This window comes from Porites lutea, chromosome 3, assembly GCF_958299795.1.
Source record: "Porites lutea chromosome 3, jaPorLute2.1, whole genome shotgun sequence".
NCBI classification, from domain to species: Eukaryota; Metazoa; Cnidaria; class Anthozoa; order Scleractinia; family Poritidae; genus Porites; species Porites lutea.
The window spans coordinates 30915145-30986162 of record NC_133203.1 but is presented as its reverse complement, the minus strand read 5'-3'; the positions used below and the strand labels follow the sequence as shown (position 1 = coordinate 30986162).

The following is a 71018-nucleotide window of genomic DNA, read 5'->3' as shown; positions in this document are numbered from 1 at the left end:
TGTTTTGTACATTTCATTCTCGTTTTTGCACGACTAGGACGTGAAAATGCTTAATTTCGCGTTTTATGGAGGACCGTAAACTGGCAACGAGGAAATTGTATTTTTCTCTCTTAGCTCTGATATTGTCACTTGAAATTCAGCTTCAGGAGAGTTTGGGGGGGCGGAGGGGTACTCGACCAATATTTGGGTATGGGTGAGCCGCTGAGGGTTTCAAACCCTAACCCTGTTTAGGACAAAAAAATCTAAAATACATACCCTCAAAAATACATCCTCAATTTTAGTACCCTGTTTAGGACAACCCCCTCGATTTTATTACTAGAACAGACTCGCGCAAATCATGCACACTGTTTAGGACAGATTTGCGCGAAATTATAGACCCTGTTTAGGACAGAGAGGACCTGTCCAGCGGCACATCCCCGTATAGGCCATATAAGGGACATTTGTCAAAGTGATTGAGTAAGAATAATCGCTATAAAGACTGAAAGAACGCAAATTCAGTTTTTACGCGAAGTTCTCGTTGCCCTACCCTGCTAGCAGAGCCGCTTCGATCGAACGAGACTGTGTTCGCAGAGTACGTTGCCCTCGCGTCGTTCGATCTTAAAGTGCCTATTAAATGTCTCAGGAAAGTCGTTAATTTGCAGTTTGTTCTGTTTGTTACTAAAGTTAGAGCGGAAGTTGTTTGAGATATCTCGAGATAAGCTCGAGTTGTCTACATAGTCCGGCATAGGTTATCTGGGAAAGAAAGAAATCCTATTTTTGGCTCCCACGCGGGGTTTGTCTCTTTGCTTCGTAAGTTAAGGGAGACGAGATTGTAGCCAAACAAGTCAAAGATCGGTGATTTGTGGGTTTAATTTTTATAACTTTTAGGAACTGCAAGTTAATGTTTCGCGAGGGATATATTTCCATTTGCTTTTAGAAAAGTGAGTGAAACTGGAAGTGGAGTTTCTGTGAAACGTGATTTTGCACAAATTGTTTTTTCATAGGAGTAAATACATTTAGCAATACAAATTTGGACATGTTAGTTCTTTTAAAAGGAAAAAGCGTTCATTTCGTGTTTACGTACGTAGCCCACAAATGTTTTGTTTCTCATTGCAGCTGTGGTGAGAAGAGATGATAAGCAGAGGATTTAAATCGACCAATCAGAGATAGGCAATTTGAAGGGTTTTTTCCCCGAGAGAATTATATCTGAATTTGCTCGTTGTGTGATTTTATTTTTTGATAGGTAGGCCGAAATTGATAAGCCAGGTAGGAAAGAGTTGGATGTTTTAATCCGAGTGATTTGGAAACTAGGGAGGAAATTCGCTTCTATTTTAATAAGAAGAGGAAGGCGTGAATATTTTGTTAAAATACGAATGTTGTGTTATATGACTCCTTCACATAGGAATACACACCCTGTTCGCGGTAGGCCCAAAGCAAAAATGGAAATAAGGTGTTTTCGGAAAGGGCTAGTCCACGAACTTAAAGTTAATGAAAGGAAATTGTTGGGACAGTTAAACTGAGACATTATGTTTAAAAAATGGACGACATCAGTTTGTAGAAAGTGAAGATTACGCAAGTTACATGGAGAAACGTTTTGTGAAAGGAATATGTATAACGTTTAAGAGTGAAGAGATTTGGACAATTGAAGAAGATTACAGCAACAGTAATTAGAAAGAGAAAGACGAGCAGTCGTTTGCGTTGTGTGTAGACCAACTGACAGATTATCAACAAGCTAGAGGAAGAAAAACACTGTTATGGTCGTTTCGCATAGGTTGTAATAGGAAGAACTATCATTGTTCTTCTGTTGGTTTTGTTTGGAAAGGTAAGTGTTTTCATGCTTGTTTTTGTATAGCGTGTAATTATTTTGCACGTAATAATTTATGTTGCGGTGTTCTACATGAATTATCCTCAGTGTGGAGATTGTGCATTATCAGCAAGTTTTGTAAAGGAGTGTTCTGATGTTAGTTACGTTGCTGGAGAACGTGTGGAGTTAACGGTAAGGAAACTATTGTTGTCAGGAAATAAAGGAAGTTGAACTGAGATCTCGTTATGCGCAATTTATTTATGACGGAAATGTTGATCGAATTCGCTTACAGTGACGCAGAAATGCACCAAGCAGACTTCCGGTGAAGACGTTAAGACGTCTCTCACACAAAAAGAGAGAGATAAGAGCATTTGTATGGAAGGGTATCCGGCAAAATACCCCAGTGTCGTCTAAAATTCATTGTTATGTAAAATGTGCAAATTCTCGTTTAAAGAGGAATAAAGGAAAGAGGGAGTAAGAAAAGGTTGAGTAAGAATTAACTGGAATGAAATATGGAAATAAGATTTTAAGGAAGTATTTGCTCCTGAGTACACGTAATTTTCCGCCAAGTGACTATATAAGTTTAAGCCAGAGGGTCAATTGTAACAAATTAAAGTTTTGTTATGATATCGAAGAGAATCCAGGACCTTCTTTCGTTAATGTTGATACCGCAAAAGCAATTAGTGCACCATATTGTCAAGGGAATTTTGCAATATTTGGGCGAAATGCTGGACAGCAATGTATTACAATGAGTTTGACCCCTTTAATTTTTAGTAAGATACTAAAGGTTAATTCAGGTAATCATCTGGTTCAAATAATGAATGTTGAAAAAGAATTGTATTCTAGTTCATCGATGCTAGCGAGACACGCTTTATTAATGTTTACAGAGTTACCAGATATAGTTACAGTGTTTGAACGTACTTTCCAGCTCTAATACAGTGAAAACGAGACGAGAAAAAGGGTGACAGAGGTCTAAAGCGACAAATAAAAAACAAAGGTAATATTTTTTGTTGGAAGAACAACATGAAAATGTTGTTGTAGCGGCGGTGACAAAATGGGAAATGCTAGCGGCCACCAATGCAAGGTGAAAATGAGCGGCAGTGAAAAAAAGTGAACGAGAACACGTACCACGACATTTCCTCCATAAAAAGTGTAACTAAGAAGTTTCTGGAAGTTTCACGTTGTAGTCGTGCAAAACAACGGCAAAGAAATGTACAAAAAAAGTGTGCTACACGTGCAAAGTTGCTTTTTTTGCTAATTAGACCTATTGTTGTTTTTCAACATTCTCCGGCGTTGCCTTCGCCGCTTAATATTACACGATTTAATATTTTGTTTGAACAAACTATTAGCATAATCGAGAGCTTCGCTTTTAGCCCTGGCTAAATCTATATATTACAGTTTTTTATGTACTTATCAATGCCTCCGCATTAAGAACTCATTCCACACCCACGACGCCGAAGTGTACGCTTCAACGGCGAATTCTTGTTCTGGTCTCATTTCGTGAAATAGCCGAAACAAGCCGAAAAGTAACGAACTTGCGCGCCCAATCTTGTCCCGAAACTAGTGCATCGTTTCATAGCTAGTTTTCATATCCCAAACTACCTTGGGTAGCAGTGGCGCAATCGGCTAATACCTCAACTTCGAGTCTCTTCTCATCTGACGGGTCACACAGGTGAGTCGGTTCAAACCCCGGGAAAGCCAAAATAATAATTCTCTCAAACTCAAATAAGTGAAAGAATAAAAAAAATTAAAAAAATCGAACTGATCTCGAGATATCTCGAATCAATTCGGCTCTCACTTCGTCAAACAGCCGAATAAAACCGAAAACATACAAAAAGCAACTCTGGGACACTCCTGAGCGTCGCGAATCCTTTACTTCGAGCTCCGCCGAAGTAAAAACTTAACATAGACGACCGGGTAGAAATAACTGAGATAGTACGCGTGATCTGATTGTTCAAACTGAAACCTATGGTTTATTATACCGGTAAACCCATAAAAAAGGCATCCGGACCACATGCCATAAACAAAACCGGCTATTGATCTGCAAACAACGATTTTAGAAAGGCTAGAAAACGGAACAAGTTACTTACACAGAGCTTCTTAATATTAAAAAGCGTTGGTTTCCACATTTTACTACTGAACTTCACAATTCGCTACTACCATAGCTTTAAAAGTTATAAAGTACAAAGCTGGAAAGCAGTTTACATTTCAAGACGATGCCAAATCGCAGAGAAAGACAAAACAGTGTGAATTTCTGCAACCTCAGTTCCCAGGGCTTTTCTCTCAAAAAATGGGTGGGGCGGGAAAAGGCCCTGGCATCGGCTGGTCACGTGTCCTCATTAAATATTTATATGAACGCTAATGTATGAATTCCTGTGGTCAATTCTGCTTCCTCAGTGGTTGAGGGCTTTTCATAAAAAATACATTAGAAATTGATTTGTTATTAATTTTTCAGGGAGGTAGAGGAAATCTCCACACGGAACTCGCCATAGTTGGCTGCGTAGAAAGAGCAAAATTTTGAAATTTGCGGGTATTTATGGAGGAATCAACTCCTAAAAAGGTTCATCCTCGAAATTTAATTTTCCGGCTTTGTTGTGATGCATTTGAGAGCCATCACCAACCTTGCTCCCAGGGCTTTATTTTTGAGGGAAAAACCCTGGGAACAAGGTTGGAATTTCTGGTGTACAAAGTCTCTAGGAAAATTTAACCATGAGCCAACCAGCAACAAAACGGATAATTTTAGCATTCTTCATTTATTTTATGTCAAAATTAAATTTCTGAATGAAAGAAATTGTTCCAAAAAGAGATATCTGAAGTAGTATAGGGCGCATCGGTTACTTCGGTTTTTTGCTGGGGAATCTCACTATCTTGGGGGGAATACATTAACGCCAATGACGTCATATCCATTTGTCTTTATCCCATGTTTAAAATGCGCAGGAATCTCATAAAGATAGGGTCATGTGCTATTTTTAATTGTTTTAGGTTTTTTAGTCACTTTAAGGTCGATAAACGTCTTCGTTTTCGATTGGATAGTTAGAAGATAAGAAACGTTTTCATTGGTTAACTTGTCTGTGACTTAAAATCAATGAGACATAACGTAATTATGCAAGCATTTGCTGCTGCTGTGATCGTCCTAGTTCCGGTTCACTGATTTTTGGCGGGCAAATCGTGCATTTCAATAAGCTCAAAGGCAAACTAGCTCTTTTTTACACCGCAAACAATGTTTTACTTACCCCTCTCCTTTTCATTTTTTATTTTCCTTGCTCAATTTCTTTTATTTTCTTCCCCACAATTTCACAATTTTTATTATTTTCCCTCGTCAATCAGGATTTCCCTCCTCCTCCGCAATTTTATTATTTTCCCTCCTCCACCTCCACCTCCTCATTTATTCTATATATTTTACCATCCACAAATACATCGACCTCCTATCGACCTCACATCGACCCCATAATCGACACTACATCGACCCTACTGGATTGCGAGTACTAGTTTAGTAATTTTTTCCGGAATTGTCCGCTTCACTTTCATAACGACGACTTTAACTTTAGGTTGTAGTTCCGCCTCTTGTAAATACTGTCTTCGCTGTATGTGGTCTAACTGATGACCATCCGCGAGATGGTAAGCTAATCTGACAAGGCACAGTTTCTCCAAACTCTCCTGTAAACCATGTTCAAAAAACTGTTGACAGTTCGATGGCTGAACACAAATGACGTCTATTTCGCAAATAGTCAGGTTATATAGAGTATCAGAAAAGCCAAACACAGGCCGGAAAGGCCATAACCAGGCCAGAAAGACCAAAACCAGGCCAAAAGGGACAAAAAGGAGACAAACGGGCCATTTTCAGTCATGTGTCTCTTTTTTCTTGTACACACGCGTGGGTGTCGCGCGTCCCTAGTCACGCAACAGCTTTCAGTATTGGAATCGTAATCTTTGTTAAGAGTAATCACAAATAACAGTCCCTAATTAAAGATTACCGATCTCCCTGAAGCACAACAGGTATGAGAAACAACCTTTGACGATTGAATGGATATCTTGAAGGTAAAAGCTCACATTATTCAGTGTTATTCATTGATATGTGGATCACGGTACGAAAGCGGACTTCAAACTGAACAAATCTACTTGCGACACGAAATTTATCTTTTATTTTCAAGGGCACAACGGGCACCAAGGGCATAAAGGGCAGAATTTGAGTGTTTTTTTTTATAATTCTCTGACTTCAGGCGCGAGTGCGTTCCCACGCATAACTTTCCCGCGCGACCTTCTCGCGTGTGCCTGAGAAAAAAAAAACAACCCTCATATTCTGCCCTTTATGCCTTTTGTGCCCGCTGTGCCCTCCAAAATATACGATAAATTTGGTTTTCGTTTTCTTATTTCTATTGAAGCTGATTGAAGATAACAATGGCATCAGGTTCTCTTTCTTCAACATCATCGTCCACAGCTGGTGTAAGCTTTGACGTCCTCTGCGGTGGAAATGTAAAAGATTTTTCTTTTAATGTCATTGAGTTAAAAAATAAGACATTTTAAGAAAGGAAAAATTTACTCATTCAACGCTTAGAGGAAACATTAGAACAGTTAGAATTGCAGTCCGACAAGATTGTTAAAAAATTTATTATTGGGAAAACTTACGAGCAAGCAAAAACAGACAAGAGATTTGATCCTATTAATGTGATTGGTTGTTGTTACGGATAGCCGCGTAACTTATTTCTTATTGATACATATATCGCTGTACAAGGATCAAGATCGCCGCTTAGCAAACGCTTCTCCCGGCGAGGTTTTCTAAACAGAAATTAGTAGAAAAATAACAATGAGGAAAACGTACTTATGAAGAAAAAAGGCGCTAGGAAGTACAAATCTTACCGATTGTGTAGCAATGCGGCCAAAGACACATGGCAAAGGCAGAACGCTTGGATGCTGCACCGGCGAGACGCAATAACAACTGACATTAACGACGCCAAGCATAAAATTAGCAATGAAAATATACAAATTCTACAGGCTCTCAAGGGAACCATAACCTGACCATAAGTTATGAAAAGGCTTTGATTGGAAAAGTCCCGAGAGAACGATAACTGTCGTTAACAGTTGTATTGGGTGCTGTAAACAGGGGTATGCTCAAAAACAAAAATAAGTGCAGTGAGAATTGGAACCAGGAGTCTCATTCCTTGGCCCTTGATAGTGCGTTGATCTCCTACTATGCTTTCGAAAGATTTGATCTTTGGTTGGCAAACGCTTCTTTTCACACAGGAAGGGGACAAGGCTGTACTTCTGCAGGGTATGTAATTTATCTTGCTTTCAAGTACCAGAAAACCCACGTAAGTTAGCCCAGAGTGTAGGCGTCCAAGAAAGCCGTCCCTGTGAAAAAATGAGAAAGGATAACCAAGAAGGCTGAAGATAAGCATAGATTAAAACAGAAAATAATGAGTTGTAATTTACACCTTTTGGGTAGTTATTACCATTTCTAGTTGCTCTTAGTTTCCCACATTTTGGCGCTCAAGCAATTTCAAGTTTTTTTCGTATAACTGTAAACCGGCCACTAAAGATTCAAATCTCAAAGAACACGTAAGAATCCTTGTAGCCCCTTGCCCTAAAAACGTTTGTAATAGGCAATTTCCTAGTTATATATACCCCGAGCCTCTGTTTCAAAGCGGGGCTCAGTGCAAAGCTATTCATATGAAAATGATTTCTTATTCACTCGCGAACAAAACACATTTTTACAAGAAAGGTTTTGCGCTTAGCCCAGTAGCTTAGCCCAGTATTGAAAGTGAGAGTTTTTGGAACTCGAAAATGGCTTCATATTAGCAACATTTGTATGTAAGACTTCCTTTTTCTATGATGTTCCACTGCTCTGCATCTGTTCGCGGCATTATACTCGCTTTTTTAATCTCTAGTTTACGTTTCCTTTTGCCAAATAGCCTACGAATAAAATTACCGAATAACGCCTGACCAGTTATCCCATAAGCTTTTAACTTAAGTAGAAGACGCTGATGTGAGACAATGTCAAAAGCTTTTTGAAAATCTAAGAAAATTAGGTTCACTTCCTTCCAATTCTCTAAAATTGTGTTGATGTAAAAGATTCGAGAGGCCTGACTTGCCGTGGACAAAGCCGTGTTGGCACGCGCTGAGGCTGCTCACGCACATGGGTGTTAAGATGCCGGATGAGCAATTTCTCAAATACTTTACATAAGATGCATGTTAGAGATGTAGGCCTGCAATTACTAGGGTCGTTAAGTGGGCCTTTCTTATGTAAGGCAGTGACTATTGCGCAACTCCAAGAATTGCGGATGCAGCATGTAGTTAAGACTGCTTGTAAGAGATCTATGACAGCGTTGACAAAGCAACAGGTCGGTCAGCTCCGGCATAAACTACCTTTCTATTTTCAAAAATTCTCGTTTGTAGTAGAGAAATGATCAAAATTGTGATAGAAACGTAAATGGAATCCTTCGGCAGAGTTGGAAAATTCTTTAGATTGAAAAATGTCGTTTAATTATTATTTTATTGCCTTTTTTAAAAGGTTTTATTCTTTCTTCTTTAAAATAAAAAACGAAGTTCACACTTCACGTTAAAACTACATCTTGTAGTGCAAGCACCACGTCCGACATGCATGGGCAATCAAAATCAGGAAAGAATCCTTATCTTTAAAATTCTTTGAATCTTCGACCAGCGAGTGTGGCGTGCAGTGTCGTGGAATGCGTTGGAACAAATCACTTGATTGTGACGTCACAAAAGAAAAGAGCGGTATTGCGCATGCCTTGATTCAGACATCCATTGTAAAAATCGAAAAGCAATTATTGTTTTTGTCTTGTTAGATATTATACACAATTTTAAATAAACATGTTTCATTGAAACCAAGGCAGTACTCTTTTGCCTATCAGGTACACTTAGTATAATCAGAACTGAGCTGTTCACAAATACTGGAATACCTTATACAGCTTGCTTGGTTTATTGCTCGACTTGGTTGAATGTTAACTAAGTTTTGTGACGTCACGTAATTAAAAAAAATATATATATAAGTAAAATACAACCGAGATCATGACTCGTGCAAACTAGATTTTGTTGTTTTTGCTAAATTGACCATTTGATTTGGAAACACAAACGAGGCGAAGGTTTATCACTGAACAGCGGTAATGGCGGCTGCAGATGCCTTTGGTCGCGTTATGTTAGAACCAATGGAACATGTGCTGTCGAGCTCATCGGAGAGCCGATCTCAAGAAAACATTGAAAAAATTCTACCAATGTTCAGAACCAGGACTCCTCTGTTTTACAACCTCAGTACAGGTAAGAACTTTACTGTAAGAGCGTTTTCAGCAAATAACACACGGCAGTGAGAGTGAGAATTTAGGTATGACCACTTAGCATTTTCTCTCTCTCCATAAAGGGTGGATTCAGTAGTCCAGTAGTCTTTACTCCTGTACGATTCCATTATGTCCTTAATGCAAAGATAATGTTGTAGAGAAAAACGAAATTAAGATCTAATTTAAAAATATATAACATTTTTCTTTATTTATGGATTACAATGTTAACTTCTGTGAACGTAATTTCTTCCCAATTTCCGAGTTTGTTTATTTATTTATTTATTTATTTTATTTTATGTTTAGTTTATTTTAGTTTTTCCTTTACCGTCTCGTTGTGAAACAACACCGGTATACCGTAAACTGTTCTTCAACAAGGAAGGCCTAGGATGAAGGCGTCTCGTGATCTAGAACTTGTCTGAGGATACTGACTTATGCTGTGAGCCCCCAGGCACTCAGTACGCCAATCTTTGGGTCTCCTAACTGTAATTCCATGGGTGTCCTGTTGCTATTTATGCCTTACAATCTGGATTTATGTTTGTCACGATGATTTTTAGCAAGTATGTCAAGCGGTGTTATCATAACGTACTTTGAAATTGTCATTTGCGTCATTCTAATTGCGCCAAGTTTCTTGCTTTGTGGCAAGCCACAACAAGTTTAAAATTAGTTTTGAATGACTGTAAACTGACCTAAACTGGCTAACGAAGAACCAAATCACAAGAACACGTGATTGTAGTACCCCTTGTGGTTTAAATGATTCAATAAAAGTGTCAGTGGGGGAAGTTAGCAAAATGTTGAATGTCAGTAATTACTTGTGTCTTGACGTTTTACTGCCTGGCGTCTGCTTGCATCGGTACGCAATTTATAATCCGTAGTTTGTTATTACTTTTTTCAATTGGCTAGGTTGAGAGCCGCTACTCTCGTGTAACCCAGTGGTTAGCATCCAAACCAGAAAGAGCTCTGATTTGTATTCTTGGGGTCGTTCGAGCATTGGCTCGATAAGCGAAAGGGTACCGAAAGCCGAGTCCCGCACGTAGATCTTCACTTCAGTCATCGTTATTCTTCCTCCTATTACTCTAGTAAAATCCTACCAACTAACAAGCGGAAAAGTTGTGGGGATATGGACATGTTTGCGTTAAGATAAAAACAAGGCATACTCAGTGTGGGCAGTGTTTCGGTATCACGAAAGTTCACGGTTGCGTTCGGAAAGAAACTAAAAAGCAATGAAAAAATATAAACGCTGGATAAGACGCCAAAACAGGAACTTTAACGGAACTATTAATTTAAGGTCTACTCTTACTTCCCAACAAGACCACCTGTGAAAAAAATCATTTTTGTTTTCAAGTACGAGTGAAGTCAAAATATCATAACAGGAAAAGTAAACCCATCGGGGCAAAATACTGACTGACCTTGACTCACTCAATGGAACAGAGAAGGACTGTAAAGATAAGACAGATTTTAAAAATAACTTTGTCAGAATACTTCACAAAATTTCAGCAAATAACGATATTAGAGTTCTCTGTTCTAGCGATAATGGTCACTTTTTTTTATTTCAAAGATATATTGGTGGACATTGCAAAAAATGCCAACCTAAGAAAAATTAAGAGAGACCATGTGATAGTGTGGCAGGGTCAGGAAGGAAGGCAGTAAGTATTGAAATTGCAGAACATTAATTTTACAATACTTTAGTACATAACCCCAGGGAAGAGGGGGGAGATCCCAAAAACTGTGGTATCTGCCCCTGAACAGGATTTGGTTTTCCACAGCGCCTTGAGTGTTAAACAGGGTATACACTTTCACTATTTAGCGTCTTGAACAGAGTACCATTTTCTAACCGAAGCCTTCAAAAGAGAGTGAAGGGTGGCGATAAGCGGTCTACATTTGGTCATTTCCATCTTCCCTAACAGAATCTAATTCCGTAACGGAAAAAAGTGAAGGTGTCCCAAAACCTTTTGGCCAGGTTTGTAGGTAGCGAAATGAACAATTTTTATCTTAATCAGAGTTAGGATTTGAAAGCCTTGGCGGCACACTTCTACGCAAACTTCGCTTGATCAGTGCCCCCACCCCCGAGCGGTCTTAATCATAAAAAAAACCCTGACTTTCCAAAAATATAACCTGAATACCAAATACATGCAGCTGTGAGATCAAAGTAACAGTGAGGCTTCAAACATTCCATCTTTTACATATAGTTACACAGGCATCTAAATCCCTAGTTTCCTGTCTAAAAGGCTAAAATTGCCTTCACTTCTGTGGGCCATACCATAATTTATGAAAGTCAACATGATCTTCGCACAGTTTGAACAACTTATAATAAGCGGTTGACAAAGAACCTAAAAAAAATTCAGGCTTGACCGGGATCATGATATGAATGTATAAAATGAATATATTTAATTAATCATATACCGTAAAATTCCGAAAATAAGCCCCGGGGCTTTTATTTTTCAAAGGCCCTTTTTGAGGGGCTTATTTTTGGAGGGGCTTATCTACGGAGGGAAATTTGCGTTTCAACATCGATTGGGCTAGCCTTATAGTTGGAAGTAAATTTACTGTTTTTGCTTTGTTTTACTTTGTATTTGAGGGCCATTTTCCAAGTACATGCCCCCGGGGGGCTTATATTTGGAGGGGTGATTTAACGGAGGGTTTTTGGAAAATCGGATTGGGGAGGCTTATATTTGGAGGGGCTTATACATGGAGGGGCTTATTTTCGGAATCTTACGGTATTTAGATTCATATTGATTTTGATTTAATTTAATTCAGGATAAATTAATGAAGGTGTATCAGCATTCAGTGATCAGAAATATTTTGATCAGAAAATGGAGATTTTTGAGACTTGCCTTTGTTTAAATTTCAGTTTTGGTATTATAATTAAAGGCTCAGCATCAATACACGCAAGAAAAGACCTGCCACGAGGACCACAACAAGATTCTGGTCCAATCCCACGCAGTAACAAAGAACGCAGTGCTTTAGTCGGGCCAAACCTCGGTAGGCTGTCGGCAGGGAGTAGCTTTGGAGAGATGGTTATGACGTCAGATCATCAAAGCAGATACAATTCTACAATCATAGCGGAGGAGCTTAGTCAGATCCTGCTCATAGATAAGGAGCTGTACTTGAGATCGTTTGGAGTGAATAATCTGGAGTGGCAACGCAAAACGCAATTTGTTAACCAGTCACCTTTATTTCAAAGCTTGACGCCAGCGATTAAAAACTTGCTAATGGAAAGTTTGAAACTGATCGAGATTCAATTCGGGGATCGCTTTGTGAAGCAAGGAAACGTCTGCAATAGTCTGTATTTTATTTGTCAGGGTTGGGGTAAAGTGGTAGCTGAGGTTCGTACGAGCATGATACAGTACGAGGCGATGATTGCGAGCAAGAAAGCCACAGATAAATCGTCAGGTCGAAGAACAGTTTGTTCTGAAAGAGTTGGCCATTCCTGTAAAAAGCTCGATCCAAGTCGCCCTCTCTCAGTCATTGAAAGGCGTCGGCACAGACAGCAGTATGGCTATGTTGCAATAGAAACGTTATTTAGACAGCGAGAAACTCACGTGACCACGATTGGGCCAAATGATGTTATAGGAGACATTGAGATTTTCTTGGATCTACCAACGTATTGTACCACTGTAGAGTGCCTGGAGAACTTACAAGTTTATGAGCTGAGTAAATACAATTTTTTTCAAATTATAACTCAAAGATGCGCAAAAACATGCAATATTCTGCAAAGAGGAGTTCAGACTAAGCTACGCTTTCGATCGCAGCGCCTCAAAGACATTCCTCTGTACAGTCTGCTCTACGAAAGGTCTTTGATGTTTCCTAAAGACAGAAAGAAGATTCAAGGAATAAGCGCTCCGCCCTTTCAAATTATTACGAAGAGAAATGCGGCCTCGGTGTGGACAAAAAACGCCTTAGGTTCAAATAAATTGGGGAAAATTACAGGAGTTCTAGTGAAACAGACGACGACGTCGGCTGAAACTGCAGATGATAACAAAAAAACTGCTTTCAGGTAGGCTGGGAAATTCGTGTGCATTATAAACTCATTGACACGAGAAAACGTTGCAATTCATTGTTGTATTATGGATCAGGCAGGCAAAACGCACGCCTATAACTTTTAATACTATTAAACAGTCATTTTTTAATAAAACCTGAGACGTTTGTCGAAGGAAACTCTCGAAATAAGTGAATTCCGGGGAGCGGAGGAGCCCAGACAAGTGGAAGAGAAAAAAAGCCCGTACCACTGTGCGGGGGATTTTGTACCGGGTCTTGCAGTACCTTTTCAATGTGTGAAGAACATATTGTGTGCTAATGCCTTTGACTATTAGGCTTTGTAGAACACACCACACAAAGCGGTTACAATTAGAAAAATGAACGCCTTTCTAAGAGTTTAATTAATTTTATAATAAGAACAATAAGATAATACAGAATTCGCCGCACGACAATCCTTCTAGATCGGAGATGTGGATTCCACTAAAATATCCCCAAGTTATTTTTATTAAGCCACTTTTTATAATACAATTTCAGTTAGGGGCGTAGATTTGTTTATTGATTACCGGCCTTTCTTACTATTTTATTTTTTTAGTATTCCTGGTAAGAGCGATGAGAAACAGCCCGAGACAAAGGTGAGTTTGTTCGCTGATCGAAGATGCATAGTTAAGTGTTTGAATTAGGACAGACAGTATTTTACGACATTCGTATTTTCAGTCTTCGTAAGTCTTCGTAAGGGATGAAGACAACACTTCTTCCGGCTATCATGGGTGTTGGTGGTCGATTAAGAGGGATGAAGCCTCTTTTCTGGTTGACTATTTGCTTCAACCTGACCTCGGCCTTGTTAGAATCAAGGATGTTTTGATGACTCAGTAGCCGTTAGTTATAACTTCGTAATTTACTATTAAAAAAAAAAGAAAGAAACCCGAAAAACGATATTCGGGATATAGCGACAACGAAAGTTCGGGATGCGGGATTCTCGTGACAAATGAATGCGGGAATACGGTACTCAACCCCCCTCCCCCCCCCCCCCCCAGCTCCCCTTCCACTTCCCTACTTAGCATAAACAAATGTTTCCTTTGCCATGTAAACGAGGAGTGCATGTTTCGATTTTTCTTAAACATCGGCTGTCAGATTAAGGCCATCCCAATAAAGTGTTTCGTTTCCCATTGCCCGACAGACCCATTTTTTTCGAAAAGTAAAAAAAAAAATTCCAGATTAACTACAGTGTAGTCAAAGAAACTAGTCGTAGAAGCAAGTACAAGCACACGATCTTGTCTTGTTAACAACAATTGGTATGATGTGATGTCCTTGTCTTTAATTAACATCGATACTACGTTTTTAAAGGCTGTTTAGACATTTGATAGTCGAAAAGACCACGTTTTGTGCTGACTTTGTAGCCAGGCTTTCTTACTTAGCATCTCAGCATTCTCTGGAACCTAGACTCCTTCAAGTGTTCATTCTTTTTTTTTTTGCGACCCACCATCACAAGAGACAGGGCGATGGGAAACGAAACATTTTATTGGGATGGCCTAAGCAAATAAAAGCACTTACAGACCATTTCTCAACCTAAATTTCACTGGCCGATTCACTTTGTAAACTCACTTGATAGAACAAGTCAAAAACAAGCTCATATTCAAAACATCATTCCATCAGACCTGCACCGATGTGTCGTTGCTCTATATTTCATTTTCAAGTACGGAAACTTCCCTCTTCCTTTCAGGGTTCAAAGCAGTATACGGTGGAAGAGTTCCAAGCTTTGAAGAAAAAGATGCAGGCTCAGGGAAAATGTGCTCTGCGATCTTGGGACTAATGAAGATTGACTGGAGGCCTAAAGACTCGCTAGACATGCTCTTCTGTTCGTTAAAAAGATGAATAAAGGAGAAGAAAACGACGTTTCACAGTATTTAAACAGACGGGGTGTGAGATTGCCCTGTCCACAAGATAAAAATGGTCAATTGTTCCAAAAGATTCCAAATCGACCGCCGGTCGGAAGAAAGTGAGATAAAAACATAAGCGTCAGCATCAACGTCACTGAAATAGCAGTCATCGTGCAATGGGATCACCATCATCACTATTAAGAACGAAAAAAGTAGGTAAACAGTTTGCGTTCTCTTGAGCAGAAGACACACTTTGTCTCCACTGTACTAGACAGAAGATGAGTCTTTTCTTCCTATATATGGATTGATAAGCCCAGGCTAGCCTGGGGATTTCTGGCAAAATGGATGGTAGCATCTTAAAATACTGTTTACGTTTCCATTTTAATGAGTGACTGAAGTACCGTCAGAAACATGTCCTACTGAATGTTGTCTAGTGGCGTTTAGAGGAAGGACCTTCCAGCTTTCTTTTTGAGTCTCTCCTTCTTTAATTTCTGACGGCATTTGAGAAACATCAGCTAGCGACAGCTTTAAAGTCGTATTGAAGCTCTGATTTTTCCATGGACTTTCTTAAAAACGGTTGATAGGTAGTCTTTAAAGGATAGCTCATTGTCCATCTAACATCAATACTTGAGAAAGTCGTATATTTCGATAGCCGAGTTGCGACCGGTTACCCATAAACACTACATAGGTTTTGAGCAAAAAAGTTGATTACATCTTAATGCAATTATTTTCCTAGCCCTAGCTGCTGTTGCACAGAAATACACAATGTCATTATCAGGATATACAGAAATAAAGAAAAACTGTGTGGTAACATATAAGTCTTGGCATCCATTTCCTGATCTCGTGCCAATTGGTCTCACGCTGAGTATCAAACAATAGAGATACAATAGAGATACCATGTAGGAAATTTAAGGGCGTAGGGAGAGCAACAGGCACTTAATTCGAGTGTCAATGTATATTCAGTATATTTAGCACGAAAGTACTAATTTATAAGGATACTATTTTCACATCTCCTAATGGAGAAGGCGTGTCCATTTTACGTGGTCATTCGAGCTGCGTAAAGGTGTGGACCTGAAGCACTCGACTGAGCTTTAATCCGTGCTGCAGTTAACGACGACGCACGCAAATCAAACAACTGGCTTGACCAATGGCTGAATGGCAAATTGGGCAGCGGAAGTCGAGTTTAGTCCTTTCCGCTAGCTCTTCCGTCGTCAAATGACGTTCCCGTTTTGTTGCTAAATCTGCCTAATAGAACTGTGTTGCCGGGGGGGGGGATGGGGAGGGGGAGAGAGAATTAATATGAAAGAAAATCACCACAGTTATAGACGCAACTTCCGCAGGGTTCATAACGAACCAATTCAACGACCTTATCTTATAGATATGAGCTAAATCACCTCATGTCCAGTTTTTGCTGCATCTCGTTGTTTTGCTACTTTCCAAAAGCCAATTCCTAACAACCTACGCGCGACTTTTTGAAGAATGGTGTACCAGCTATTATATATTTGAGCCTAAAACGAGGAAGATAGAGGAAGAGTAAGCATTATCCCTTGACTTGAAAATACAGTAAAATTAAAATAAGCTTGTTAGTATGGAGTCTTTTAAGTACAGAATCCGTTTTAGTTTTGAAAATCGGTTGAGTGAGAACCACTATCCCTTTCACTTTGAAAACTTTTGGTATGAGTTGTGTTCGGAAATGGCGCTTCTCGAGCAAGCGACCTATTGTCTTAGGCCCATGAATGAATAACAATGGTTGTCAAGACTAATATAATGTCTATTCAAGAAAACCAATCAGTTGTAAAATAGTGTGCCTCGAAAGTTAAAGTAGTTTTCTGGAACCAAAGGCCACGAAAACTAGGAACCTGACTAGTTGAATAGAGTAATTATGGAGAATGTAATATGACTCGAAGAAATAATTAGCGAAGAGCGCCTCATCGTTTTGCTGATGACATTGATGGCCTGGCAGGCCCAGGAGGAACTAGCCTCCCCGGTGGATCGCCTAGAAAAGACCTCTGCAGCCTTTGGCAAATTAGTGCAGAGAAGACCAAAATGATGACCAACAACGCAAATGGTATCAGCATGGACATCAGAATCAACAGTGAAAAATTGGATGAGGTTAAAAGCTTTAAGTATCTGAGCGCAGTCGTCACAGATAAGGGTTCCAAGCATGAAGTACTGTCCAGAATTACACAGACAATAGCAGCACTAGCAAGACTGAAGACCATCTGGAACGATAAGTATATCTCTCTAAGATCAGACTAATGCGCTCCCTGAATTAACTCTCGGCACTATTGTACGCCTGCGAAACCTGGACATTGAGAGCGGACATCCTGAAGAAATTGCAGGCTACTGAGATGAGATGCTTTAGGAAACTGCTTGACATCTCATACAGAGACCACATCACTAACGATGCAGTCAGAGACAGAATCGGGCAAGTCATCGGGCCCTATGATGATATTTCAACCACGGTAAACTAAACGCAAGTTAAAGTGGTTTAGGCAATCCATGTATCAAGATCAGCAGGACTTGCCAAGACAATTTTACAAGGAACAGCGCAAGGAGGGAGAAGAAGGGGCCGACAAAAGAAGCGTTGGGAGAATAATATCTCTGAGTGGACAGGGTTGAAGTTTTGCAACGCCCTAAGAGAAGTTGAAGACAAAATCAAATGGAGGAAAAGGGAAATGTGGTGCAAAAAAAGTGCAAACTACGGTTAAATCAAGGGCAAAGATGGTAAATACTGCATTTGCCCACAAATTTACAACCCGATATAAACTGGTGTGCAAATGTGGTATTTACCACACCTCAAGGGTTATAGGCTCCTGCCACACCTTTAATTACCTCCCCGTTTACACTTTTTTGCACCCTATTTGCTCCGAGCAAATTTGTGTAAATCTAATTTTTCGTGCAGTGATGAGAGGGCGCGGAACGATGCTAGAAATCGTTATCTACACTGATTTCTGATTGGGTGAGAGTAAGAATAGAAGAAATATTGGGTAGAAGGGAGAAAAAATTCTTTAATCAAGCTTTCGGGTTTTACAATGATGTTCTTCTTCTTTTTTTTCGTACTCTCTCTTTCTCCCTGTGGTTTCCTTGATGCTTTTGTGAAGATTGTGAGAATCTTCCAAAAGAAAAATTGTCAAAGGCGATATCAGCGCACATCTTTCTTTTCGTGTCACTGTGGACGATACGTCCAAATGCAGTCTTGGTGTGGCAGTATCACAGAGTGGTTCCACAGCAGCGTTTGTCAAACTTAATTTCGACTTTTCCTTGCTTAGAAGTTCATATTGAATGTCACTTATATTTTTGAGCTGCTTTTGAAAAACATCGCGGTCGATGATCGTCCTGAGTGATGTTTTTTGTGATGGTGAAGATCTGTGAAAAAGAGATATTGATGGACTTGAGTAACTTGTTGAGATTAAAGAAAAGAAAGAAGTTGACGTTTATCGTAGTACTGAGAGTTGATTATATTTCTCAAGATAAGCCCAGTGACTCATTCAGATTTTCAAATAATTAGATATAATTGGGGGCCTGAAAAAAATCTTTTAAAAAAGGTAAAAGTTGAGAGAGCGAGAAGAATCGAAAGAGGAAAAAAAAAAAAAAAAAGAAAGAGAAGTCTTTTCTTCACTGTTATCACTTCGTTTCATAAATCAAGCTTTTTTTGATATACAATATATTATAAAATGATGAAATTATGTCCTTACTTACTTGACGGGTTTAGGTTTTTCTCTTGATATGGGGTGCGGTTCGGGTGTGGCTCCAATCATTCGGACAAGAAAAGCACAGACAGCTAAAGCCAGTAACAAAGATAAGTAGAAAGCAGAAGATACGAACATATGTGCCAGGGTGAAGTGAGATGAAAAACCTGTTAAAAGAACGACGAGATTGTTAATCTAACATGAAGACAGTTTTGGATTATGGAATGCATACTGTGGATTCCGGATTCCTGAGTTGATCACTGGATTCCAAATCCCTGGATTCCGGATCCAACAAGCAAAAATTTTCCGGATTCTGGTTTATGCACGCGTTAAATTGCTAGTACTAAAGAAATGGACGCTTTACGTGGTATCAAGTGTGGAAAATCTATTTTTTTTCTAATAGTCCTTAGGTATCTCCCAAAGGAGAGCTTTATCGATTGTAATTAGAATATCCAAGAGCCCACCAGGTTTGTTTTCCTTCTTTTATTCAGATCTTTTGATAAAGATGTTATGATTACGGAGCGATTAGTGATACTCACGCTTACGTCACTCATTATTACTGTGCCTACTAAAAGCGTACCGGTTGTTGTAACAAAAGATCTTTTTGTTTCACTCGTTATGACTTGAATAATAAAAACAATGTTTGTAAACAATGATGTATCCTATTGGGTAACACAAGGGGTCAGTCAACCATGTATCGTAACTATAACAAAATTTGTAATATTTTAAGTTTTTTAAATAGCCCAGTTTCGAGTTCGCTATGACCGCTGAATTAAAGAAGTGAAAAAGCATTTTCTACAGGCTTAGCCTCCATCTGAAGTAATAAATTCACCAATTCCAACGAGAAAAAGACCTGTTTATAACTCTGTCTATTGTTTATATTCAAATTTCAAACACTTACTTGCCGGAATTTCTGAATATTTCACTTTATGTCGAGGTTAACCCTGTATGAATGTGTCGTCAATGTTTGTATTCAGCGGTAATTTTTAATTCGAAACTGAACTATTGAGTCCAGTAAAATATTCTGAGAGTATTTTGGAAGAAGTGAAAAAACAAACAAACTAACAAAGAAAAGCATTCAAGTGCGCGCGCCGATTGGCGCGTATTGTTCAGTTACCTAGGAATGACGCGTACTGTCCTATTGCATTGTCCTATTAATTAAATGCGGCAATCAGGGCAGTTGATAGCCAATCAGATTTGAAAATGTTCCTGTATAGTTATGATTAAGAAATTCAGTCTCGCGATTGTCTAAGGTTAGTGGTGCCTTTGCCCGTTGGAATTCGCGGTTGCCCATAGTCAGCGAACACTTATTTGACGTAATACTGAACGTGGCACAAGTAAATGATTTGAATTATGGATCGTTGACCAAGCTCGAGCTTCATTGTAACGTTAAGCTAATCAGTGTATCTAGGGAATCAGAGAAAAGGAGGAAATACATACCAGCAGAAAAAGATACTTGCGAAAGCTTCTGTCGCAAGTTCTTGAGAGCGGCTGACTGCAGGAGAACTTCAAAGCGCATTGTGAACCCTAATACACCACGAACCGGTTAATGGCTGCAACAAGCTCTATTGCGTCATAATTGACTACCTTGTATTCAAGCAAACGCGCCAGCAACCAACCTTGTTCCCAGGGTTCTCTCTCGTGCCTTAAGAAAGCAAGAGAGAGAATACTGGGAACGAGAGTGCGAGCGAGCCGGTCCACCGGTCCACATGCTTCCGACAAGTCTCCGACACGCCTCCTTCGTCTCTACTCGTGCCCGCGCTTTGCCCGCGCGCAATGCAGGTATACTCGCTGATAAACGCTTAATTTCTTGCAGCAGACGGTTACGTGACGCCCAAACGCGTAACCATAACCCGGAGCGAGCAACTCTCACACTAGGCCTATGTCATAGCGTTTTCATGGAGTAGTTATTTTTAGATAAATTAAAGAATCCATTTTTCCCGCGTAGAATGGAAGCTCCGCTTTGTCTTTGAGCGCACTCCAAGTGTGAGATACCAAGAATGAAAAGTAAACGTCATTAAAACGTCAAAAACCATTTTTAGGGTTATGGTTTGGGTTATAGCGATACTCACTATTTAGAGGGTGGGAATGGGGTTAACAATTAACGGATATTTGGCAAAAAAAAAATAGTAGTTAACTGATAATTGGCCAAAAAAATAGTTAACAAATAGATTCCATGTTGCCGTGCGTCTGTTCAGTAATAGATCACAGATGACGTCAAAATGTCGTAAAAACAAAGAAGTGCCACACGAGCCGCAGGCGAGTGTGTCACTGTTGTTTTTACACTATGACAAACATTTTCAAAACCGCGTGCCATGTTGAACAAAACAAAGAAAACAAGTTTCCCGTGATGTCATCCATGTATCTGTACTCTAATAGATCATGGGCAACGACCAATCACAGCGCGCGTAGCATTCACATAATTGTATAATAGTTAACAGATAAATGAAAAGTTAGCAGTTTAGTGATATTATATTAATGCCAATGAACGCAACAAAGTTTTGCAAACAGGAATGCTATTTTCTGATATTTTTCTGTCCCTCTGATGACCCGGTTGCATATTAACTGATACTACTATTTGTGAAAGGCACCAGAGCAGTACCCAACAAACAGAAAGCGTCAGTCTAAGAGCTGGTTGTAGAAAACTCAACATATAATTCATCTTTTAATATCAACAAGATTACTGTGTTCGAAAAGGAAAATACTGTTTTCACGGACTCCAAAGATTGTCAAGTAAAAGATTACTATCCAAATAAAAAAGCTGTGACTCTTAGAATTGGATCTGGCCAAAAAGAATTTCTGAGGGTTCAAAGAAATCAGCAATCTTTCTTTTAATTACATGAAATTTGTACTTACGAGAAATCATTTTTGTAACTGATGTTGGAGTTCTAACTATTGAGACTTTTTTAATAGAAAGGCCGGTTAAAACACGAGCTTTGTCTTTCTAAAATAATTTCGGCCGTTTCATTTCTTAAAACCCTTGGATATCTTTGTGAAGCTTTTGAAATGAGCGAAAATGGTACGTCTGCGAAAAAGGTAACATTGAGGGACGCGAAAGAGGATGTCGACAAAATCTGTATCGAGGTACAAACAACTTCTGACAACGCAGGTGGACAACCTACATGAGGTTTCTCACTTCAACACAAAACGTTTAGTGCTTTGAAATACGCCCAAGACTTTGGACCCACAGTAAAGGAATCGCTAAAAAGAACTACGAGTACGAAGTAAGTTACACTCACGAAAAGTCGAATTGTCCCGTGTCAAATACTTTCATGCCTTTGTCAGCACTCTCAACTATGTCTCGATCTCCCATCGGTGCAAACAGTGATTGAATTTACCAATTGAATTCCAAAAATAATGGTCCAGTTTTTTTTTACTTAAGACTATATTTTAGCACTGATTATGTTTCTCGTCGTCTGTGGTGATGGATTGCAAGTCATCATAAATGGATTGAAACTTAGGCCAACCGTCAGAAGCATACAGTCAACAAGATACCAGGGCATACAACTTCCAGGACATACATACAACAAGATACAGGACATACAGCAACCAGATACATACAAGACTGATTCCGTTCAGATATAATGAAAGTGCCGAAGAAGGTGACTTTGAAGTAGTTTATTGCAGGACATGCATGACCATATCGGGAAAATCAATACGAGATCATGACTGGCGCGTCTGGATCTACGAGCCTGGTGTATACTGATGGTTATACGACTTAAATTTTAAGTTACTAATGAATTGTTAAAACTGTTTGAAAGCAGAGGTCCATGCAAAGCGTAGATATAACTGACTGGTTCCTCCTGCCGGATCTCTAATCAAAGAGATGCTGTAGCTAGACGTCACTTAAAGTGTGAAGTAAAACAAAACTGAAGTTAATTTTAAGGCTGGCACTACGGCAAAGGGCTGATTTATAGGCAAGTATTTCGGCTAACAAAATTACCCTTCCTCAGGGCCAGAACTATACCGAGAGAAAATATCTTTTAACGGCTCCTAAAATTTGAATTTAAAATTCACATAAGTGGTTAATAATTAACAACAATTATTAATACTAGATAGAATAATATACAGGTAAATGACTATACAAAAAGAGGAGTACCTCATAGATAGAGGTAGTGGGAGCCCTACATTCAGTTTTCTTTTAAGAAATTGTGCTAGTGGCAGAGTTCATGTAAATTTATACCTTGATTTTAGCATGGCCTACCCCCAAAAGTGATTGACTTGCTGAAGGAAGAAAAATTCGGGTTATGATGGAATAATATTGGCTGTAGGAACGGTGAAAGTTAATAGCAGTTAACTGATATTTGGCCGAAAAAATTATAGTTAACTGAGAATTGGGTACCCCCATTAGCACCTTCTATTAAGAATTATTGTTTACAAACATTGTTTTTGTTATTCAAATGTAAGAGAAGTATGACACAACACCAACACAACACCACCACTTTTGTTGTAAGATCCAATGCGCATTGATCCATTGAATGTGCTAGCGTCAGCTGTTCGTTTACTTTCAAACTCATTCCCAGGACCTTTTCGTTTAGCCAAAACCTCCTGTCCCACCCAGTGAGTCACCCAGTAACAGTCCCACCCCGTAAGAGTAAAACACTGTCTTCTTGTTGCGAGGCAGAAATGGCGGCTGCCGGCGAAGGAAGATGGCCAAACAAAAAGGAGGAATATGAGCTTCAAGAAGTCATCGGTATAGTTTTGAAGTTTTGATTTTCATTCCCGAGATCAGATAAGGCAATGTTTAAAGCATGATTCTTTTCGCTTAGGGTACGGAGCAACGGCAGTTGTCCAAGCCGCAAACTGCATACCACGTAATGAACGAGTTGCTGTGAAGAGAATCGACTTGGAGAAATGTGGAGCAAGCATCGATGAAATGATGGTAAGCTAGCTCGTGTTTTGAAAACGTGCAAAATGATTTAGAAACGGTGAGTTTTAAAGTGCAAAGAACATGCTTCTGACAACTGCGTAAACTTGGTTTCATTACGAGCCGGCCATTAGTGTTATTAGTACTTGTACATAGTGTATGCTAGCTTTTTAATTTTACGACGTATGAATGGCATTGCAAGGCTGCAAACAATCTTATGCTTGAATTTAGCATAAAGAAATATAAATAGTATGTTATTTTCGTTGTTCTAGTTTTCTGTGTTTTCGTCGAGAAAAGTAAAATTTTCCGCTTAGAGCTTACTAGCTATAGCCACGCATGAAAAGTCATGATTAAGCTTATACTAAATTAACCGCTCCTGCTTAGTATTCGAGTTAACTTATATAAAGGAGCCTTTAAGGCCTCGCCTGTTTGGTAAAAGTATTGAGATAACTAAATGCATAAGCAAATGATAAATATGACATCATTGCAGATAAATATATATTTAATGCCAAGAGGGCCCACAACTCCCCCCCCCCCCCCCCCTCCCCTAACCCCCCAAACCCCCACTGGGTATTTGTCAAAATCTCTGCTCCCATGGTGGGGCATCAAGGTTTAAGGTCACTTCATTCCATGGTCAGATCGTTCCATCTTATAGGCAGATCATTCAGCAGTTTCAGTGTAAAACTCTACATGAAGTGTGCTTTTTTGGCTTCTTGGCTTAAAGAATTAGGTGTTCACATGAGTAACATCCTTGTTTCTGCTTGTGGCTTAAAGGCTTGTGAAAAATTCTGACTATATTGTGGAATGATATGACTATTAATTAGAAAAATCTGGATTGGAATGATTTGATCTTGACTATAGCATGTAAAGAGAGGAAAAGTGTGATATCATGTTACCATGGTTGCAAAATTTCTGGATCTCAACAACCTTTAAAATACTGTGACGGTGATGAATGTGTCCTTTTAAAAAGCAATAGAGTACCGAAGTGTGACGTCATAGAAAATGAAATTTGTGAAATTATGGGATTTGTTAAGATATTCTGAAAGAACAACGTCCAAGACGCCTACTCGCCAAAAATTAGCAATTTGGGGCAGATTGTCTCTGAGATATTAGCCCAGTTATGCTCCGATGACTCCATACAAATCCTTCTAAATCTTACCTGGTTCCTAATCTTATGAACCAAGCCAAATTTAGAAGGATTTGTATGGAATCGTCACAGCTTAACTGGGCTAATATCTTAGAGACAATTGCCGCGAATTGCTAATTTTTGGCGAGTAGGCATCTTGGACGTTTTTCTCTCAGAATATCTTAACAAATCCCATAATTTCACAAATTTCATTTTTATGACATCACCACTTCGGTACTCTGTTAGGCCCTTTTTAAAACTCCAGCATGATTTTCTCAACTCACTTACATTGCAACTGAAGGATCTGAAGTGGGTACCTATTATGCATGGATATGTTAGTTGTAGATCACTTGTAAGCCACTTGCATTCTTTATTAAACACTAGCCCTTTTCAAGTCAACAAAAGCTGATCAGAACTCCCAAGGTTGCTTGGCCTAATTTTAATGGAATCCACGTTTTCTTCTTTGCATTCAATCAAAATATTTATCAATATACAGACTTCTATATTTTTGCACTAAAAACTAACCATTCTTTCTTTGTTTCTTTCTTTCATTTCCTTTCACAGAAAGAGATTCGTACAATGAGCCAGTGTAACCATGAGAATGTAGTGAATTATTACACTTCATTTGTTGTTAAACAGGAGCTTTGGATTGTTATGAGATTGTTGAATGGAGGTATGGAACACAAGTAGATATTCCAGATGCAGCAGAGTGTTTTGAAATGTGGAGGGGGGGGGGGCATCTTCCATTCAGCCATATACATACCCCTACGCAGATTTTTTCAAAATGCTCTTTGCATTGTTCTTTGGCACAAGCAATCTTAACAGTGGCTAGTGTGTCTATAATCAATTTGTGACAACAAGTAGGCAGTTGTCCTGGCAGTCCTGCTTCATTGTGTTTCTTAGGTAGTTTTTTGAGTCATCTGAAGGCAGAAAATTTTGGCTCTGAAGTAGCTGATGTCACAGGTATTGTCAAATACATCCGTAAAAGTGTTTTTTGGCACCAAGCAACCCCCATTTTTATTTAGAGGGCTATGCACCCCCCTGCCCACTGTTCTGCCGCATGTATGCATTACCATTTAAAGAGGCTGTGTCTCAGCTTTCTGGTTTGTTATGTTCATATTGCATTCAGATCAATTTACGTATCTGGGAAACTGCCCACCTACCCCTCCCCTAAGTCAGCATTAACACTTACTTCTCACTTAGGGTAAAATGTTGGATTAGGGGAGAGGTAGGTGGGCAGTTTCCCAGAAACCTGAACTACTGATCCTTGCGTTCCACACGTCCTTGTTTGCTGTGGAATTAGTAAAAAATTACTTGGTCTTGAAAATGACAAAACCACAATGTCTCCTTAGTATGATCTCAAACCATATTCAAATGTTACAAGCAACAAAAATGACCTTTGAACAAATTAATGTTAGGCTAACAAGTTTTCAAAACCACAAATTAAAAATAGATATTGCAATCTGTTTCAGTGCTTGTCAAGTGTGTTTATCATTGCCTACCTTTGGCATTTACTGTCTTGTTTATTAAACCTTCTTTTAACATTTTGAGCAGTTAATTTGATGTTTCACTCAATTTGGTCACAGTTCTCACTGTTTCTGTTTTGCTATTCGTTAAATGATGCAGGGTCGATGCTTGATGTAATAAAGCACCGAAAGAAGAGAAGCAACTGCGAAGATGGTGTCCTAGATGAAGCGGTGATAGCATCAGTGTTGAGAGAGGTTCTAAAGGGTTTGGATTACTTTCACAGCCAGGGTCTCATACACAGGTACATTTTAAAGCAGTGGTTTGCATAGTGACAAGCAAATGTTAGAAAAGAGTATAGATTTTGCCTCGTCACGCCTGCTTCCTGATGTGTGTCAGTGTTCTCACTAAGACTTTCCGTGTAAATACTACAAGTAGGTGGGGAATCAAACAGGTAGGGATTTCTTTTGGTTCTATTTTTCTTCTATTTTCTAATGAAAGTACCTGGGAACCACTTTCATAGAAGTTGGGGGGATTAATTCCCCAGGCCCCGGCTCTTAATAGGGACTTTAGGATCCAATGACGTGGATGGCAACGAGAACGTCAAAAAAAAACAATTGGTTTAACAAGCAAAAAAAAACAACTTTGCTGGTGCATCATGCTTTTTCTGACATTTCTTTATTGTTTTTGCATGACTACAACATGAAAATGCCTATAATTAATTTTTGCATTTATGGAGGCCAAAATTTTATCTCTCTTTCTGAGCCTGGATATGGTCCCTAACCCTTGAAATTCAGCTTCAGTAGGCTTCGCCTACATTTTACAAAGTAAGTGGGTAGCAAAAATCGCTATGACAGTCCTGGTGCCTCATGCCAGAAATTTTTATTTTTCTTGCCCATAGCAAACTACCATGTGTTGTCATGCACCTCTACACCAACCATTTTAGATGCATGTTAACCTTTTGCTTTGTTGTTGCAGGGATGTTAAAGCAGGCAACATTTTATTAGCTACTGATGGAACAGTACAATTAGCTGGTAAGTTCTTGAAGTTTGTTTCAGTCCTTTACAGTACTGCTACAAGAGAGATCCTACTTCCGCAATTCATTGTTTTGTAATTATTGCTACAAATTTAATGTTCTCTTTCTTTAAACAATTTTTAATAACCCTACTAAACAATTCTACAGTAAGTGTATCTGAATCAATGCAGCAAGCTTACTTATTACTATTTATGTAACCCTATTGTTTTCATAGCAGTTTGTCTGCATCAACATATTATTAATTATGTTATTTTTATTCATAACAATTACTTTAGACTTTGGTGTAAGTTCTGTGATCAGTGACTATGGTGACAGATCAAGACCTAAAGTGCGAAAGACATTTGTTGGCACACCATGCTGGATGGCACCAGAAGTCATGGAGCAGGTACAAACTCTACATTAACGTTCTTCTAAGAGTCAAGCTCTAACATGCCACAAAATACAATCATCTGTATTTCCTGTTTCACATTTAAACAATAAAAGATTACATATTGTACACAAATGTAAGTGTATACTAATATAACAACCATGTACAATCTAATATGCAGCTAGCAAAATACAAATTTTAAGATTGGAAAGCTTGGACAGTTACTTTATCTTGCTTCCTATTGGCCGCTTATAGTTTATTCTCATGATTGTTTCTGTGAAATTTTTGTTTTTCTGTTTTCTTTTTTTTGGTCTGTAAACTTATTAGTTTAATTGCCAAGTCCAGGGATGACTTACTCGTAATAATTGTCAATAACTTTGAGGAGTGATCTATTGTGAGAGATGGAGGCTGTGCTCTAGGAGTGCCTGGTGGCCCTAGCTGGCCCCTAACCTTTTCTCCTGGTTGACTGGAAAATCATAATTATCAATAAATATCCTTAGAAATCTTATGCTGTCACCCTGGATTTTACAACTCAGAGCACTAGGCTCCTTTCAATATTCCTGAGGGTACAGTTTTGGGGGTATAATAAATTATCTGTAGTTTATACTTATACAATCAATAAAAAATTAAGGTTTGTCTTTTAATGATTTAGTTGTTTACATGTAATAGGTCCATGGCTATAATCACAAGGCTGACATCTGGAGTTTTGGTATCACAGCCATTGAATTAGCAACTGGCATAGCACCATATGCAAAATATCCAGCTATGAAGGTGAGTTGTAATTATTTTAGTGGTAAAAGTTCACTTAGAGAAAAAAGAGTACATGTACATGTACAAGATTAAATGTACAAGGAAACAATGAGAGAGAGCTAAATTTTAGAGTATTTGCCCCCACCCCTTAAGAAAGGGTGCAGCAGGACATATTTGTAGTATATGTAGGTTTCTAATAGTGATTTGGAATAACTGTATAGACTGTTTACAGTCCCTATTTTTCCTTCAAGTTAATGTCAAGAAGAGTCCATCTTACTTAATGCCAACCAGAAGTCAATTCCTTCCTCAGTTTATGTTGGCTCAAAGTGATCCAAAATAGCTTAAAAATAGGTGAAATCAAATGGTATCATGAAAGCATTTATAGAAATGGTGTCATGCCAATAACTTGTCAGTGTCAGCTTTCGATGCAATAACAACCTAACCTGAGATCAGGCATTATTTATATATATTTTTTTGCTTCTTTGCTTCTTTGGCTCGAGAGGGAAAAAAAATAACGCCTGATACATTTATTTAACAAGCCGTCAACCGCCCCCCAATTTACATAATCTAACGTCTGCTTGACCTGTCATGCTATTTTGGCGCGAATAATGTCTCTTTTGAAATCAATTTTAGGAAAAAAAATTTTTAAGTATGTCCATGTTCAGATGGTGCTTCCTAAAGAAAAATTTTAAATGTGTTGTTTTTGTGATGAAATACTGCTAGCCGGAGCTGCCGTACCTTTATTAAACAGCTACAAATAATAAAGAATTTACTGGTTAAAGCTTGTTGACTTTGTTCTGTACCGAAAGCAGAAAAAAAAAATTAGGCTGAGGCACCATATTTCATGAACTGAAAGGTGTTGTGAAAGCGAAGATCGTTCAGAATAATTCACAGGTTTCTGAAGGAGGAATTACAGTCAAACCAGGTCAAGATTCCATTCATGAATTGATTATTTAAAAAGTGAACCCGTTTGTTGCTTCTGTAACTTGTAGCCGGTATCAAATTGCTTTCAAATGATCGGTGAATTTTTAGTATATGATTTGATGGAAAATATTTCAATGGATGAAATTTCTATTTAGGTATTCTTCAAATTCAAGAAAACTGAGCCGGCAGAAATTTCATAACGAACTCATGTGTGTATTCACTGCTCATTACTCAAGCAGCAGACTGAAATCAACAACAACTAACGGATGGCAGCATTTTGGCCAATCGGAACGGCGCAAATCATTCGTGTTGTTTCCTTTCCAATCAGAAAAAAGTCCAGATTCTGGCTTTTTTACGTGTGATCTGACAGACAAATGTATCATGCCCCTTTCCTGTGAGAGACATAAAGGGTTAATAGGGAGAGGGCATGATCTCAGGCTACTAACAACCAATCAGATGCCTGCATCACTGGAGCAACACACTCGTTGAATGCAAGGAGCATAATACTGTAAAGATAATACTGTAGAGTTCCAAAAGTAACGACCCCTCGAAAGTAGCGATAAAATGTCACAGGTGTTAGCAAATCCCAAAAGTAGCTACCCCCCCCCCCCCCCCGAAAATAACGACCCTCCAAAAGTAGCGACCTCAAAACTAATTTCATTTTTTGCCAAAAATAATGGATAGATATCCTGAACAAATGCCACACTGGCCCAAGGTTTATTATTAATGATTATTTTACATTTCTATTCATAACTCTTAAAGTACAGGATATATACATTACCGGTAACTTTTTTCAAAAAGTACTCCTTTCACATTTTTTGCAATTTTACTTTTTGAAGTGCCCATGTGGAGTACACGTTTTAGCCAGTCTGAAAGTAACAACCCCCCGATAGTAGTGAGCCTCCGAAAGTAACGATAGCAGAAGGGTTCTAAATTAGAAAGTAACAAGGGTTGTTACTTTTGGAACTTTATGGTATTGCAACAGTGCCTCCGTTTTTTTTATACCTCCCCCTGCCCCCACTACCACCACCGGTGTAAACCCTAACACCCATCCATGAAACCTACATGACTGATGACTGGCCATCATGGTAAAGACTTGATCTCCTCAATCGTAAGGAAAAAATAATATGGTACTGTAAACAGTCTAATAACTGAACAATAAATATAGCTGGCATGATAAAAACTCCTTAAATTTTCTTGATCTATTAGGTGTTAATGTTGACACTTCAGAATGAACCCCCATCCCTTGATACAGTGGCACAGAATGAAGGCAACAAAGAAGGCTACAAGAAGTACTCAAAAGTGTTCAGAAAGATGATCATTTCTTGTCTACAAAAAGACCCAGCACAGAGGTATAATTTTTGTTGTTTATTTTATTATTTACTTTTTTATTTCTTTTATTTTTCAACTCTGAATGGTCTATTATTCTCGTTCTCTGGAATGGTAGATGTACATTACTTTGTGGATAACTGTGATAACTTGATTTGTTTTGTTTTGGTGAAAAATTTTCAGACCAGATGCAAGTGAGTTATTGAAGTTGCCCTTCTTCAAAAAAGCTAGGGTGAGTTTACAGCGTTGTGAAACATAATGATAACCTGTGAAGCAGGCCCAAAGGAAGTTTAAGGTGCTTGTAATAGTACAATAAAAGAGGAAACAACTGCTCAATAGACCTACTAAAATTAATCGTTTCCTGTCCCATATTGAAGTGAATGTTACATTACCGTTAATTATTATTTTAAATAATCTAGTAGTCCAGGGCCCTGTTTCTCTATTATTTATTTATTTATATGTTATAATTCACAAGGGTTTCCCATCACTGTGAATGTGCAAAAAAAAAAACCAACAAATAAATAATAATAATAATAATAATAATAATAATAAATAGATGGTAAAATAAAATGATGTATAAAATCAATAAGAGAGATTAAAATAATTAGTGAGAGCAGATTTACGTAAATGCCTAAAATAATAATCTCTATTAACAGTTGGTAACTTTACGGGTCCAAGATCCAAATTCTGATTAATTGAAGTACAAAAGACTGGTTCCTACAGTAGCTAAGAAACCAGTCCATTTTGTTTTTTTTACTGATTAGTTTTATCATTACATTGTATCAGTAAACCTACATGTATTGAAACTTTGATCTTTTACACATGTATGTAAACGACTTGTAACAGCTTTTAGGGCCTATTATTTATCAGGAGTTTCGAGAATTGTACCCCAGTCCTTGGACACATGTACATCATACTTTAACCCATTTTGGAGGTGCATGAGAAAATGGAGGGCTGCTCTGAATGCAAGGGAGGAGAAGGCCTGCAAGAAGTCAGACTTCTTACTTTTCTCCTTGCATGACTTATGCCCCTATCCTCCCCCATGTTAATTTTTTATGTGCCTGTCACACAGGCACATCCATGCATAATGACGGAGCGTTTAGCGCGTTAGACTTGCAATCTGGCCAATCTGCTCTGACCCGGTGCTGGATTTGTTCTTTGTTGTCCTAGGCGCAGTTGTTCGTAGGTCAATTAGTGCTTAACTAGCTTGTGAAAACATCCGTTTCTCCTCGCTCTTCGCCACTTGAAGAGAAACTGTTGTTTTCGCAGGCTAAATGCTTAACCAGGGGTTAGATTTAACCTGGGTTTCTTTTTTTGTTGTTCTATTTTGTTCTAAAGCATTTTCTCGGATAATTTTCTCTGTTATTTTTTGAGCTTCCAATCATCAGCTTGTAGACAAAAAGAATTAAACTGATCAGAAATGTCTTTTAAGCTTTCATATCTGAATTCAAATCTCGCACTAACCCTGGGTTATCGTAACCCAGCTTTGAACAACTCGACCTTGAGTTCAAATCCTTGGCCACACTTGTTAATAGCCAAATGGTTGCCTCTTCCGGTTATTTGGGAATTTTAATCCTGTCATGTTTTATTTACATTATTTGTTTCTAATAAGTAATTTTGAGTGGTTAGGGACGGACCATTAGAAACGTTAAGGGGGGGGGGGGGAGATTTATTGAACTTTTTCAATAAACAAACTCTTGCATGTGTAACTTTTTTTTTAATGATAATGGTTATAGTACAGGGCTGTAATTATAATAAAAGTAATGCTTACTGTAATGATGATGAAAGTAACAACGTTATTATAATGACGATGAAACAATCATTGATGCAATTTTTGTGTTACTTTGTTAGGAGAAAGACTTTTTAGTGGAAGCGTTAGTTCCCCTAATGCCTTCATTGGGCGAAAGATCTCAAAAGGTGAGATGTTTTCTTTGATGTTTCTTGTACAATCAGTTAACGTCATAAGAGTTTATAGAAAGGAATTCCAAGGCACTTTCCATTCAACCCAAAATTGCAGAAAATTTCGGTTGGTACATCAAATGGAACGGACCATTTCGGTTTTGTCCTATCGGAGTATTCGTGACCAGCTTTGAAGGTGGTCCACTTTGACCGGTCTGGTCATTTCGGACCAAACTATCCGTTTCCATTTGACAAATTGTTGTCCCAGTAATGCTCTTTTGTATCTTGGTTACAAGAACAAAAACCAAACGCGCGGTGGCCTGGGTCGGGTCTGTGCAACCTGAATGTACCGTTTCATTGGGCACGTGAAATTTCCGAAATTTCACACCGTTGAATGGAAAGCGCCTCCAAACTCCACAGTAAGACCAACAGGCTGAGTCATTGGGTTACATCCCTTTAACCCTTTTCTCCCAACAAAACCAATACATTATACAGGTAAGTAGTCTTGAGAATTGACAAAATGATCGTCAGGATGAAAAGGCTTTGATCTTTCCAAGTTCTCAACTAACTCTTCAGGAAACTGTATGGAGATCAGTAGAGAGAATTTGTATGTGGATATTTTGGCTAAACAGTGCCAAATGATGACCAGGGTATGACGTTCTGTTGATATATATATATATATATATTTTTTTTTTTGATTGACGTTCTTCATTGGTTAGGTTAAACGAGTACCAGGCTCCAGTGGGAGACTACACCGGGCTGCAGATGGCAGCTGGGAGTGGTCTGATGACGAGGGTCATAAAGACGGTGATAGTGATGACGGCAATGACGATAATAAGGATCAGAAAAAATCCAAGGTAAAAATATATCATCTAGATATGTAAATTGTACATTTGTATAGAGAAGGTCAGTAACCAGGGGCGTAGATAGCTTTTCAACTATTTGTAGGCCTGGTTGACTTTCATTTCCACATATCCTGAAAATTGCACGCATGATTAGTACGCACTGACCTCACCAACAAGCAGAGGTAGAGGTAGAGTTATCAAACCAAAAATTTGTAGGCCGGGCCTACAGGTCTTTGGGCTGGCTATGCCTCTGGTAACTCTCCAGGCTTGCATGGTCTGTGATTGAAGAATGAAACATTACAACATAACTATTATTCAACAGAAACAATAACCCTAGCCCTAGAATAAATTAAAGAAGCTACTGCTTCTACAGGCCAATGAAAATAAAGGTCTCAAGTGGAAGAGCAACTGTACCACTCTTTGTCAACGGTAGCTAGTTACGTGTTAGTCACATTGTTGTGGCTGTTTCGTTCTGACAGCGTACTGCTGTTCTCACACACTTCTTTTCCTGCTCTTTCGTAAGCTCAGCTGACAACGAAAAAGGATGTCTTCATTGATGGTGCCGACTTGGTTTTTCCCAAAGTGAATAGGCGGAATGTTTATAAAGCCCGTCAGACTCCTTTGTTATATGTTTTAGTGGACTTCAAGGTGCACAACGTTCAATAGCATTTCTATCATTGTCATCTTATAGACCAATTAAAACGTCTCATTAATTTATTCTGTGTTGAGAAAATCTCCTTCTCGTAGTTGTTCTCGTCTTAGAATCCAAAGGTCTCTGATCTCGCTAGAACTTGACGGCTATCTTGCTTTCCCGCCAAATGGTTCACGCGCGCGCACTGCTTAGTGTTGAGAAATTCTCATAGTCGTTCCCGTCTTAGTTTCTAAAGTTCTCTATCGAATGGTGCACCACGAACTTAACTCATAGATGATGGGCTTCAATTCTAAGCATTCTCTGTTCCCTGTGACAGACTTAAAAATTCTGAATCAACTGTTTTATTAAAATTATTAGTGTGGCAGTTTTGTTACGGAAATTGTGCATTTACTCTTGTTATGTTGTTTAAAGGAAAACCGCTCCAAGGCAGAAGGCAAGAATGTTGAAGTTCAGCACCAACCAACACCGACAACACCCAAACCTCGTAAGTATAAACGCACTTGCGTTGTGAATCCCCTTCTTAATTTTCCTTTCAGGGATCATTGATGTCAGGCATTCTCCACTTGTTCGTGGGCTAAGCTTCGCTTTTACTCGGTTTTTGGTCCCACTTTCCGCTCGGTAAATAGCATCTATCATTTATTCAAAATTTTTCTTCTTTTTTTATTTGCTTCAACCACCAATTAATCCTGCTAGAGTAGACGAAATATAAGATTTTTTTTCTATTATTCAACGATTGATCTCACCCAAACAAAATATTGCACAATTGACGTCTTGCAAAGACAGAAGAGAGGTAAATCGGCTGTTGGCAGTGCATGGGTGGAGAATACGAAAATATGAAGAAATTTTATAAGTAAGGATCAGACATTTCTCTAGTATCTTGAATGTCAGCTGCCATAATAGCGTCCGGTGGACCTAGGTGAAGAGAGCAAATTTTGCAGGAAAAATATCTCATAGACCAGGCCTCGGTTGTTTTTAAAAACGTTAGATAGCACTATCCACCGGATAGATCACTGTCGTACGTTATAAGTATCAAGGAAACCAATTGCGCTATCCAATGGATAGAGATTTATCCATTGGACATAGGGTTATACACCTTACCTTATTCACCAACTGGACTGACTTGCCATTTAATGTGTTGTGTGTCCTTTTTGTCTCATGTCAGCGACCCCCTTTACCGATGAATCACTTCAAATCATAGAGGGGAACTTTTTTAGATTCTGGTACTGATTCTGGTTGCTTTTCCGGACTGAGTAGTTTCGTCCTCCAAAATCAGGATGCAATTATCAACATAACTATTTGCTGAGTGTTGTGTTCTTGAGCCATGTTCCTTGACTCTCCATTTTCCATTTTCTTCACTTCCGCAGCTCCGCAAATTAACCTGGATCTTACTCTAAGACTAAGGTAAGTATTTCGATCGTTATTTGTTACAAATCGCGCGGCTGTGGATTGTTAGCTGATTAAAGGACTGTGTTTCACGGCAGCATTGTCCATTTTGTTTTGTTCCGCTACGAAATAACTTGCTACGAAAGGCTTGTTTGCAGAGGGAAGTGCTCTAAGGTTATCCAGCTAGTTTACAGGCACTCCACTCAAATACTAGAAACGAATAACTCAAATACAACATAACAGTATTAAATACCCCTAATGGCAGGTGCGAACCAGTTTGCTATTTACTAGCGTGTCCGAGTCGTCAGAGCGGGACTAGAACCCGGGACTGCCGGATTGCGATTCCCGCCGACGGGCTGCTCACTTGGCCACGCTGCCTCATGTGAGTGTGAGTGTAATTGGAGAAATTACTTCTAAATGACAAAATAATCGTTTCGTTTCATACATACATTTGTAATAATATGTCGCTACTAGCGCTAGAATTAAAAGTTGCAAATACATGTAACACAGAACTGAAACTGAAAGGTATCACAGTTTTCAGAAAACTTCGATTGCCACCCGTTTTATTTTCCTCAGTTTTGTCTATTGGTATTTACCAAGTGAGAAGGATGTAGCTCATTCTCTCTTGTATTTACCTAGCCGTGTTAATTAAATGTTTGGTGACTGTGTTTTGTTTTGTTTGTTAGTGTGGTGTATTTTTTGTTTGTTTGTTTGTTTGTTTTTGTTTGTGTTGTTTTTCTGCTTCTGTTGTTGATTGTTTTTCGTCACACAATTTGGTGGCCACTTCCTAGCGGCGCGATTTGGCTAAAATCAGCCGGTACGAACCTCTCTCCTTCAAGGCACCCAGCGGAATTACTTGCTCTGTACTTGTATTTCTTGTCGTTCAGTTAATGTTCATCAGAGTATAACATAACTGCGCTTCCGATCAAAATATAAACCTTTTTTTAAGGTATGTCAACATTGCGCCATCTCCGCCTTAAAAGGGAATCATGTCACTGAAAAGCCGAGAACCTGTTTGACCTTCAAACCATGTAGGTTCAGGATTTTTGGTTTTGTTTTGTTTTTTCTTCGCAGTATTTCACCAACTGTTATCTTTTTTATTACACAGGAATGCCAAGAAAGAATTGAATGATATCAGATTTGATTTTACCCCCGGAAAAGGTAAGCAGAATGTTTCCATCTATCAAGAGTGATTGCCTCAAGTATTTAGAGCAGTGTCTTATAAGAATTAATTCTTGCTCTCAATCCTCCGTTTCGAAGAAAAAAAGGGTTAGGCCTTTGTGATTTAACTTCAACATGTATGGTAACCCTGCTTGGCGGAACATCAAATGTGACTGTCGGGACATTTGCAAACAAATTGGAACTGATTGCGGAGGAACAATGCAATGCTTGGAATTCCTTTTTACTTTGTTCGACAGCATTTAATATGGTCCATAAGTTGTGGGTTGCCTGTGATTCGTTGCAGCTCAAATAGCTTACCCAGCACTGCGTTAACTTATTATTGTTACTACAGAGGGGTGCATTTGTGTTTTTTTGACTGGCCAATCATTTCCATTCACTAGATACACCCGAGGGTGTCGCACAAGAGCTGGTATCCGCAGGTTTAATAAGTGGACAAGATTTAGTAGTCGGTAAGGAATGCTTCTTAAAAACGTATTTACCCAAGCTACATCTAGAAGTTATAAAAACTCGTTAATACATGTAACGGAAAGGAAAAACGATATATATGTATAAAAAAAGAGCGATAAACAACAACAACGACGATAGCAATAATGTGAAGTTACTATTCCTCAATCATCTATTATACCAACAACTATTAATAATAATTATGATATACAGAATCTAAATTCATCTATGTACTAATAGAACATGCTTATTTAAAATATGTTTAAATTAATAATGGTAATAGGACTGGGTGAAGTCCAATACGGTCCGCGTAGCGGGAGTTCGATTTGTTTAATCACGAGTATGATTACAGACCGAATTGGACAACACGAAGTTCTGTTACTCTGGACTATAGCAAAATTTGTGATTTTTTTAGGCTTTTTTAAATAAAAGAACAAGAAATTCAGAGAGTTTCTTGCTCCGCGGTGAAAAAAAAAAGCCATTTAAGAGCGCGCGCGATATCCGGCGTGTACTGTCCAATTACTCAGGCATGACGCGTACTGTCCTATTATACTGTCCTGTTAGTGCTGAAATCAGGACAGTTGATAGCCAATCAGATTTGAGAATTTTGTTGTAGTTATGATTAAAGTAAGAATATCCTTGGCGCTTCTAACATACGTGGGTAAAGAATTCCAAAGTTTTGCTGCCAGAAATGAGAATGATTTGTGGCACCACTCGTGATTAAAACTGTGTAGCATTAAAAGTTTACCCGACCCTCCTAAATGATATTCTACAAAATTCTTACGTAGATAAAATAGAGGCAGTCGCACGTAAAGTGAAAAGTTGAACCATGCTTTACCTTTATGTTTGCATCGTCTCTATTTCATTTACGTGCGTACCCACGGCTTTAGCAACGACAACGGCAACGAGAAGGTCAAAAAACAATGGGTTTGATAAGCGAAGCATCAAATTTCGCACGTGCAGCACGCTTTTTGGTACCTTTCTTTGCCGTCCCTGCATGATCACGAAATCTAATGCACGATACGAGAATCGCGTAGCACACCCCGACGAGATTCTTATCGCGTAGGGAACGAGTCGCGACTTGTAACTTTTGAGCAGTACTGAATTGCTCCTCTTGGATAAACTTAGACAGGGAAGCACTTGAGTCGCGTGCCGCAAAACCATTCCACTGACAGTAAAACTGGGTGGTTGAACGAAAGATCTTTGTACTTCGGTTGAACTATCAAACTTACAAATAGCCCATTCCAGGCTCCAAGATAGCGTATAGAGAAAAGTTGCGAAAAAACCCGCGGGGGAGCTGGGGAGAGGCAGGGAAGTGGACTGAAAGCACTATTTTCAATACCTCATTCCAGTATACCAGTTCTTGGTACCCTATGATTGGTATTTTTTGGCAGTTGACGTCAACCTCGTCAACTGCTTAGCTTCGCGCACGTAGGGACAAAGAAAACGCAAAGCGAGCGTGTGAAACCCTCCTACACAGCAGATTTTGGCATTTTAACATTTTTCATTTTCAAGTTGGCGGGGTAGTGGGCAGACTGTGGTATTTGTAAAGATACTTAGAGGCTCTTCTCCTCTCTCTTCCCGCGGTTTATCGTTCGCTTGCTTTTTTCGCTCGTCTACACTGACCGAGGGCAGCTATAGTTTTGCATCGAATGAAAAAGCCGAGGCTGTTCGCTAAATCACTTGCTTTTACTTCCTTGCGCCAATGACATCTAATACTTTCTTTATTTCGAAATGGTGTTTGTTTGGGTTTACTGGTAATCATTTTAATATGAACGAAAGTAATCTGTAAGTGAAGTTTTTCTCCTACTGCAATTTGGTTTCAGGGATTTTCGTCCGTTACATTATTTATTTTTGTTTATCCTTTTCAGTTGCCGCTAATCTTAAAAAAGTAATTGATGATCCGCCAAGCAGTAAGTCCATGATGTTTCCATTGGTAAGTATTGCAGTTCACCCTTGCTGTTCATTCCCTTCATGGGTTTACAGACCGACAAATTTCCCTTTCTGCGTCCCGACCCCCCCCCCCCCCCCCCCCTTCTCTGTAAGAGACCCAGTGGCATGGAATCTCTATCCTCACCGGGTTCTCGGAACATACGTCACCTGGTTGGTATAGATGTTGAGGTAAGGTGGGGGGGGGGGGGGGGGCTGGATCCGCCACTGAAGGGGGTAGCAGTCCTTACATCTTCATCGCTATCAAACCTTTGAAAACCTTATACACTTTGCTCAAGCGAGAAGAACTAAAAGATTTGCACTTTTTTATTACTTGTACTCTCCGCGGGTTTCTCTTGTCTGCGTGCGCGAGAGGTCATACGTGACTCACGTATGTGGTTAATGGAGAGCTTGTGCGCAAATTTCGTCCTGAAATAGTCCTCCGAGTTTTCGTTAAGTAGCTCGTAGCTGCCAGGAATTTTCTGCATGTCACTTAAATATTTGATAACTTTCTGTTTCAGAAATCAAGCAGCAATTCAAATGAAGTTGTGGACGACAAAACTTTAATTGGATTCGCTCAAATTACCATAAACTCTTAGCACTTTATAGCCACGAAAATCATCAGTCTCTATCTTTAATTCGTTTGTATATGCCCCCTAGCCTCCAAATGGTAATCTCTTTTCGCAAGGGCAGACAGTGGATAGCCTGCATCGGAAACACTCTAAACTACCTGTATAGGGAAACCAAAACCAATGCATGGGCCAGCTGACATGCAGGCTAATTATAGTGGAATGCTGTGGCTCTCCTTGCATTTACAGATATTCAGACGCCAATCATTTCAGGTGCTTAAAGAAGACGTGTCACAAAGTTCAACCAAATTCAGACAGTGAGAATTGGCACCTTATTGGCTGAAACATTAAACAATCCCTTAGTGCAGTAAAAGAAGGTTTAAATAACAAATACAAATGAAAAACAGATCATTGGCCCATTTAGATCTTCAAGAATGTAAGATAGGCGGCGGGGTGGGGGGTGGGGGTGATTTTTCTTGGCTCTGCAGGTCTAGAAATAAGGTAGGGTCCAGATTTCTCTGTTTGTCCGGCCATGAAGTTGAAAAATCATAAAAACAAACAAACAAAACAAATGAGCTGCCTAAATTTCACATTACAGTGTTGCAATAGGCATGGTTTTGCTTGTAAAACAGAAGGGGAATGATTGTACATTAAAGATTTGTATTCCATAGCATTTAACAATATTCAATGCATACGTGTACATCATATCAAAATAATTGCGTCGAGGCTATAAATTTTAAAAACTAAATCAAGAAGCTGCATTAAAGCTATTAGTTGTTAAAATTGAGAGAATATTTTTAATAAAACAACAGTTTCAAACTTCTTTTATTGATCACCCTGTTTTCATAGAGTAATTAAAGCAAGTCGTTCTTTCACCAAACTCTTAGGCCATTTTCACACAAGTTAGTTAAAAAACGCGTTTGCTTATTCTCCAGTTTGGAAAGATCCGCTTCTGTTGATCTTTTTATATATGGTTCAATAGACGGTTGTTTGTAAGTGTTTGCAAAAAAAAAGGAAGACTTGTGTGTCCTGTATATGGCCTGAGAGGTCTGGTGTACATTAGTAGAAGCAGTGCCCGACCATCCTTCGCGCTTGTACCAAGCGAGGGAGACCCTTAGTTATGAGGTCAAATACTGTGCATCCCTCCTTTGAAGTGAACAAACACCAATTTACCAAACCTCTATTTCAAAAAAAGAGGGGTAGTTGAGAAGTCGTTGTCTCACATGAACAATTTATTGGCACCTGATCTAGTTATAAAAGAGAGGAAGTGCCAGTTGGGTAGCCTGCGTAACTGGCGGTATTGTGTGGGTGCGAGATTAAAGTTTTGGCAGCGGAGCCGTGTCCCTCACCGCTCGTGACGGCTCCGCCGTCAAATCTCACTCGACTATGTTACAACGGCTCTGCCACCAAATCTCACTCGACTACTACACAATACCGCCAGCTACGCAGGCTACAATTGGGTGCCCTCTGTACAGCCTCATCAAATATTCTCTGCCAGACCTTAGTTAAACGATGCAGTGGTTGAAATGGTTGACCTATTTCTCTGTTGTTTGTGAGGTTTTTGCCCTTAACCTTTAAATAGTGCTGGCCTTTTAGACTCTTCAGAAATCAGGGTTCGCACAGTCTTGAAAAGTCCTTGAAATCCATTTTTCCTTGAAAAGTCCTTAAATTTCTGTGTAAGTCCTTGAAAAGTCCTTGAATTTTCTTCAACTTTGAATGTAGTGGCCTGGCTTCAAGTATTTTTTGATGCTTTTTGGTTGTCCGAGACAGAATAAAAATCATAGCTCAGAGAATTTAAAGGTTTTTTACATAAAGTGTTCAATGTTTTATGCAATAATTAACTATCAATTCAAGAGAAGTGAACTGAAAAATGTAGAGAAGTTGGTGAAGCAAACAGTTCAAGCCTTATTAGAGTAGACTGGGAATGTACATTTTTGTACAATCTGTGAAATTGTATTCCTAGTAGATGGTCCTTGAAACGTCCTTGAAAAATGGTTGCAATTTTTTGTATGAACACTGGATAAGCTGATATCATTAGAAAACCATGTACAATGTACATTTAATACTCCAACCATGTTAGACTGGAAGATCAATAGAAATGTTTCCATGAAAATTTACGTTCACTTAAAGTGTGTGGTTTTTGAAACATCAGGTTTGTGCTCTTGAAAGAATTGTTACGGTTAAAAAATAAGGGTGAGGAAAGGTGGTTACCCTGTGTAATTTTCCCCAGATCTACCACTGCTATAAGGGGGGTGGTGGTGGGGGGGGGGGGGGGTCCCCAACACAAACTGTAACACCACTTGTAGTTAAAACAAAGGAAAATTAAGACGGAATCCACTAGGGCATTGAGTAATTTTAATTTTCAGTGGACAAAAATCTTGTACCAGAATAATTTACAGCATATTGCATTCTTTCTTACATTTTTCAAGGGCTAAAGATGTAATAAATCATCTGTACTAACACCGAAAAAAAAATTCTCATCAAAGCCTGAGAAAATGAATGTCAGATTTCACAGAATTACTTCTTACACATGAAATTTTCAGAATTTTTCATGTGTAATCACAATTCTTGTGAAATTTGACATTCCTTTCCTCGGACTTCCACAAGAAATTCTCTTTGGTGTTGCTACAGATGATTTATTACGTCTTAAATTAAAATAACTCAATTTCCTGGTGGATACCGTCTTAAATTTTACTTTTTCAACCCAGGGTAAAAATCTGAACCACAAAAAAACATACCTCTCTGTCTTGAGCAAATTTTATTGATTTCATATTAAAAATTAATTTGGTATTTGTTTACACTTAAAGGTGATGCCTGCAGTCTTCTCCACTCCATCCACTATAGCAACGACAGCTCAAAAATTTCCATTGATCAGACAAAAAATCTAGGTTAACCTCAAGACTTGACTCTTTGAAATATAAATCAGGATTTAACTGAAATTTGCACCTTCCATGTAAATTGCAAAACTCCTGACTGCAATTCTGCGCTATGGCGGTGATGCTTTTAACAAGAGCTCCCAGAAAATTGTCAATGTAGTTCTTTATTTCAATGCAGTCAGTTTTGGTGGCCTCAGAATGGTGGTCTCCCCAGATTACAACCCCAGCTGTTCCTTGTTCTGCAGATTGTAGTATTGTTGACATTATATCAGCCTGTCAAATAGATAACAACAATAAGAATGCCATACCTTGAAAGTGGTGGAGAGGGTGTGTTTTGGAAGGAGGGGGGAGGTGGAGCAAGCAACGTAGCTGCTGGGAGTAGGCCGTTTGCAATTCACAGACAATGTCATGCGAAAAGAAATTAATATTATGGCGCTGGAAAGCCAATTTTGACTAGGTGATTTGTACAAAAGACTAAGATCGTAAGGGTTTGTATGGGAAAAAAAAACTGCTGGTCCACAAGTCAAGACAATGTAGCGCAACAACTTTCTACATTGATCCTTGAGCCATGAACAATTTTATTAACAATTAATTTTATACAGTACATGCATTTACAAAAATAAATGGACTGCAGCAAGAAGCAATACTAACACATGTACATAATTATGCAATATTGGCCAAGGCCTGGATACAGGCCAAGTATTTTTATAACGTCATCAAGGCCAATAAAAACAAGCACAAAGGAATAAAATTGAAGCCAACATCTACCCATCTTGGCCAAACAAGCCCTGCTAAATTTTACAAAAACTGTTAAAGAGAACTTATCACAATTATTATGGTTTTAATCTTAGGTACCCATGCAGGAAATCCTAAGCAGGCAAGATAGGCCCATCTTCCCTGCTCAGGTTGCCAATCACAACACAGGATTTTCTTGACTTCTTGCTGCAGAAAGAATTTTGGCTTTTTCTTCAGTCCGTAATAATCATGTACCTTTATGACTAGTGTAGTTATAATTAATTTTCAATTACAAAAATCAATTAACTATAATTTTAATTATCAAAATTTTAAAATTTCGACGCTGCTCACTATAGAGACTCCAGTATATTACGTAACTTAGCTAGTAGCTAAAGCCTCCAATTTAGAACTTAGAGGGCAGGGTCATGCATTCAATTTTCACCTTTATGTAGACTGCGAGCAGTCTCTTAATATTTTTCTTTTGAGACAGGGTAGAATGTGAGGGCATTATTTTACCTTTTCGCTCACCGCGGGTGGCTGTGAGGAAAGAAGGACAACTGCTTGTGGTCTAATTTTCACCTGGAGGCTCTCGCAATTTTTTGTGAACTTTCTGGTGTAAAATTTCTCCTTCTTCCAAATTTATTAGCAGGCAGCGTGACCAAGTGGTTAAATCGCTGGACTTGTAATTCGAAGGCCCCAAGTTCAAGTCCCTCCACGACCACTAGCTGAATTTGTTCCTAATTGGTCAGGCACGGATCTAGGATAAATGCTGACCGACTTCCTATTAATGAGGGGCAGAGGAAGCAAGCTTGTAGGGGAGGCTGGGGGAATGTAACACCGGGAATTTTGTTTGGAATAAGTTCCCTTTCCCGGGTTTCTGAATTATTGAGGGAGCATCTAATGCTCAGAAATTGGAAAAAGAGAACATTTGTCTAGACCATTTTCCAGATTTCAACTTGAAAAGTTCTATTATTGTTAAAAACATATTTATCATGAAAAATTTGACCGATTTCCATAAAAGGGTGGAAACTGGTGTGGATCCGCACCTGTTGGTTGTCCTGAGTTCAAATCCTCGACTTTGCTTGTAAATACAGTGTAGCCAGCTGGTTTGCCTAAGTTAGGCAAGTTGGGGTCTTAACACCATTATGTTTGATTTAAATTATTTTTTTCAGCCATTTACCTAACCTCGCTAAGCACTAGTGCTTATATAAATACTGCTGAGAATAAACATTAATTGACTTACCACATTGAGGTACACCTGAGATACTGCATATGTTATTCGAACATATGGGAATACAGGAATGGGGCTTCCATCCAACTTCTTGGCAAATCTAAAGCTTTCCAGAAGCCTGTACTTAACAAACAATGTGCTATTCAGTTTTGCCTTGTCATGAAGATATATTGATGGAAACAGCACTGAACTCCACTCAAACAACCAAGAAATTTGGTCATTGTACTTCATTGTCACTTGTTTGCAATTTTCAGCATCTTTTTCATTGTAACAATTTGGAAATCCATAAAATCCCCACAAGGACTTTGGGCGAAGTTTCTGAACAAGCAGCAAAGTTTCTTCCATGAATTCTCGGGCTGCTGTTTCAAACTCTACTCTAGCTATGTCTTCAACTAAACTATCTGGCCACAAAGGGTGTTTCTGTTTGACCAGTTCCATAGACTTGTTCCTACAAATTGAAAAATAAGCAATTTTGTCATTTTGCATCACTTAAGTTCCTTAAGTGCCTGCTTATACTTAACTCCAGAATTAACAAGGACAAATTTGATCATTAATTTTCTTTCTTTTCATTCATTTATTAATATTCATTCCATCGAATCAATTGATTGTTGGAATGAATGAGTTTGATTTTGATTGATTGATTCTGATTTTAGATAGATCAATCAGTCATTCAATCAATCAATCAATCAATCAGTCATTCATTCAATCAATCAATCATTCATTCATTCAATCAATCAATCAATCAATCAATCATTCATACAGTTCTATAAATATTATTCACTTAAGGTTTGTAAGTTGGTCTCAGGCAAGGAGCTGGAATTAGGTGTTCTTCAGTTTACAACTGCAGTAACAAGATCTCAACAACACCAAAAATTCAAATTAATTTTGATCTTCTCTGATTTTGTGAAAATAAACTGGCAAAAGTGAATTAATCAAATTGCAATTATTGAAATTCTTCACTGAAGAGAAACACAACCAAGTCTATCTTAGATTAATACTGTAGACATTTAGAATACCTTAACGAGCCTCTGAATGGGTACCTGCGGATGCCAATTTTGTCACATACTTTCCATCAAATTTACAGTTTTTCAGGTGAAATATTCAATAATATGAAGAACAAATTTTGTGTAGTAATGCTACAGGTGAGCTTAGTGCAACCACAACGACAATGGAAAAGAGAAAATCAAGAATGCAACAGTTTTAATAAGCAAAGCAAAAACTCTGATCATGCAGCACAATTTTTGGGCAGATTTTTTACCAGTCTTGATTGGAATAGCAATGTGATCGGTGCTTTAATCCCTAAGATCTTTGCTCCATCAACAGCAATTGTCGCGACTTCGATTTCTTTGGAAATACCCAATATAGAGGCTCAAAAATCAAAGTGTTCAACTATTTAAAGACAAAACAAAATTCTGACAGACCTATAGATGGAAAGTTTATCCCAGTTTCTATCAAACACAGGTCTCCAGTATTCCCAGTCAATCACACCAATACCTTGAAATTCATTATCAGGAATGATATTTGCTACATCTTGCTCTACTTTCAATAAGTGTGCTGTAAGATTTCCAAGCTATCACATAAAGAAAAAAAAAAGACCATTGTGTACCTTAAAGCTGGCACACACGCAGGGCTGTCACTAAGATATTAAGTTGCAGGGTATAAATACAACAAGTAGGCGGGGAATCAAACAGCTAGGGGTTTCTTTTGGATCCATTTTTCTTTTATTTTCCTTTGAAAGTAGCAGGGGGCCATGTTCATAGTAGCCGGGGGAATCCCCGGCCCCCGCCTCTTAATGACAGCCCTGCACACGTACAGTTACACTGTTTGCAGGTAGCCATTGCGACTCCTAAAGGAGGAATCACTATTGTAAGATCTCTCCTTACAGATAACTCACCCAGTCCAGGAAAGGTTTGTCACCCCACCGGGGTCTACATGTACATGTACGTCCCCTCACTCTTTTCGAACAGTGGTGTGGGTTCTTTTACATCCCACAAGAACCAGATAAGTAAAAGTGTTGTGAACCTGGACCTGTACGGTTTTTCGTCCTAATCTGAGAAAACTAAAAAGTCTAACATAAGGGCAGCACTTTCTTCTCAGTTATTTAAAGACCCTGAGTGGTTTGAACCCGCAACCTCCCCCTTGGCAGACTCATGCTCTCCCAATAGCCTGCAGTGAAGGCTATTGGGAAGAAGTTCCATAGCACCTACCCTAAGGCCCTACTATTTCTGCTCTCCCCAATCTTCCTCTGTCATAAAATCAAACATCACGGCGGCAGCAATACGAACATAAACAAGCAGCTTTTGCCCTTCCAAAATATGCCTGCACTAGCTGCAGGCTACTCTCCCAACTGAGCTAACCAGGCAGTAGAGTTGCAATTAAGGAAAAAGCTTAGTGCCTAGTAACCTCTATTTCTCCTTTTCGGGATAAGTCTTGGTGAAATTAACGAATTGTCAATTTAGCTGCTGCAAATTTGCAGGTGACTTCATGACTGCCATGTTGGTTGACAAATAACAAAAGCGTTTCCCTCCGCTTGTATCTTAACCTTTTCTTTTTCCCTTTTTCTTTTCTCAAATTCTACGTTGTCACGTTGTCACGTAGTTGCAAGCCAAAAAAACAACCCTACAACAAGTCCACTACCTGAGGTACACCACCGTTGAAAGCTTTTCCATTGCTGTCAAAATACGGATACAATCCCAGTTGTGTGTTGTAGAATATAACGATGTATTCTCCACACCATTTCCGGTCTTTGTTCACCACGATGTCAAAAGCACTCAAATCTAAAGAGACGTTCCATTCTGGTTCACATCGATCCGTAGGTGTGTTCCATACGGTTATAAATGGTTTGTTAGGCAGAGGAGGTCCCTGAAAACAGCCAGAACTACACAGTACCACAGATAAAATCAGTGAGACGATATAATGTAAAGTCGATGCACTTGTGAAGGTAAAAATCGTAAAAATAATTTTGCTGCTCATTTTTTTGCGTGACAACATGTGACGTGACGTCACTACAAGTCGTGGAAACGAGGCTGTAGCGTGACAAATTGGAGACACCGCTGGATATATGCCGCAAAAACCCGGGGCGGAGGTCTATTCCCGGGAATTCCTGGTGGGGGCTACAATCTGTACCCGTGTTCAGACCCACATAGCCAAAAATTACGTCATCATTACTTGTTAGATTAGAACACCAAAAAAAAAATCCATTTCAAATTCGTATCAGTTACTCTTTTGGAATTGAAACGGAGAATACGTTCATACCGACCTCGAAAACCATACGCAATTCCAAACCAAAATGGGCAAAGTCTATACCCGTTTTCAGACCGAAACAGGGGCGGATTCAGGATTCTTTTTCTCGTCTCTTGCTCTCCTTCAACACCAATAAACCCCATAGTTTGTTTTTTTTTTTTGGCAGAATACCAGTAATATTAGAAAACCGCAGGTCATCCCGTTTTTACATGGCTTATGAGGGAGTAGGCTGGGCCGCAAAAGCATGCGTCCTCAGGGGGCAATCGGCTCCTGGCGTCCTACATTGAGAGCTGCGATTCTTTGCAATGGCGCTATCTAATCTCCGAAAGAAACGTAAGGAAAGGATAGCCCAGACAAAACAAAAGACAGCTTCAAAATGCGCTGTAACCCACCTTTATCACACAAAACCTCAATAGTTATATACAGTGGAACCCCGTTAATACTGTCACCAATTGGCCAAAAAAATTGGCCGTATTAAAAGGTGTGACCGTATTAACGAGGTTTTTTTTTTTTTAGTAGGATCTAGGAATAATGTATGGCCGCTTTTCCAGGCGGCCAAAAAAAAAGCGGGGGAGGGCGTAATAACGAGGTGACCATAAGGCGGGCTTCCCCTACAGTCTCAACTCATTATTTAGCCTGAGATCATAAAAAAAAAGCCTGATCGCAGGTTACCTATTATTTGATCCTACAGACCAAAGTTGTGGTTGAGATCCCCTCCCCCCGCCCGCCCCTCTCCCGCTACACTACTCCGCCCAGTCTTCCACTACGTAAGTTGTTATTTATAGCGCATAGCTTTCTCGTCTCTTAGTATGCCACGCCACGGTTTCCTTGACGCGGCTTAGTGTGCGAAAATTACTTTGAATTTCCCTAATTTGCTTACAGTCTAGGAGGACTATTCTACTTCATCGTTAAGGTAAGTTCATTTGAACTTGAATGTCTCCGAAAGACGCGGTTTCGGATCAATGAAAGCGATTTATTTGTCTTTTTCAAAGTGTGTCTACTTCCTGAGTGTACAATGCAAGACGTAATTATTTTATCGTTCCCTTATTTGTTTTTTGATAAACACATAATTTTCAACCTTTTCTCGACTAATTACAAACTCCAGCAAGTTAGGTTTCTTTTAGAATTCGAAATGCCCTGCCATCGAGCGATCCGCTATTTTAAAGGGAGCATTTGTTTTTCAGACGGAAGCTCGTGATTACGTGGACTTTCACTTTCGATTTTGAAATGGGCGTCGGTAAAACCGGGAACACGGAACATTTCGGAACATGCCGGAACATCCCGGAACATGATAAAATAAAAATAATTTTCATAAAAAATAATAATAATAAAATAATTTTTGTAAAAGTTAATAATAACAAAATAACATAACACTCGAAGGTTTACTTTAATATGGCTTGTTATTTTTGTTAACACTATTGTTCAGCTAAATTCACGGAATATTGACAGTGTCCGTTTGTTACTTATTTACTATCACAAGCAAGCACATACTCAGGAATGGGGAAAACAATCATTTATTGCGAAGCTGCAAAACTATTAGTTGCAGCTGATAACCCGGGAGAGGGGGGTGGGTTGCCCTTACGGACAAAAGTGCCCATCTAATAGGGGTTATTCTGAATAAGCCATCTGTTACGGAAAATCCAAGCATATAATATATAGATTTAGCCAGGGCTAAAAGCGAAGCTCCCATTAATAAATTATATTTTAAATCAAACAATAAACTTGTAATCCACAAATCAGTTAACTTAAGGGCACATTCATGTGACTTTTGAGGGAAAGGATAAGTTATTTTAGAGTGAAACATCTTACATCGAGTTGATATACATGTATGTACCCCCAAAAAATAGCAAACATCTTCTATCACATTCAAGAGCCATAATGGCTCTTGATCACAGTAGATTAGGCCTCGAAAACAAATTCTTGGAAAACAAATCAGGCCGCATTTTTTTGCGTTCGACAGGTTTACTTTACAAATTCTTGCCAACAAATCTGAGGGTGTGTAAACCAACCTTTTACACTTTTCATCACATCTGAGGTGAAACAGTACTTTTTATCATACAGACCTCGGACAGAATACGGCATTTCACAATTTTTCAATGTTCAGGACGATCAATCGTTGGCTTTTAGCGAAACCGTTCAAAAAATTTCCAAAATCACCCATACGGCCAGCCGGTTCTAATTTTTAGTGCGAGCTGTCAGTGTGGTCGAGTGTTTGAATGAACTTTAATGGAGATACGCTTCAACATAATAACGAATTTATTATCATTATTTTTTGTTATTTAATGGTTCCAGTTATAACGATGTGTAATCTTATAAAGCGTTTGATACGCGCGACATTTCTAAGTACTCCTGCAAGCGATGTTCATGAACAATGAAAACAAACACTACGGATAAGCGATTAAAATTGCAAGGGAGACTACTAACAATCAATAAAAGAAATATAATTCGGTAAAACATTTACAGAGACAACAATTTTCATTCACGAAGACAAGTATTAAAGTGTCTCTAAAAATCCTGAGTCTTTAAGCTTAGAGCTTAAGCTTAAGTTTATTTTGTTTTACTTTCAGCCGGCCTCCCGGTGTTTTTTTTTTTTTTTCAAAGATGAACTCCTCGAAGCAAGAAAATCACTCAAAGTTTTCTTTCTACAACCAAATTTATAACTAAATATTCTTCGGAACGTTTTTTTTCTATTTGCCGTGAGAAAATATATCTGAAGGCCTTTTAAAGTTCTGTAAGCTTATATCAAACCTGATACTAGATCAGATCATTGACTCAAATCTTAACAAACGTGCAAAAACTTGCCGCATAAACTGTGCTCGACTTCATGAAATTAGATATAACAAAAACAAACATCAAATACAATAATTACTCAGGCTTACCATTCGAGATTCAGTTCCTGAAAGATATCAAGGAAGGCCATAGTTGCTTGAGACTTTTAAACCCTGTTACGCATTGAGCAAGGTGAAAGACGAAAACGATGCCATCCGAAATCGGATTACCCAATTTTGACAAGCGACGCATTTCTCAACCAAAAACCCAATAAACAAACCAGCCATGGATAACAGAAGACTCTTGATAGTAGCTGTATTTCATTTTGTACATCCAGTGGAAAAAGACAGTTAAAAACATCACAAGTTGACACAAAACTCTGTCAGCTTTAGCTGAAAAAATAAACAACTTTCAAGATGCTGCATAAATTTTCCGCATGAACTCACCTGTCAAATTTTGACAAATCAGAGTACAAAAATTGGACGTAGAGCGTGACCAACGCGTGACCATGGTAAGATAGGTCTTCCTCGCCTTTATTTTTAAAAAAGTGGCTAAATTTTCGCGTCCGAGGTCAGTTTGAAATCAAAATCTTGACAGTGCGGGGATATAGTGACATAAACACAACATATTTCATATGAATCATTGGAAAAAATAGACTTGAGCCTGCGATCATTTGAAACTGGTAATTTGTCAGCGGATAACTTCAAAAAAGTACTTGACCTCGATGGGTCGACACTTGAGCCCGCGCTACGGTCAGGTGATACTGGTCAGCGGATATCCTGTTTTGACAGCTGTCAATTGATCACAACATTGATGTGCAATTAGTTTTCTATTGGGCTCCCAAACTAGCTAGAAAGTGTGAGAGTAAACATTGGTTTCCCTGTGGTGCGGACGGACGGTCGGGCGTACGGTCACGTGATTACCAAATTTTCTCGGATGGGTAGATTACCACATTTCCTTAGCTATGGGGCTCCGTCCACGCGCGCGCTTCGCGCGCGGGTGGAGCTCCGCTAATATATAGATTTAGCCAGGGCTAATAGCGAAGCTCTGGTTAATGATACGTGTAAACAAAAAAAATTAAATCGTGTAATGCTAAACGCGGACGACAATGAATATGGCTTCAAGACTAATAGATGTAATTAGCAAAAAAAAACAAACAAACAAATTGCACGTGCAGCACACTTTTTCTTCTAATTAGCAAAAAAAAAATTTGCACGTAGCACGCTTTTTTGTCTTTCCCTTGTTGTTGTTTTGCACGACTACAACGCTGTTTTGTACGGCTAAAACGTCAAACTTCCTAGTTACACATTTTTTTCATGGAGGAATTTTCGTATGTGCTTACCCAATATTTTGTCTCCTGTGTTCATGCTCGCTTTTATTTTTCATTGCCGCTCATTTTCACCTTGCTGGTCGCTAGCATTTCTCATTTTCTCACCGCCGCTTTGAATTTCCATGTTTTCTTCCCAAGAAATTCGTCTCCTTTGTTTTCAATAACTCGCTCTAGCTCTTTCTCTGTTGTCCACGTTAATGTAAACTTAAAAAATAACGCCGGAAAAGACATGACTATGTTGTTGTTTTTTGTTCTAAATAAAACCTTGAGTCGCATTTGGGTTGCCATACCTGTTGATTGAGTTATTTTACATTGGTATGCCTGTGGTGCGGACGGACGGTCGCTCGCTCGCTCGCTCGCTCGGTGTACGGTCACGTGATTACCAAATTTTCTTGGATGGGTAGTTTACCACATTTTCTTACCCATGGTGCTCCGCTGCGCGCTTCGCGCGCGAGAGCTCCGCTATTAATTAAACATTTTAACTGTCCATTAAAACACTCATCCTGGTCAAAGGTGAATAGAAAGGAAAGGAGCCTTCCGTCTTTGTTTGTTTGTTTTTGTGTTCCACCTTGCTAAATATATCAATCTCGGAGCATTTGGTTCCCTCGTGTCAGTGTCATGTCTGGAGTCTGAAACAGGCCAAGGAAGTCTGTGTGGATCTCCATGATCACGGGAATCACAACAGCCCCGGGCCCTCCCATAAAAGTTGTAGTTCCATTATTGGGTCATCATTTTATTTAGCGGAACTCAAGATTATTTTTTTTGTAGTTATGTGAGATGAATAGTCAACTTTGTTATCTGACACAAATCAACATAAGGATTTATTTCAAGAAAGTCTAGTCGCCGAGAATTATCTAGCTACGTATTACGTATTGTTTCCAAAATGAAATCTTGCTTACTTAGACCGCGAGCAGTCTCTCTTTTTCTTCAGATTTACTGAGAGCAATGCACGCGCGCGGGAGCGGCGAAGCCGCTAGGCGCGCGAAACGAGGGCGGTAGCCCGAGAAGAAAAAGGAAAGACTGCCCGCTTAGCCAGAGCCAATGAATTAAGCGTTGGCCTCACAACGCAAAATACGATTGGCTGATTTGTGAAGCGTTGACAGCTAACTGTCAATAATCGAAACCACTGACATGTTGATGATGGCTGAAGCACTGCAGGAAAGTTTGTCACGTTTCCCGAAAAAAAAACAACATTAGATACGGAGTAAAGAGAAGCATAAGAAGGTCTCATCTCTCCGGGTACGTTACGTGATCGCGCAATTTAAATGCTCAAAGCCTCTCTTCCCTGTCAAGGAACGCTTTAGTTCCAAAACGGTAGTCTTACTTTAGAACTTAAAACAAAAAGTAGCATAGACCATGTAGACTGGAAAACTCTTAGACTGTTTATTTTATAAAGCTAAAACAATAGTAATTACTAACAGATGCACTACAGGACATCGCGCTATAGAACAAAGATTATCAAGAAAGAAAGAAAAAAAACAAAAAAACAAATCGGCGCCCAAAGAATGATCTTGAGTGACTTGCAGCGTTGGGTTAGCTTTAGTTAAGCTACAATTAGGATATGTAGAACACTGTCCTGTGAAAATTCAACATCCTGCAAACAAGAACTTAAACTAGGCCACGGGTGATCTCATTCAAGACATAAAGCACAGGAAATGAATTATTGATATAAGAGAAATAGACCAGCTTCTTGACCTCTAAATGTGAGACCAGCGGCCAAAATTAAGATTTGCTCAGTCAATTAGCTTAGAATCGACACTAACTCTTTGCACTGCATAAGCTGCGCTTTATAAAGAAAAGTAGGAAAACCTCTGTTGTTCAAGCAAACTCTAAGGGCACGTTTCACATGCCTGGCCTGTCAGCACTTCAGTTTTGACGCCAAAAAATCACTAGACAGTGAAAGACCATTCTCTCTGGCTTTGCGGGTAGTCTCTCTTTTTTCGTGCCTCTCCCGTCTCGCGCCATCAGTCCCGCGCGTGGCCATTTGCGTGTCTCGCGTTTTGCTCAACAGACTACAGAAAAAAGAGAGACTGCTCGTAGTCTATTGCTCACTAAAATCCAGTAAAGTCACAAAATTCAAAGCAACAAACACGTTAGCAAACCATTTGAATTAGCAGATAAATAGATTGCAAAAGTTATCTGTCAAATAACTTCGCTCTCACCAGTTTTGTCGTCAGAGGGTACCCAAATCACTTTGACAGCAGCGATCGCCATCTTCAACTTGGCGGAAAAACATAGGGGACTGTGATCTAGTTTGAATTTCAGCCATCTCGTCGAGACGCAAACTCTACTTGCGACTCGGGAGACGGCTAAAATTCCGTCTAACTGATAACAGTTAGAAACTACCACTGCGCTACCACGGCCACTGCAACTATTAACGGCCAATGTTAATCTTATCCACTAAAAAGTCCTAAGCCACGTGCCCCTAAGCTCTTCTTACGGTCGCAAAGCTGTAAATGCATAACCGTCAAATGATTAAACCGCATGGCAAACAATTACAAGAGGTGGTTGTGTTAGGAAAGCTTCAAAACCCCCTTCCTCGCAACCCATTTTAATATATTTTGAATTTAGAGACAAGCCCTCACTCATTACTGTCATTTGCATGGACCCTCACTCGCGCCACAAATCAATTGCAACAAAATAATGTTTTCTCATACTCGAAGGTGACATTTTTTCGTTTTTCTTTTTTTAATTTTTTTTTTGCTATTTGAGATTATTTTATGTTATTTGGTCATTATTAATTTTAAAATATATATATATGTTTTTTTTTTTCATGAAAATTATTTTTATTTTTTCATGTTCCGGAATGTTCCGGAGTGTTCCGGCGTGTTCCTGAATGTTCCGTTTTCCGAGTTTTATCGACGCCCGAATGACATTGCATCCCGCTTTTTCAAATTGCAATACGGATTAGTCAGCAGGCATTTTAGTTCTGTATCCGGTGAATATAGGTAAAAAAAAATACCTGAGAAATCTTTTGACATATTTGGAACTATTAAAACAATTGGTTTGAAAGAACGCATACACTCTCATGATCAATCCAAACGAGAAGTGTTTTCTAGAACTGTATCATACAAGGAGGAGATACATTGTCTCATCTTACGTTCAAAGTTGTACCATTTCCGGCGTTTTAAAACATCGTTTTTACTGCCTGGATGCATTAAGTTAATCAAAGGCACGTCCCATGTAAGGGAACCCAAGAATGTCTTAAAACTGGATTCAAGACCTTGTCAGTGGTTTTTGGATTCATGATTCCAATCTGATTGGGGGATTCCGGATTCCTTGAGCTGTATTCCTGATTCCGGATTCCACAGCACTCAAGGGAAGTTTTGGTAGATGAGTGGCACCGAGGCCTTGAAACCATGACCCTGTCCAAGATTTCTGCTAGCCCTTTTTAACCTTGTAGAGACCGAGCTTTTTTGCATCTTGCAACCGGTGGGTGGGTGGGGGTTCGCCGAGGCCTTCTTTAATCAAAACCCGCTCGTGATACGGCCGCCAAAATTGCAGGGCACTTCCAACATCTAGGCAAACTTGACTGACACCATGACGTAATTTGACGTCATATTTGACTTCATAATATTGATAAATTTATTGGCAGATCCAATCAATGTTTCCCCTCGAAACGAAAATTTGTAGTAAGGTCTCTGAGAAAATCAGGAAATTTGATAAAGTGATGTCATGATGACACCATTATTTGCTGTTATTAGAAAAGAGTCTCGAACTATCCGCCATCTTTAAAAAAACAACTACAAATTATCCCCGGCCACAACTGATCTCCAAATAGAAACAAGAAAATTTCGATATAACGTTTTGAAGAAGAAAAAAAACTCAAATCCGATTGATCTTAATATTAACTTGAAACTGTCTCTGAAACTGATTCCAAATAAAAAAAGTTTGTTTTGAACGCTCTCACGGCTTATGGTTATTATTTGCTGATAGGCAAGATAATTTCCGCTTATACGTTTTTTTTTCTCGTTTTTTGATTGTCACTGTCTCAAGCAACAAAGTAGCTAGGCTCAATTTCTGCCGTCTCCCGGGTTCGGTCTTTGACAAGTCATTGATCCTCCCCGGGGGGTGAGTGCGGGCTAATTTTCCCTAACAGCGGCTGGTAATCGAACCTAGCAACAAAGGCGTCTACCGAAAAGACCTGTACAGAGCAATAAATTCCGTGGTCACATCTTTCCGTATTCCTCGACATAAAATGATATGCACGCAACGCTCTTGTGGGGAGGAGCGTTGCGTAATGACAATCAAAACGGCTGCGTAGCAGATTACGGAATGGCTTGCTCTCTCAGTTTCAGTAAGGCTTCCGTCGTAATCGCTCTGCAGAGAATTAGCGTACAGTTACTCACTTTACTGATGCCATCAGAAAACAAGCTGAAAATGGAAATTTGACAGGCTGTGTATTTATTGATTTGTCCAAGGCTTTTGGTACTATAAGTCTCGCTGATTCCATTCTATGGAATCCACGGAACAGCACTGGAACGGTTCATTGATTACCTCTTGCAGATCACAGGTTGTTCAGTATAAAGGAGTGTTATCAGAAGCTCAACCAGATTTATGACTTTGTAATTTATACTTCTTCAAGAAGTGACATTGATACGATCCAAAGAAACCTTAGTGAAAGACATAAACAATTTATCTCACTCAGGTTTGAAGAAAGTGAACTGATCATCAACCTCGAAAAAGGGCAGACTGAGAGTATGCTTTTCGGAACTCAAATTATAATCAAAAAACCTTCAAGGAAAGGACTGATCATCTCTGTTAAGGCACATGCAAATACAAATACGTTTTCCTATAAAACCTGGGCGTCGACCTAGACCGAAACCCGATGAACCTTACATCATATTTTGATAAATTTACAGGAGAGCAGCAGGAAGAGTTAAGCTTTTATACTTTTATGATCAATGCACCCGTCCATCGATCAAAAATGTGCTGAAATAATCTACAACACTATGATTCTACCAATTTTCACATACTGCGGATGACTTGGTCTTGGTTGGTCAGACACCCAAAAGTCTGATAAAGAATATAGAACGTCGATGTTTAAGAATTAATGACAACAGTAGTAGTCTGAAACGTCCGTCAATTGCAAACGTATTTTGAAAGACTTTATCATTCAAAATCTACAAGAAACAATGATGTTCAGTAAAACTGCCTAAAGAAAGCACCTAAAGCACAGTTTAGTTAATCTATACTAGTAGTAATCTCAGATTCGGAAGTGCGCTCGTGCCTTTTTAGGTTTACTGTCAAATGTGACGTTATTTGCTAATAAATTGATGCTGCAAAACGCTTCCTAAATGTTTTTGTAAAAAAGAAACAAAACAAAACAAAAGGACCACGAAAAAGAGAAAAAAGTATCATCCGTCAAAACGAACCCGAGACCTTCGACGTGTAATGGTGACGCATTATTTATTGCTCCACGCAACCATTGCTGTGAGCGTTTGTCAAATTAATTGTATTTAACAATTTTGTGCCCAGCGAGATAAATTATTCAAGATGGCGCAGAAAATGCAGACGTATGACGAAATGATTACCACAAAACTGTCTCCCTTGAGTACCACAGGAATCCCAAGATTTTTTGTTGCGTTCTCCTAACGTCGAACGCAAAAATGTTCGTCTTTTTACCCACAGTAGATAGTTATAGTCTTTTAGTATTTTATCAGGAGCACCTCGCTACGGTTTCCTTATAAATGCTTCGGAGGAAAGCTCTTTTTAGGCTATCTAGAATACTTGTAGACCTCTAGGAAATGGATTCTAAGCGCTGCTATAAAATATTTCTCTCTGTTCGGTCGGCCTAGGGCAACTTGCAATTGAGTCTTCTCGAAATGACGAGGGCCTCGAAAATTTTCGGATTCAAAAAATGCGATGAAGAGAGGAGTCAGAAAAATTCTCACTTTGGTGAAACTTAAAATTTCCGGGAAAATAATACTTAGCTCAGTATTACTTTCTCGGAAAAATTTAAGATGCAATTTTAAGTTTTACGAAAGTGAGAACTTTTCTGATTCTTCACTCCATCGGATTTTTGAATCCGAAAATTTTAGGATTCCTTTTTCGGCGAAAAATATGTAAATTGGGTACTGAAATGCCGAAATTATCTTTAGAAAATCGTAGGGAATTTATTAGCTATACTGCGAAAATTGTACATGAATGGAACCGTCATCTAGAAATTTTTACGACCCTTTTTCAAGCTTTAGAAAATTCTAGAAAACTGTTTCTTCTCCGAACAGATATTTTATAGAAAACAGTCGTTGGGTGCCTCTGATTTTATCGTATTGTCACAGCTTATCCTATTTTTATCTTTTTCATCTTTTACTTGTTATCTTATTTATTTATTTTATACAGGACCCCATTGATAACAGTATTTTATACACTGGTGGGAAACAATATAGAGAAGATGATTGCTGGATTTGCTGGCTCAGCAATTGCACAGGGACCATGTGTTGGCCGAATCGATCGGTGGTCAGAGTGGAACCCGACAAGCCGGAAACCACTTTGGCTCCTCCTCTCAGGTGCCACAGATCCACCTAAGGAAATTGGAATTTCTAAGAGACGAACTCGGGATGCACAAGGAGATAGGAATGGTGCATTTTTAGCTGGTGTGACTCGTGATTTAGTCAACATGGAAGATGTAGTTGCATCAAAGCTGTATAACACTGTTAAAGATCTTTATCTCACTAAGCACGCAGCTCTTCGACATGTCACCTTGCTTTTTGAAAAATGCAAGGACACAAACGCCAAGCCTATGTTGTACTATACAGGGCATGGTGAAATTGGTACTGGAAACTGGTGCTTTGCGGATGGGACAGTCAGTATTCAAGACATTTTTGGCATGGTGCCTGGTGGCTGTTATTACCCACTGATATTCAGTGATGCCTGTTACAGTGGTCACTGGGCAAATTTCTGTCTTGACAAAAGTATTGGTGGTTTCCACTGCCTAGCAGCATGTCCGGAGTACTCAACGGCTCTTGATACCAAAGGTGTGTATGATTCACATGCTTTAATTAATATGAAACACCCAGTTAAATTATATTAGGCGTACGCCAGAGGCGCCGGCACGAGTTCGAAGTATCCACTCAAACAAAGCTTCTGCCATTAAGCCATGGGAAACGCCAGCCGTGATTCTACAGAGGAACCTCGATTTAACAGAGGGCCAAGGGATTGGCAAAATTTGTTCGCTATACAGTGCAACCTCGATATAACGACACCCTCGGTATAACGAACGATTCTGTTTTCAACCCGTTGTTATTAATAGTAAATCATCTATGAAGAGAAAGCACAATATCACGACACCTCGACGTTATGGCGAACAAATTTTAAACACTGATTATTGGATGAAGTTTTTGTGATATCCAGAATAATTAAGGTCGAGGTAGGGGCTATCAGGTTATTATTAAAAACCAAATCTAATAATTGTTTTATTATACATTGAACGAATCCTTTCTTTCTCGCCTCGACATAACATGTTTTCAAAGTTTGTGCCAACTCTTTCTTTTCCTCAGGTTCTCTCAGTTTTCTCTCTTTCACGTAATCAGCAGACAGCTCCTTTGCTACCTTCGTCGATCGTTTTGTGTTTGTGAGTCCTCGTCCTCAACTACATTTTCGGTGTCTTGCTCGGTTAACAAAGCAAACCTGGAAGTCATGTTCTTGCTTCTTCACTAACGGCAAGCAACACAAAGCGCACGAACTTGACATGATTACCCTTTGAAATCATGCACCGCGGTCATACATGACATGATTACCTGTGACCTTGAGTGTCCTTGACTTGATTATTGTGTAATCTGTAGCTAGATGACGTCCCAGGCGCTGATTTCGAAAATTCACTGTACGCTTTCGGCCAATCAGAAAAGAGATAGTGAGTTCAATGTTTAATAATACCACTTACTTGGTCCCTCGTTATAACGAGATTCCACCGGTATTTGTACGAGGTTTCGTTATATCGAGGTTCTTTTCCACATATTTTACTACAATCGAACCTCCACTAACGGCCACCTCTCTACCATGGCCTTTTTTTTGGTCCCGACGGACAGCAGTCCATGAATTGACTCTTGTTTAAACCTCGCTACGACGCCAACGATCACTAAAGCGTGTCCCCAGCTGCCAAAATAACTTCTCGAAAACGGCCATTTTTTTCAGCGACTGCCGGAAAATTCAGAAATGGTCGTGAAATTTTATCCATAGGTCGCGTCGATGTTTAATGGCAATCTTATGTTCACTGTACGTGCTCTATTTATTTTGCTGCAGTAGGCTTAAATTGTCTAGTACAATACTTATGGCGAATGTTGCGAGACTTGCTCGGTTTATCATTTTTCATTCAAGACTTTTATTTAGTACTATCTAGGTTTTTTTGTGTATTTTATACCTATAAATATCATTTATGACTGGATTACCATTATGGAATATAGTAAGCATGAACTTGGCACAATAAACATGATGTACCCCCCTAAAGAAATTGTCTTGTTTCACTCCTTCCTCCCCATCACGGCCACCTCTCCACAAAAGGCCACTTTACCCCAAGGTGGCCTGGCCGATGTGGAGAGGACTGACTGCATTATTAGGGTTCTTTATACCAATGACTTCGTTATATAGGGGTTCGTTATATCGGGCTTCTATTCTACTGACATTCTGCACTTTTCAAATTATTTGTAGATGAAGGAGGAGATCTAACACTGTACATGACTGGAAAGAAACTACGGCCAAGAACAGAGCCCATATATAGTGGCGAAAATAGAGATGACTTCCCCATCACCTATGAATATAGTACCGTTGATTACACTGATTTTATCAGTAGCCATGTTTTAAATAGCCAAGACATTTTGATTTCCCAGAGCATGCATGATGGCTTCTTCTCAGGAATTTTTGCAAGTTCAAAACTTTACAATCCAAGACCTGCGACATCTTGGGGAATTACAAGAAACTACGACTCGTTTCTTGAGTTCGCTGATGAGGAATGGAAAAGGGTGAATGGTAGGTCAAAGAACATATACTCCCTTGCCTGTGATGAGAAGTTTGGGTTCGGGGCGTTCTTTATGGATGGCTACGGCACGAAACAAGTCATTATAGAAAGCACGGATGATATACAGAAACAAGGGAAAGACGGTCTTAAAATAACTTCATGTGCTGCCCTAGATTCAACATTTTACATCGTCATGACAAAAGACACTAAGGAATACGATGGAAAAGGGCAGAAGTGGTTTACTCGTAGTACCTGGACAGAAACAAGAGATGAAATACAGGAGGGATACAAAGAAGGAAAAGTTATTACTGGAATATGTTACTCAACTGGGCTGGAGCAGTATTTAGTTGTTATGACGAAGATGCCACAAAGGCAGTCCTACAGGTGGTTCAACACGACTGAAGCAATAGCCTTGAGTGATTGGGAAGATAAGAAATTTGAACAGGGATTCTATCCTACTATCATCTTCGAGGATCCAACTGAAAACTTAACTTTAAATGTGATGACTGAGGATGAAAATAGATCGGGTTATGTACGTCGACCTCAATTTAAATTAAGGTAGATTCTTTTAGTTTAATCCAGTTGAATGAAATTGCATTGAAAATAAGAAGAATGCAAAGTTTTCATTTTCCTTATTGATTTCATTCAGAGTTGATTTCAATAATGAATCCGATACTTGCAATGCTGTCTGAAAAAGCATAATTTCTTTCTATGAAAGCTAACCGGCAAAATAAACAAGACAGAGTGCTGTCCTTTATATTATTAAGGTTTGTTTTTCGAACAACTGAGTGGGTCACAAATAACATTAGGTTTGTTTTTTGTTTGTTTGTTTGCTTGTTTGTTTGTTTTTTTACTTTAAAGTTTTTCTTTTTCAGTCGTCGTGAGACCTCAGTTTGTTGTTTTTACTGATCAGGATCCAGATTATAGAAATCCAGCCTCTCTTTTGGTCCGGCCACTGAACTCATTGGTTTATTTAGGTGGCTTTCCTGTACTGTTCTAAAGTTAAAGATAGCCCTCAGCATTCTCAGGCGTACAACTAGTTTTCATTTTTTTTGTATATCTTTTTCTTTTGCTGCAGTTGTTCTTCTTGTTGTTGCCAGCTGCTGATTGATTTGTTCGTGAAATCCTTAGATAGTTCATAGTTGATCTGGACAGAGTTGTCCACAGGACGATAATAGGGAACTTAAGAACCACGACGACGGCTTGGTCGACGACGACCGGAAGTGAGTTACAGTGTACTGCGCAAGCGCGACTAGTAAATTTCGTCGTCGTGCTGTCGTCGACGACGCCAAACAAAGTAGAGTCACGTCGTCCTGCAATCCACAAGCTTCGGCAGGTATAAATCCACTGTTTTAAGCGATTTTTGAAGTCCTTTGCATTTTCTTTTCCTCGTAAATCCAGGTATCGTTCCTTTTTTCTCCTAACAAGCGATGTTCATTGAAAATTCGACTAATGAACTGATTTTTACTTCGAAGAATGACAACAGCTGTGGAGGCCGAGCGAGCGAACTCGTAAGTGATAAATTTATTTGTACGTATTTAGGTAAGATAAATCATATATCTTTCATATAGAGGAAATAAACTTTATATGGAAAACAGCTATCACATCAGAAAATCTCTTTTTCGAAATCTAAACTCTGACAGACACTCGGACTCGGTCATCTGATTCAAGTTGAAAGTTGAATAATTTCGTGCGGAAAGTAGGTGTTTTTACACTCGAAAAGGTCAGACAACACAAAAAATTCTTCATCGTCAATGAAATTAGACGTACGGCTTAAAAAAAAAGATCTTGCATTAACTTTGTTGCGAACAAACATCACAGTTTTACATTTGTGTTTACATTCAGTGTCGTCGTCGTCGTCGACCTACCGACCGACTGCATCTTAAGTTTCCTTTTTCCCGCCGAAACTGACGTTCTCGTTCCATTCTTTTCCCAGTCAACAGACGTCGTCGTCGTGAACTTCGTCGTGGTTCTTAAGTTCCCTAATAGGGAACTTAGGAACCACGACGACGACCGGAAGTAAGTTACAGCGTACTGCGCAAGCGCGACCAGTAAATTTCGTCGTCGTGGTGTCGTCGACGACGCCAAACAAAGTAGAATCATGTCGTCCTGCTTTCCACTGTTTTAAGCGATTTTTGAAGTCCTTTGCATTTTCTAATCCTCGTAAATCCAGGTATCGGTCCTTTTTTTTCTCCTAACAAGCGATGGTGATTGAAAATTCGACTAATGAATTGGTTTTACTTCGAAGAATGACAACAGCTGTGGAGGCCGAGCGAGCGAACTCGTAAGTGATAAATTTATTTGTACGCATTTTGGTAAGGCAAATCATATATCTTTACTAGAGGAAATAAATTTTATATGGAAAACAGCTATCATATGAGAATGTCTTTTTTCCAAATCTAAACGCTGACAGACACTCGGACTCGGTCATCTCATTCAGGTTGAAAGTTGAATAATCTTCGCACACAAAGCAGGTGTTTTTCCACTCGAAAAGGTCAGACAACGCAAAAAGTTCTTCATCGTCAATGAAATTAGACGTACGGCTTAAAAAAATAAGATCTTGCATTATTTTAAAAGACGCCATTGCGAAAACTTTGTTACGAACGAAAATCACAGTTATACATTTGTGTTTACATTCAGTGTCGTCGTCGTCGACCTACCGACCCACTGCATCTTAAGTTTCCTTTTTCCCGCCAAAACTGACGTTCTCGTTCCAGTCTTTTCCCAGTCAACAGACGTCGTCGTCGTGAACTTTGTCGTGGTTCTTAAGTTCCCTAATAGGGAGCTTAAGCAACTACGACGACGACGACAACTTCAGAAAACAATAGGTTTAATGATCAAAAAACTGCTCTGCACGTGCATCACGCTTTTTAATACATTATTTGACGTCCACTGAACGACTACGATGTGAAACTCCCTAATTTGACGTTTTATTGAGGATATGGACATACGACGACGAATTTTCCTTCCTCTTTTTGAATCTGAATAAAATCCTTAAGAATTAAACTCAAAGAAAAGTCGCCTGCTTTTGACATTTTTGGCGGGTCCAAGTTTGAAAGAACACAAATTAATTTTTTTAGGGACGTTTTCACTGCCGCCGTCGTCGTCGTCGTTGCCTAAGGTCCCTAATTACTGGATCTTCAGTGTTAATAATTACCATGACAACTTACGTCCCTTTTGCAGTCAACCCAGGAGTTAAATGTAAAACTATTTTTGGCTAAAAATGCAGGTTTTAACAACGCACCCGTTTGCTATTCTGTGGTTCTTTTACGGACTAGTTGCGGTTGCAGTTGTAGACTAGTTTGAACTAATAATTGTCGAGTGACACTCGCAGCTCCTGTGGTTCGTAGCTCTTAAGATTTGAGAAATATTTTCACCATTTTATAGTATGTTTTGGAAGGGTTTTTACGAAGAATTTGCAAATTTTAGTGACTTTTAACATATTTTTGTTATATTAATTTTGATTTTATCGTAACTGTTACAATAATTTAGTATTGTATGCTACAAATAGACTTGGTTTCAATGAGGTTAGCCTTCAGCCGTCAAATGGCCTTAAACATTAACCTTTAGGACCATTAGTCTAAAAAGGTAATATTTTTTACCGTTAACCTTCAAAATTGGAGATTATTATTAACCGTCAAAACGTTTCAAGGTACTAGTTTTATTCTCATTATTTCAGCTGAACTTTACGAACTTCAGGCTCCTGAAGAATCTCTAAACTGGAAAAACCAGTTCCCATGGTCTTAAAAACAGTCTCTCATTACAAGACCTTACAATTTGCTTATATCAGAAGATATTTGAAATTTCAAAAGTAAAAGGCCAAGATCTAGAAAACCACCAAAACACAACATTTAATATTAATTAATACAGAAGTTAACATTTGCTGAAACTCTTGCACTAAATTTCCATTTAATAACCGTCAACCGTCAAAAGCTCTAAAATTTTATCGCTCGTCAGGGCGTCAAAGTTGGGAAAAATTAACCGTCAACCGGCAAAGCTACTACCCATTGAGATCCTCTTAGATTAGGTAACTATTTAACAATTATTTCTGGAGCCCGAATGGGCTTTGAGTCAATAGCCGATGAGGCCGAAGGCCGAATGGGCTATTGACTCAGAGGCCATGAGAGAGAGAGAGGAATAATTGTTTTAGTAACATCCAAATAGTTGGTCACAAATATCGAGACAAAACAACTTTAGCTAGCAAAACGCGATTCAACCGTCATGGTTTTGGTTTTCAAAGCCTGCGCTTTTCGCTACTAGTGGGCTATAACTTATAGAACTAATAGTGGCTCAACCAATCAGAACGCAGCATTGATAATAGACCACTAGTTAGATTTTACTCGTTTATATTACCTCAGTGTTCTCAAATACCTCGTAGCAGCTAACTACATCAACACTTGAATAAATTTGATATAATTATATAGCTGATAGTTAGTCCGATATTATCAGCAAAGCTATAATTATCCTTTAAGTTTTTAACAACTGTCCAATTAAGAATAAATTTGGATAGTTTCAAAGTAGACACGTGGGGCTTTCCTTTACAGCCGGAAAGGCAAACTATCCAATTTAAGGAAAATAGGACAGCTGGTCTGAGCCAAGTCAATTACTGCCTAAAAGACCCCTTGAAACAGATGGCTTTGTATTCGCTACACTTATCAGTCTTTCTCAGGGTACATCGAGTCTACTATTTGGGTTTAGTCAACAATGAATTTGTTCGGTTATCGAACAAAATAGAACGTTTCCGTTCGCTGATTATGTTGCATTTGTTCGATTATCGAACTCACAGAGAGTCCGTGTTCGATTTTATTCGATTGCCCAGTACATCAATCGAATTCAATGGGACGATTAAGTTCGATTGATTTCGATTTAAATTTTTGTTCGGTTTGTTCGATTAGGTGCGTCAGGCCTTCGGTAAGGCGGATACCAGTGATTGCAAAGTCTATAATTTCACTGGTATTAAGGCAAACGTTAGCGGGATTCCGGATTCCTAGAGCTTCCGTTTTCCACCAGCTTAGTAAAATTTCCAGGATTTGATTTTAAGAAAAACTGATAGGATTGAAATGTAATGTTCAAGAATCTTCTAGAACGTGCTGTATCATGCTTAGTCATCCTTGACTACATAGCTTATGAATAGAATTTTTGTAATTATACGGAAAATCAGTAGATTACCAAGCTTACTTATATATAACTGAATCTCGTAGCAAGTTGTGGTTGTTATTTGGTCTCACTAGTTGAATGCTAATAAAGGTGTATAACACAGAATATAAGTTCTCGACACTGCAAGGATCTGATGACGTTCTAAGAGCTTTGTTGGTAAAGAGGAGAATACAATAGACCTTGTCACGGTTTTCGACGCCATCTTGACGAGTAGGCAAACCCGTGAGAAATTACAGTGTTTGTATGAGAATCTAATGTCGAATAATTTCCGTAAAACGGCTGTTTTAAAAAATATATGAACTGTAAACTAAAGCTACACTCTTAAAGATTCTACTGAAAAAAATTTGAGGGCGTTAGATGCGCTAGAAGACCTAGAACCTTTTTTTTAAATTTTCTATACATTCGTCTGTAAAATTTCCCGGGAAAAATTGCAGACAAATATATGGAAAATCTAAAGCAAGCCTTCTGGAGAAATTTAAGCACAGTAACAGCCCCCAAAATTTGTTGGTAAAATCCTTTGCTGTGTAGCTTTAGTTTACAGTTCATATTTTTTCCAGAACAGCCGTTTATTCGACATTGGATTCTCATACAAACAGTCTGTAATTTCTCACGCGTTTGCATCCTCGTCAAGATGGCGTCGAAAACCGTGACAAAGTCTTTTGTATCTTCCTCTTTACCAACAAAGCTCTTAGAACGTTTTTATACAGTTTATGCAGAGTTCATGTTGATCCAATCGAGTGTCAAGACAACACCATGGCTAAATATCAAAAATCACACATCTAAAATGGTTTCTAGCAGTTTCAGTAATTGTTACAGTAGCTTCTTTCTTTTATTTTATCGGACTGACTAAAATCAAACCTGCTCAACAATTTAAATATCAGTGACAAAAACATTTGTGAATGATACACTAGCTAAATAGGGCGCTTATTAAAAATTAAGCATAACACCAAATGGCTTCCTAAACAAGGAGATTTCATAAGCTGTTCACACGAGGATATGGCACAATCAGCCCTTATGGTCACCTCTATATAGATTTAACAATGCCACTGATGATATGAAAAGCAAATGTTTCCGATCCGGTTTGACAGTTACAACTTTCATTGCAACATAACGAGGCGTCAGAGCCTGTAGCTGTTCCTGCTCCAACAAATGATAATCCATCTTCTGTGTACATGTACCAAAAAATGATGAATTTTTAAGGTTTGTGGTTACTTAACTGAGCATAGTCTTTATTTTCTATGTGGCTGTTAACCTAGAAATAAACGTGAACTCCAAAGTAGAAAAATTCAACCTCTCAGGGGCTCTCTTATTTGGCTTAATTAAAGATGCAAAAGATTTACTACTGCACCATTTACTACTTATTGCCAGGCATTATATCTACATGCGCACCTGTAAACAAAGCGATACGCGTCCAAATGTCCATATGTACATACAAATAGTTCAACGCTCTGAGGTAATAGAAAGGCAAATTGCAAAAGACCATAATTCTTTAGACACTTTTAAAAAGAAATGGTCTCGATTAAAAACCTCCCCTCTTTAAATGAATGTAAGTGAACTGTAGGCGGCGCTCTGTAGATTAAAAGATTTAATACTTTAACTGTCCTGTTTAAGTTGTCTGTCTGTTTGTTTGTTTGTTTTTTCTTTTTAAAGCCATTGTGGATATTAAGTGTGCGTATAATATATGTGCAATAATTAATCATACTGGCAAATATAGTTTTCGTCAGTTACCTTACTATGTGATGTTAAAAAAATATAATAAATAAAAGAGTTACTGATTTTTCATGTGTAAGCGTAAAGATGGTTTAAACTGTAATTTTTAATAACTTTTTGAAATTGTAATTTTGCTTCTTTTTTTCTAGTTTTATACATTTTTTGTAATTTTTTCGTTGTATGTAAATATGAAATAAAGAGTTGTTGGAAAACAACAACAACAACAACAACAACAACAACAACAAAAAGGGGTGGAACATTTTTTTCCTGAGTGGTTGCTTTTTATAGTCAAAACTAATTTTTAAAAAAGGCATTTGATTACTGATAGAATCCACGGCTAGACTCCAGAAAACATACCTTGGGGAGTTCTCTGCCTGTACCTCTAGGGCCGACAGGCTACAGAACTCGTAACGATTGTTGGGGAGTATTTTGAAAGTTATTTTTATTTTATCTTTTAAGTTTAGTTTTTGTTTCATTAAGTCTTGTTTTTGTCCACGTACTGTTTTCCTGTTTTGATCTTTTGTTTTTACTTTTACTTCAATTCATGCTTAGCTCGTGAATTTACTTGTTACCATATTAGGAATATTATTCGCTTGACATTGTCAGATGTTAGTTTTTTACAGGTGGTCGTGTTTGTGGTGTTAGAGCTGACCTTCGTACTTTGGTACCACTTATCAGTTGCGGCTGTGCGTAGGCAAGACTGTAATACTTACATTTTGCGTAGGCTAATCTATTCCCTAACAATAGGTACCTTTCCTTTTACCTGGTACCTTTCACAATAGCAAACCTGTTGCAATATTAGCGAGAAGATATACAATATAGAAACTCTAAATCTTCCGGTCAGCTAACCTAAACATGCCCAGCTTTGGCTATAAAAACCGCTACTATACTTGAACTAGTAAGTAGAGAAGTTGGTAGAACTGAGAAAGTTGGTGAGTAAGTAGAAGTTGTAAGAAGATTAAGAAGAATAAAGGCCAAGATGTAAGTCAGATTCCTGGTACCTCTTCGTGTAGCGAGCGAGTTGCTCGAACGCACCCCCACACAATATTGAAAAAGGGCTGATTTGTCATGCCTATACTGAACACACTCAGTGGAGAAACTTCTGTACCACTAATTAAACGTAGCAAGAACCAACGTAAGTAGTGGAGGAGGGACCGGTTACGCCGGTTCTTTGTGGATTTAATTAACTTTTTGAGTGGTATAAATTAACGCAGATGACGTCATGCATCTAATTAAGATAGGATGATGTCATACTTTAAATTAATGCCCATGACATCATGCATTCCATTAAGATAGGATGATGTCATAGTTTATTTTTAGCTGGCAAGGAGCGTTAATTTATACCACTCAAAAAGTTAATTAAATCCACAAAGAACCGGCGTAACCGGTCCCTCCTCAACTACTAACGTATGTAGCTCTTTATCGTGCGTCGGAAAGACAACGAATTGTCTCCATTCGTCCCCTCTGTGTCTTAAGCTTCATCTAAACCTTCAAGAGAATTGGAGAGAAAAATGACTTCATTAACAACAAAACGAAAATGTGTAAGTCCTTACAATAAACTACCCTCCGGGTAAACAGGAACATTCAATAATTTAGTCAAGCAAATGACTTCACAAGCAGGTTGTTAAAACTCGGTCAAATGATCACTAGGCTATGAGATCATTTGTTCATAGTTAATTGACTGGAATGGTTATGAAACCCGTCAGACGCCTTTCCTATATGTTTTTGTGGTCCTGAAAGTGCACAACGTTGAAAAGCATTCCTTTCATTTTGATTGTATTGACCAATAAAAAGCGTTGCATTAATTTATTCTGTAACGTTTTGCCCACAGGAAACAAAGGATTGTGCACTTTCAGGGTGCTTCCAACATAAACTGCAGCACTGTTGTTTTTATCACTGATGTTTGCCGCTTTTCATAACCATTGTCCTCTAATCAGGCCCGTAACCAGGGGGGTGCACGGGGTGCGTTCGCACCCCCTCCCCCCACCCCCCTCAGGCCTCTAAGGTCCGCATTTTGATACTCAATATTCAAGTTAAGGAGTGCAGTATGTGTACATTTGCGGACAAAAATAATTGAAAATAAAAGACAATTTGAAGTTCAAAAATTAGATTATCCATGTCGAAATCGCGTCATATGAATTTGAAATCGCAATGAACGCAGTCGAAATAGCATCATTCGAACTTGAAGTTACTTTGAACAAGTTGAAACTATAAAGGGAAAACTCGATATCGGGGATGTTGAAGTTAAAAATCACCATTCCAACTAAAATGCAGATTACATGATTTGAACTTCAATTCACCTTCTCCACTCTAATAAGCCATTTAATCGTCAACAATGCAACCATAATCTTCCACAAAATTCCAAATGAAACCTTTAATTTGAACTTAAAGTCACGTCACATATTCGAATTCGAAAAACCAAAATTTCAGTTCGAAAGGGAGCGGAAGTAAAATACACAGGAACCGAGTAACGACTAGGTACGAGTCTACAGATGGGAGGCTTGGAACCTGAGCTTTCCTCATCTCTGACGTGATCATCGTCATGGCTGCTCGATGGCTACCGAACAACGAAGAGTTTTAATTTTCGTTGGACTGGTTAGACTGTTAGAGGCATCAGGAACTAATCTAAACTCAGTATCATATGATAATTCTGAATTTTTATCTCGTCGACTTGATGCTCACGAGAGAACTTTGTCAACTCTGCTAACAGTGTTGACAAGCCTACACGACTCCTGCAGTTCGCGGATGAATAAATTCTAATAAAGCCTTCATAGCTTAACTTTAACTAGGATGTCCTTTAGGAATTTTCCCTTACGATATGAGATGATGGGGGGCTCCTTAAAGATTTCTCTCAGTTGCGGTTGATTTTCTATATGGTGCCATTTCACCATGAGTGTGTCCTTTAGGTTAGGCAACGCCGGATGGTATTGTGTTGTAAAGGGCAGTATTGTCTCAGGTGCGGTTTTGTTTTTCTGCGCTAGCGGCATTTCTCTATCAGAGAATTTAATCTCTGAAAGGTGTTTTTCTACAATTCTAGCTGGGTAATCTCTATTCTGCAGGCTTGTTTTGAAATTACTCACGTTTTCCTCAAAAGTAGATTGAGAGGAATTTGTTCTCAGAAGCCTAAACGCTTCTCCTTTTATAAAGTTTAAGTTTGCCACTACAGCCCTTACAATCTGTTGGATTGTCCCAGAGTCACCCTTATCATTCACATTGTCCGCCATATTGACCAGAGAGTTCGAGTGAAGGGAAATCTTTTGGCGCCAAAATGCAGTTATGCAAACATCCCGTATGTACAGTGTAGCGAAACTCTTATCATTTCCAGTTCCTGTGTATTTTTACTTCCGTTTCCTTTCGAATTGAGGTTTTGGTTTTTCGAATTCGAAAATGTGACGTGACTTTAAGTTCAAATTAAAGGTTTCATCTGGAATTTTGTGGAAGATCATGGTTGCATTGGTGACGATTAAGAGGCTTGTTAGAGTGGAGAAGGTGAATTGAAGTTCAAATCATGTAATTTGCATTTTAGTTGGAATGGTGATTTGAACTTCAACATCCGCGATGTCGAGTTTTCCCTTTTAGTTTCAACTTGTTCAAAGTAACTTCAAGTTCGAATGATGCTATTTCGACTGCGT

At 38.8% G+C, this 71018-nt stretch overlaps 5 protein-coding genes across 5 annotated transcripts; 3 read left to right on the top strand and 2 right to left on the bottom strand.

The window, feature by feature from the left end:
• Nucleotides 1–8875: 8875 nt before the first annotated feature.
• Nucleotides 8876–14857, top strand: LOC140932145 (uncharacterized). Its single transcript, XM_073381790.1, has 5 exons — nt 8876–9055; nt 10628–10715; nt 11921–13066; nt 13640–13679; nt 14768–14857. The coding sequence occupies exons 1-5, from the start codon at nt 8905–8907 to the stop codon at nt 14855–14857; spliced, it is 1515 nt and encodes a 504-aa protein (XP_073237891.1). The 5' UTR covers nt 8876–8904.
• Nucleotides 14858–17924: 3067 nt separating this feature from the next.
• Nucleotides 17925–20217, bottom strand: LOC140929604 (uncharacterized). The gene is made up of 3 exons (XM_073379352.1): nt 20057–20217; nt 18627–18783; nt 17925–18293 (listed from the first exon to the last, which is right to left on the bottom strand). Exons 1-3 carry the CDS (start codon nt 20133–20135, stop codon nt 17936–17938), a joined length of 594 nt encoding a protein of 197 aa, XP_073235453.1. The 5' UTR covers nt 20136–20217; the 3' UTR covers nt 17925–17935.
• A 2959-nt stretch (nt 20218–23176) lies between these two features.
• LOC140930918 (STE20/SPS1-related proline-alanine-rich protein kinase-like) lies at nt 23177–40205 on the top strand. The gene is made up of 17 exons (XM_073380636.1): nt 23177–23309; nt 23386–23498; nt 25174–25282; nt 26236–26377; nt 27052–27107; nt 27385–27494; nt 28146–28247; nt 30360–30502; nt 30663–30711; nt 32331–32396; nt 33098–33235; nt 34287–34359; nt 35240–35276; nt 36367–36419; nt 36821–36889; nt 38756–38820; nt 39335–40205. Exons 1-17 carry the CDS (start codon nt 23243–23245, stop codon nt 39410–39412), a joined length of 1470 nt encoding a protein of 489 aa, XP_073236737.1. The 5' UTR covers nt 23177–23242; the 3' UTR covers nt 39413–40205.
• Nucleotides 40206–42123: 1918 nt separating this feature from the next.
• LOC140930919 (hyaluronidase-1-like) lies at nt 42124–47197 on the bottom strand. Its single transcript, XM_073380637.1, has 4 exons — nt 46862–47197; nt 45646–45794; nt 44237–44672; nt 42124–42531 (listed from the first exon to the last, which is right to left on the bottom strand). The coding sequence occupies exons 1-4, from the start codon at nt 47195–47197 to the stop codon at nt 42184–42186; spliced, it is 1269 nt and encodes a 422-aa protein (XP_073236738.1). The 3' UTR covers nt 42124–42183.
• A 10715-nt stretch (nt 47198–57912) lies between these two features.
• On the top strand, nt 57913–61193 carry LOC140929603 (uncharacterized). Its single transcript, XM_073379350.1, has 2 exons — nt 57913–58543; nt 60213–61193. Exons 1-2 carry the CDS (start codon nt 57961–57963, stop codon nt 61079–61081), a joined length of 1452 nt encoding a protein of 483 aa, XP_073235451.1. The 5' UTR covers nt 57913–57960; the 3' UTR covers nt 61082–61193.
• The last annotated feature ends 9825 nt before the right edge of the window (nt 61194–71018 follow it).

Bases quoted from the DNA above. Each gene is read 5' to 3' on its own strand.
- LOC140932145 (XM_073381790.1), top strand. From the start codon at position 8,905: ATGGCGGCTGCAGATGCCTTTGGTCGCGTTATGTTAGAACCAATGGAA. The intron at 10,716-11,920 runs GTAAGTATTGAA...TTTAAATTTCAG, and splicing joins CAGGGTCAGGAAGGAAGGCA to TTTTGGTATTATAATTAAAG. The intron at 13,680-14,767 runs GTGAGTTTGTTC...TCTTCCTTTCAG, and splicing joins AGAAACAGCCCGAGACAAAG to GGTTCAAAGCAGTATACGGT.
- LOC140930918 (XM_073380636.1), top strand. From the start codon at position 23,243: ATGGCGGCTGCCGGCGAAGGAAGATGGCCAAACAAAAAGGAGGAATAT. The intron at 23,310-23,385 runs GTATAGTTTTGA...CTTTTCGCTTAG, and splicing joins TGAGCTTCAAGAAGTCATCG to GGTACGGAGCAACGGCAGTT. The intron at 27,495-28,145 runs GTACAAACTCTA...TACATGTAATAG, and splicing joins CACCAGAAGTCATGGAGCAG to GTCCATGGCTATAATCACAA.
- LOC140930919 (XM_073380637.1), bottom strand. From the start codon at position 47,197: ATGAGCAGCAAAATTATTTTTACGATTTTTACCTTCACAAGTGCATCG. The intron at 45,795-46,861 runs GTAGTGGACTTG...TTTATGTGATAG, and splicing joins TCAACGGTGGTGTACCTCAG to CTTGGAAATCTTACAGCACA. The intron at 44,673-45,645 runs GTCTGTCAGAAT...TTCAATTTGTAG, and splicing joins GATAAACTTTCCATCTATAG to GAACAAGTCTATGGAACTGG.
- LOC140929604 (XM_073379352.1), bottom strand. From the start codon at position 20,135: ATGCGCTTTGAAGTTCTCCTGCAGTCAGCCGCTCTCAAGAACTTGCGA. The intron at 18,784-20,056 runs GTATGTATTTCC...TTCTTTTAACAG, and splicing joins GCAAGTATCTTTTTCTGCTG to GTTTTTCATCTCACTTCACC. The intron at 18,294-18,626 runs GTAAGTAAGGAC...TCTTTTTCACAG, and splicing joins GAAAAACCTAAACCCGTCAA to ATCTTCACCATCACAAAAAA.
- LOC140929603 (XM_073379350.1), top strand. From the start codon at position 57,961: ATGATTGCTGGATTTGCTGGCTCAGCAATTGCACAGGGACCATGTGTT. The intron at 58,544-60,212 runs GTGTGTATGATT...AATTATTTGTAG, and splicing joins AACGGCTCTTGATACCAAAG to ATGAAGGAGGAGATCTAACA.